At 53.8% G+C, this 72,089-nt stretch overlaps 1 protein-coding gene across 1 annotated transcript; it reads right to left on the bottom strand.

The window, feature by feature from the left end:
- Nucleotides 1-38,746: 38,746 nt before the first annotated feature.
- LOC139241098 (rap guanine nucleotide exchange factor 3-like) lies at nucleotides 38,747-69,268 on the bottom strand. Its single transcript, XM_070869787.1, has 11 exons — nucleotides 69,260-69,268; nucleotides 67,309-67,415; nucleotides 64,451-64,572; nucleotides 59,744-59,915; nucleotides 56,926-57,010; nucleotides 53,503-53,563; nucleotides 51,176-51,252; nucleotides 49,059-49,205; nucleotides 45,932-46,047; nucleotides 41,704-41,792; nucleotides 38,747-38,871 (listed from the first exon to the last, which is right to left on the bottom strand). Exons 1-11 carry the CDS (start codon nucleotides 69,266-69,268, stop codon nucleotides 38,747-38,749), a joined length of 1,110 nt encoding a protein of 369 aa, XP_070725888.1.
- Between the last annotated feature and the right edge of the window lie 2,821 nt (nucleotides 69,269-72,089).

Here is a 72,089-nt window from a genome sequence, read left to right as displayed (position 1 = left end):
GCCGCACTGTCGGAGGAGCAGTACTGAGGGAGTGCCGCACTGTCGGAGGAGCAGTACTGAGGGAGCACCGCACTGTCGGAGGGGCAGTACTGAGGGAGTGCCGCACTGTCGGAGGAGCAGTACTGAGGGAGCACCGCACTGTCGGAGGGGCGGTACTGAGGGAGTGCCGCACTGTCGGAGGAGCAGTACTGAGGGAGTGCCGCACTGTCGGAGGGGCGGTACTGAGGGAGCCCCGCACTGTCGGAGGGGCAGTACTGAGGGAGTGCCGCACTGTCGGAGGGGCGGTACTGAGGGAGCGCCGCACTGTCGGAGGGGCAGTACTGAGGGAGTGCCGTACTGTCGGAGGGGCAGTACTGAGGGAGCGCCGCACTGTCGGAGGGGCAGTACTGAGGGAGTGCCGTACTGTCGGAGGGGCAGTACTGAGGGAGCACCGCACTGTCGGAGGGTCAGTACTGAGCAAGCGCCGCACTGTCGGAGGGGAGGGACTGAGGGAACGCCGCACTGTCGGAGGGGAGGGACTGAGGGAGCGCTGCACTGTCGGAGGGGCGGTACTGAGGGAGTGCCGCACTGTCGGAGGGGCAGCACTGAGGGAGCACCGCACTGTCGGAGGGGCAGTACTGAGGGAGCTCCGCACTGTCGGAGGGGCAGTACTGAGGGAGCACCGCACTGTCGGAGGGGCAGTACTGAGGGAGCACCGCGCTGTCGGAGGGGCAGTACTGAGGGAGTGCCGCGGTGTCGGAGGGGCAGTACTGAGGGAGTGCCGCACTGTCGGAGGGTCAGTACTGAGGGAGCGCCGCACTGTCGGAGGGGCAGTACTGAGGGAGCGCCGCACTGTCGGAGGGGCAGTACTGAGGGAGCGCCGCACTGTCGGAGGGGCAGTACTGAGGGAGTGCCGCACTGTCGGAGGGGCAGTACTGAGGGAGCGCCACACTGTCGGAGGGGCAGTACTGAGGGAGCGCCGCACTGTCGGAGGGGCAGTACTGAGGGAGCGCTGCACTGTCGGAGGGGCGGTACTGAGGGAGCGCCGCACTGTCGGAGGGGCGGTACTGAGGGAGCGCCGCACTGTCGGAGGGGCGGTACTGAGGGAGCGCCGCACTGTCGGAGGGGCAGTACTGAGGGAGTGCCGCACTGTCGGAGATGCCGTCTTTCAGATGAGGCTTTAAACCGAGGCCCCGTCTGCCCTCTCGGGCGGATGTAAAAGATCCCGGGGCCACTATTTGGAAGAAGAGCAGGGGGAGTTCTCCCCGGGGTCCTGGGGCCAATATTTATCCCTCGACCAACATCACTAAAACAGATGATCTGGGTCATTATCACATCGCTGTGTGTGGGAGCTTGCTGTGCGCTAATTGGCGTTTCCCACATTACAACAGTGACTGCACTCCAGAAATACTTTGTTGTAAAGCGCTTTAGGACGTCCGGTGGCCGTGAAAGGCGATATATAAATGCAAAGTCTGTCTGTGCTGAGTGTGGGGTCAGGAGGTCATAGGACAATCGGTTCTTTGCTGGGGGCTGAGCACTCTCTTGGTAACCGAGGTCCTAATTCTACGTACTCTCAGTGTTCGAACACAACCACTGGCTGTTCAAAGCATCGCCGTCGAGACTTGTAATCCAGTTCAAACTGTTCCGGAGCTGTGTAAAGATTGACAAGTTGGCTGTCAGCTTAGTACAGAATTAACACTCACATCTCCCACAAAATCGTAGGTCACACACTCCCAGGGCAGGTACAGCACGGGGTTAGATACAGAGTAAACTCCCTCTACACTGTCCCATCAAACATTCCCAGGGCAGGTACAGGGGGTTAGATACAGAGTAAAGCTCCCTCTACACTGTCCCATCAAACACTCCCAGGGCAGGTACAGCACGGGGTTAGATACAGAGTAAAGCTCCCTCTACATTGTCCCATCAAACACTCCCAGGGCAGGTACAGGGGGTTAGATACAGAGTAAAGCTCCCTCTACACTGTCCCATCAAACACTCCCAGGGCAGCGACAGGGGGTTAGATACAGAGTAAAGCTCCCTCTACACTGTCCAATCAAACACTCCCAGGGCAGGTACAGGGGGTTAGATACAGAGTAAAGCTCCCTCTACACTGTCCCATCAAACACTCCCAGGGCAGGTACAGGGGGTTAGATACAGAGTAAAGCTCCCTCTACACTGTCCCATCAAACACTCCCAGGGCAGGTACAGGGGGTTAGATACAGAGTAAAGCTCCCTCTACACTGTCCCATCAAACACTCCCAGGGCAGGTACAGGGGGTTAGATACAGAGTAAAGCTCCCTCGACACTGTCCCATCAAACACTCCCAGGGCAGGTACAGGGGGTTAGATACAGAGTAAAGCTCCCTCTACACTGTCCCATCAAACACTCCCAGGGCAGGTACAGGGGGTTAGATACAGAGTAAAGCTCCCTCTACACTGTCCCATCAAACACTCCCAGGGCAGGTACAGCACGGGGTTAGATACAGAGTAAAGCTCCCTCTACACTGTCCCATCAAACACTCCCAGGGCAGGTACAGGGGGTTAGATACAGAGTAAAGCTCCCTCAACACTGTCCCATCAAACACTCCCAGGGCAGGAACAGGGGGTTAGATACAGAGTAAAGCTCCCTCTACACTGTCCCATCAAACACTCCCAGGGCAGGTACAGGGGGTTAGATACAGAGTAAAGCTCCCTCTACACTGTCCCATCAAACACTCCCAGGGCAGGTACAGGGGGTTAGATACAGAGTAAAGCTCCCTCTACACTGTCCCATCAAACACTCCCAGGGCAGGTACAGCACGGGGTTAGATACAGAGTAAAGCTCCCTCTACACTGTCCCATCAAACACTCCCAGGGCAGGTACAGCACGGGGTTACATACAGAGTAAAGCTCCCTCTACACTGTCCCATCAAACACTCCCAGGGCAGGGACAGGGGGTTAGATACAGAGTAAAGCTCCCTCTACACTGTCCCATCAAACACTCCCAGGGCAGGTACAGGGGATTAGATACAGAGTAAAGCTCCCTCTACAGTGTCCCATCAAACACTCCCAGGGCAGGTACAGGGGACTAGATACAGAGTAAAGCTACCTCTACACTGTCCCATCAAACACTCCCAGGGCAGGTACTGGGGGTTAGATACAGAGTAAAGCTCCCTCTACACTGTCCCATCAAACACTCCCAGGGCAGGTACAGGGGGTTAGATACAGAGTAAAGCTCCCTTTACACTGTCCCATCACACACTCCCAGGGCAGGTACAGGGGATTAGATACAGAGTAAAGCTCCCTCTACACTGTCCCATCACACACTCCCAGGGCAGGTACAGGGGGTTAGATACAGAGTAAAGCTCCCTCTACACTGTCCCATCACACACTCCCAGGGCAGGTACAGGGGGTTAGATACAGAGTAAAGCTCCCTTTAAACTGTCCCATCAAACACTCCCAATGCAGGTACAGGGGGTTAGATACAGAGTAAAGCTCCCTCTACACTGTCCCATAAAACACTCCCAGGGCAGTTACAGGGGGTTAGATACAGAGTAAAGCTCCCTCTACACTGTCCCATAAAACACTCCCAGGGCAGGTACAGCATGGTTTAGATACAGAGTAAAGCTCCCTCTACACTGTCCATCAAACACTCACAGGGCAGGTACAGGGGGGTAGATAGAGTAAAGCTCCCTCTACACTGTCCCATCAAATACTCCCAAAACAGGTACAGCATGGTTTAGATACAGAGTAAAGCTCCCTCTACACTGTCCCATCAAACACTCCCAGGGCAGGTACAGCACGGGGTTGGATACAGAGTAAAACTCCATCTACACTGTCCCATCAAACACTCCCAATGCAGGTACAGGGGGTTAGATACAGAGCAAAGCTCCCTCTACACTGTCCCATCAAACACTCCCAGGGCAGGTACAGGGGATTAGATACACAGTGAAGCTCCCTCTACACAGTCCCCATCAAACACTCCCAGGGCAGGTACAGCAGGAGGTTAGATACAGAGGAAAGCTCCCTCGACACTGTCCCATAAAGCACTCCCAGGGCAGGTACAGGGGGTTAGATACAGAGTAAAACTCCCTCGACACTGTCCCATCAAACACTCCCAGGGCAGGTACAGCACGGGGTTAGAAACAGAGTAAAGCTCCCTCTACACTGTCCCATCAAACACTCCCAATGCAGGTACAGGGGGTTAGATACAGAGAAAAGCTCCCTCTACACTGTCCCATAAAACACTCCCAGGGCAGGTACAGGGGGTTAGATACGGAGTAAAGCTCCCTCTATAAGTCCCCATCAAACACTCCCAGGGCAGGTACAGCACGAGGTTTGATACAGAGTAAAGCTCCCTCGACACTGTCCCATAAAACACTCCCAGGGCAGGTACAGGGGGTTGGATACAGAGTAAAACTCCCTCGACACTGTCCCATCAAACACTCCCAGGGCAGGTACAAGGGGTTAGATACAGAGTAAAGGTCCCTCTACACAGTCCCCATCAAACACTCCCAGGGCAGGTACAGCAGGAGGTTAGATACAGAGGAAAGCTCCCTCGACACTGTCCCATAAAACACTCCCAGGGCAGGTACAGGGGGTTAGATACAGAGTAAAACTCCCTCGACACTGTCCCATCAAACAATCCCAGGGCAGGTACAGCACGGGGTTAGATACAGAGTAAAGCTCCCTCTACACTGTCCCATCAAACACTCCCAATGCAGGTACAGGGGGTTAGATACAGAGTAAAGCTCCCTCTACACTGTCCCATCAAACAGTCCCAGGCCAGGTACAGCACGGCGTTAGATACAGAGTAAAGCTCCCTCTACACTGTCCATCAAACACTCCCAGGGCAGGTACAGTGGGGTAGATACAGAGTAAAGCTCCCTCTACACTGTCCCATCAAACAGTCCCAGGGCAGGTACAGGGGGTTAGATACAGAGTAAAGCTCCCTCTACACTGTCCCATCAAACACTCCCAGGGCAGGTACAGCATGGGGTTAGATACAGAGTAAAGCTCCCTCTACACTGTCCCATCAAATACTCCCAGGGCAGGTACAGCACGGGATTAGATACAGAGTAAAGCTCCCTCCACACTGTCCCATCAAACACTCCCAGGGCAGGTACAAGGGGTTAGATACAGAGTAAAACTCCCTCTACACAGTCCCCATCAAACACTCCCAGGGCAGGTACAGCACGGGGTTAGATACAGAGTAAAGCTCCCTCTACACTGTCCCATCAAACACTCCCAGGGCAGGTACAGGGGGTTAGATACAGAGTAAAGCTCCCTCTACACTGTCCCATCAAACAGTCCCAGGGCAGGTACAGCACGGCGTTAGATACAGAGTAAAGCTCCTTCTGCACTGTCCCATCAAACACTCCCAGGGCAGGTACAGGGGGTTAGATACAGAGTAAAGCTCCCTCTACACTGTCCCATCAAACACTCCCAGGGCAGGTACAGGGGGTTAGATACAGAGTAAAGCTCCCTCTACACTGTCCCATCAAACACTCCCAGGGCAGGTACAGGGGGTTAGATACAGAGTAAAGCTCCCTCTACACTGTCCCATCAAACACTCCCAGGGCAGTTACAGGGGGTTAGATACAGAGTGAAGCTCCCTCTACACTGTCCCATAAAACACTCCCAGGGCAGGTACAGCACGGGGTTAGATACAGAATAAAGCTCCCTCTACACTGTCCCATCAAACACTCCCAGGGCAGGTACGGGGGGGTAGATAGAGTAAAGCTCCCTCTACACTGTCCCATCAAACACTCCCAGGGCAGGTACAGGGGGTTAGATACAGAGTAAAGCTCACTCTACACTGTCCCATCAAACACTCCCAGGGCAGGTACAGGGGGTTAGATACAGAGTAAAGCTCCCTCTACACTGTCCCATCAAACACTCCCAGGGCAGGTACAGGGGGTTAGATACAGAGTAAAGCTCCCTCGACACCGTCCCATCAAACACTCCCAGGGCAGGTATAGGGGGTTAGATACAGAGTAAAGCTCCCTCTACACTGTCCCATAAAACACTCCCAGGGCAGGTACAGCACGGGGTTAGATACAGAATAAAGCTCCCTCTACACTGTCCCATCAAACACTCCCAGGGCAGGTACAGGGGGTTAGATACAGAGTAAAGCTCCCTCGACACCGTCCCATCAACCACTCCCAGGGCAGGTATAGGGGGGTAGATACAGAGTAAAGCTCCCTCTACACTGTCCCATAAAACACTCCCAGGGCAGGTACAGCACGGGGTTAGATACAGAGTAAAGCTCCCTCTACTCTGTCCCATCAAACACTACCAATGGAGGTACAGGGGGTTAGATACAGAGTAAAGCTCCCTCTACACTGTCCCATCAAACACTCCCAGGGCAGGTAATGCACGGGGTTAGATACAGAGTAAAGCTCCCTCTACACTGCCCCATCAAACACTCCCAGGGCAGGTACAGCACGGGGTTAGATACAGAGTAAAGCTTCCTCTACACTGTTCCATCAAACATTCCCAGGGCAGGTACAGGGGGTTAGATACAGAGTAAAGCTCCCTCTACACTGTCCCATCAAACAGTCCCAGGGCAGGTACAGCACGGCGTTAGAAACAGAGTAAAGCTCCTTCTGCACTGTCCCATCAAACACTCCCAGGGCAGGTACAGGGGGTTAGATACAGAGTAAAGCTCCCTCTACACTGTCCCATCAAACACTCCCAGGGCAGTTACAGGGGGTTAGATACAGAGTAAAGCTCCGTCTACACTGTCCCATAAAACACTCCCAGGGCAGGTACAGCATGGTTTAGATACAGAGTAAAGCTCCCTCTACACTGTCCATCAAACACTCACAGGGCAGGTACAGGGGGGTAGATAGAGTAAAGCTCCCTCTACACTGTCCCATCAAACACTCCCAAAACAGGTACAGCATGGTTTAGATACAGAGTAAAGCTCCCTCTACACTGTCCCATCAAACACTCCCAGGGCAGGTACAGCACGGGGTTGGATACAGAGTAAAACTCCATCTACACTGTCCCATCAAACACTCCCAATGCAGGTACAGGGGGTTAGATACAGAGCAAAGCTCCCTCTACACTGTCCCATCAAACACTCCCAGGGCAGGTACAGGGGATTAGATACAGAGTGAAGCTCCCTCTACACAGTCCCCATCAAACACTCCCAGGGCAGGTATAGCAGGAGGTTAGATACAGAGGAAAGCTCCCTCGACACTGTCCCATAAAACACTCCCAGGGCAGGTACAGGGGGTTAGATACAGAGTAAAACTCCCTCGACACTGTCCCATCAAACACTCCCAGGGCAGGTACAGCACGGGGTTAGAAACAGAGTAAAGCTCCCTCTACACTATCCCATCAAACACTCCCAATGCAGGTACAGGGGGTTAGATACAGAGAAAAGCTCCCTCTACACTGTCCCATCAAACACTCCCAGGGCAGGTACAGGGGGTTAGATACGGAGTAAAGCTCCCTCTACACAGTCCCCATCAAACACTCCCAGGGCAGGTACAGCACGAGGTTTGATACAGAGTAAAGCTCCCTCGACACTGTCCCATAAAACACTCCCAGGGCAGGTACAGGGGGTTAGATACAGAGTAAAACTCCCTCGACACTGTCCCATCAAACACTCCCAGGGCAGGTACAAGGGGTTAGATACAGAGTAAAGGTCCCTCTACACAGTCCCCATCAAACACTCCCAGGGCAGGTACAGCAGGAGGTTAGATACAGAGGAAAGCTCCCTCGACACTGTCCCATAAAACACTCCCAGGGCAGGTACAGGGGGTTAGATACAGAGTAAAACTCCCTCGACACTGTCCCATCAAACAATCCCAGGGCAGGTACAGCACGGGGTTAGATACAGAGTAAAGCTCCCTCTACACTGTCCCATCAAACACTCCCAATGCAGGTACAGGGGGTTAGATACAGAGTAAAGCTCCCTCTACACTGTCCCATCAAACAGTCCCAGGCCAGGTACAGCACGGCGTTAGATACAGAGTAAAGCTCCCTCTACACTGTCCATCAAACACTCCCAGGGCAGGTACAGTGGGGTAGATACAGAGTAAAGCTCCCTCTACACTGTCCCATCAAACAGTCCCAGGGCAGGTACAGGGGGTTAGATACAGAGTAAAGCTCCCTCTACACTGTCCCATCAAACACTCCCAGGGCAGGTACAGCATGGGGTTAGATACAGAGTAAAGCTCCCTCTACACTGTCCCATCAAACACTCCCAGGGCAGGTACAGCACGGGATTAGATACAGAGTAAAGCTCCCTCCACACTGTCCCATCAAACACTCCCAGGGCAGGTACAAGGGGTTAGATACAGAGTAAAACTCCCTCTACACAGTCCCCATCAAACACTCCCAGGGCAGGTACAGCACGGGGTTAGATACAGAGTAAAGCTCCCTCTACACTGTCCCATCTAACACTCCCAATGCAGGTACAGGGGGTTAGATACAGAGTAAAGCTCCCTCTACACTGTCCCATCAAACACTCCCAGGGCAGGTACAGGGGGTTAGATACAGAGTAAAGCTCCCTCTACACTGTCCCATCAAACACTCCCAGGGCAGTTACAGGGGGTTAGATACAGAGTGAAGCTCCCTCTACACTGTCCCATAAAACACTCCCAGGGCAGGTACAGCACGGGGTTAGATACAGAATAAAGCTCCCTCTACACTGTCCCATCAAACACTCCCAGGGCAGGTACGGGGGGGTAGATAGAGTAAAGCTCCCTCTACACTGTCCCATCAAACACTCCCAGGGCAGGTACAGGGGGTTAGATACAGAGTAAAGCTCACTCTACACTGTCCCATCAAACACTCCCAGGGCAGGTACAGGGGGTTAGATACAGAGTAAAGCTCCCTCTACACTGTCCCATCAAACACTCCCAGGGCAGGTACAGGGGGTTAGATACAGAGTAAAGCTCCCTCTACACTGTCCCATCAAACACTCCCAGGGCAGGTACAGGGGGTTAGATACAGAGTAAAGCTCCCTCTACACTGTCCCATAAAACACTCCCAGGGCAGGTACAGCACGGGGTTAGATACAGAGTAAAGCTCCCTCTACACTGTCCCATCAAACACTCCCAGGGCAGGTACAGGGGGTTAGATACAGAGTAAAGCTCCCTCGACACCGTCCCATCAACCACTCCCAGGGCAGGTATAGGGGGGTAGATACAGAGTAAAGCTCCCTCTACACTGTCCCATAAAACACTCCCAGGGCAGGTACAGCACGGGGTTAGATACAGAGTAAAGCTCCCTCTACTCTGTCCCATCAAACACTACCAATGGAGGTACAGGGGGTTAGATACAGAGTAAAGCTCCCTCTACACTGTCCCATCAAACACTCCCAGGGCAGGTAATGCACGGGGTTAGATACAGAGTAAAGCTCCCTCTACACTGTCCCATCAAACACTCCCAGGGCAGGTACAGCACGGGGTTAGATACAGAGTAAAGCTTCCTCTACACTGTTCCATCAAACATTCCCAGGGCAGGTATAGGGGGTTAGATACAGAGTAAAGCTCCCTCTACACTGTCCCATCAAACACTCCCAGGGCAGGTACAGGGGGTTAGATACAGAGTAAAGCTCCCTCTACACTGTCCCATCAAACACTCCCAGGGCAGTTACAGGGGGTTAGATACAGAGTAAAGCTCCCTCTACACTGTCCCATAAAACACTCCCAGGGCAGGTACAGCATGGTTTAGATACAGAGTAAAGCTCCCTCTACACTGTCCATCAAACACTCACAGGGCAGGTACAGGGGGGTAGATAGAGTAAAGCTCCCTCTACACTGTCCCATCAAACACTCCCAAAACAGGTACAGCATGGTTTAGATACAGAGTAAAGCTCCCTCTACACTGTCCCATCAAACACTCCCAGGGCAGGTACAGCACGGGGTTGGATACAGAGTAAAACTCCATCTACACTGTCCCATCAAACACTCCCAATGCAGGTACAGGGGGTTAGATACAGAGCAAAGCTCCCTCTACACTGTCCCATCAAACACTCCCAGGGCAGGAACAGGGGATTAGATACAGAGTGAAGCTCCCTCTACACAGTCCCCATCAAACACTCCCAGGGCAGGTACAGCAGGAGGTTAGATACAGAGGAAAGCTCCCTCGACACTGTCCCATAAAACACTCCCAGGGCAGGTACAGGGGGTTAGATACAGAGTAAAACTCCCTCGACACTGTCCCATCAAACACTCCCAGGGCAGGTACAGCACGGGGTTAGAAACAGAGTAAAGCTCCCTCTACACTATCCCATCAAACACTCCCAATGCAGGTACAGGGGGTTAGATACAGAGAAAAGCTCCCTCTACACTGTCCCATCAAACACTCCCAGGGCAGGTACAGGGGGTTAGATACGGAGTAAAGCTCCCTCTACACAGTCCCCATCAAACACTCCCAGGGCAGGTACAGCACGAGGTTTGATACAGAGTAAAGCTCCCTCGACACTGTCCCATAAAACACTCCCAGGGCAGGTACAGGGGGTTAGATACAGAGTAAAACTCCCTCGACACTGTCCCATCAAACACTCCTAGGGCAGGTACAGGGGGTTAGATACAGAGTAAAGCTCCCTCTACACTGTCCCATCAAACACTCCCAGGGCAGTTACAGGGGGTTAGATACAGAGTAAAGCTCCCTCTGCACTGTCCCATAAAACACTCCCAGGGCAGGTACAGCATGGTTTAGATACAGAGTAAAGCTCCCTCTACACTGTCCATCAAACACTCACAGGGCAGGTACAGGGGGGTAGATAGAGTAAAGCTCCCTCTACACTGTCCCATCAAACACTCCCAAAACAGGTACAGCATGGTTTAGATACAGAGTAAAGCTCCCTCTACACTGTCCCATCAAACACTCCCAGGGCAGGTACAGCACGGGGTTGGATACAGAATAAAACTCCATCTACACTGTCCCATCAAACACTCCCAATGCAGGTACAGGGGGTTAGATACAGAGCAAAGCTCCCTCTACACTGTCCCATCAAACACTCCCAGGGCAGGTACAGGGGATTAGATACAGAGTGAAGCTCCCTCTACACAGTCCCCATCAAACACTCCCAGGGCAGGTACAGCAGGAGGTTAGATACAGAGGAAAGCTCCCTCGACACTGTCCCATAAAACACTCCCAGGGCAGGTACAGGGGGTTAGATACAGAGTAAAACTCCCTCGACACTGTCCCATCAAACACTCCCAGGGCAGGTACAGCACGGGGTTAGAAACAGAGTAAAGCTCCCTCTACACTATCCCATCAAACACTCCCAATGCAGGTACAGGGGGTTAGATACAGAGAAAAGCTCCCTCTACACTGTCCCATCAAACACTCCCAGGGCAGGTACAGGGGGTTAGATACGGAGTAAAGCTCCCTCTACACAGTCCCCATCAAACACTCCCAGGGCAGGTACAGCACGAGGTTTGATACAGAGTAAAGCTCCCTCGACACTGTCCCATAAAACACTCCCAGGGCAGGTACAGGGGGTTAGATACAGAGTAAAACTCCCTCGACACTGTCCCATCAAACACTCCCAGGGCAGGTACAAGGGGTTAGATACAGAGTAAAGGTCCCTCTACACAGTCCCCATCAAACACTCCCAGGGCAGGTACAGCAGGAGGTTAGATACAGAGGAAAGCTCCCTCGACACTGTCCCATAAAACACTCCCAGGGCAGGTACAGGGGGTTAGATACAGAGTAAAACTCCCTCGACACTGTCCCATCAAACAATCCCAGGGCAGGTACAGCACGGGGTTAGATACAGAGTAAAGCTCCCTCTACACTGTCCCATCAAACACTCCCAATGCAGGTACAGGGGGTTAGATACAGAGTAAAGCTCCCTCTACACTGTCCCATCAAACAGTCCCAGGGCAGGTACAGCACGGCGTTAGATACAGAGTAAAGCTCCCTCTACACTGTCCATCAAACACTCCCAGGGCAGGTACAGGGGGTTAGATACAGAGTAAAGCTCCCTCTACACTGTCCCATCAAACACTCCCAGTGCAGGTACAGGGGGTTCGATACAGAGTAAAGCTCCCTCTACACTGTCCCATCAAACACTCCCAGGGCAGGTACAGCACGGGGTGAGATACAGAATAAAGCTCCCTCTACACTGTCCCATCAAACACTCCCAGGGCAGGTACAGGGGGTTAGATACAGAGTAAAGCTCCCTCGACACCGTCCCATCAACCACTCCCAGGGCAGGTATAGGGGGGTAGATACAGAGTAAAGCTCCCTCTACACTGTCCCATAAAACACTCCCAGGGCAGGTACAGCACGGGGTTAGATACAGAGTAAAGCTCCCTCTACTCTGTCCCATCAAACACTACCAATGGAGGTACAGGGGGTTAGATACAGAGTAAAGCTCCCTCTACACTGTCCCATCAAACACTCCCAGGGCAGGTAATGCACGGGGTTAGATACAGAGTAAAGCTCCCTCTACACTGTCCCATCAAACACTCCCAGGGCAGGTACAGCACGGGGTTAGATACAGAGTAAAGCTTCCTCTACACTGTTCCATCAAACATTCCCAGGGCAGGTACAGGGGGTTAGATACAGAGTAAAGCTCCCTCTACACTGTCCCATCAAACAGTCCCAGGGCAGGTACAGCAGGAGGTTAGATACAGAGGAAAGCTCCCTCTACACTGTCCATCAAACACTCCCAGGGCAGGTACAGGGGGGTAGATACAGAGTAAAGCTCCCTCTACACTGTCCCATCAAACAGTCCCAGGGCAGGTACAGGGGGTTAGATACAGAGTAAAGCTCCCTCTACACTGTCCCATCAAACACTCCCAAGGCAGGTACAGCATGGGGTTAGATACAGAGTAAAGCTCCCTCTACACTGTCCCATCAAACACTCCCAGGGCAGGTACAGCACGGGATTAGATACAGAGTAAAGCTCCCTCTACACTGTCCCATCAAACACTCCCAGGGCAGGTACAAGGCGTTAGATACAGAGTAAAACTCCCTCCACACAGTCCCCATCAAACACTCCCAGGGCAGGTACAGCACGGCGTTAGATACAGAGTAAAGCTCCTTCTGCACTGTCCCATCAAACACTCCCAGGGCAGGTACAGGGGGTTAGATACAGAGTAAAGCTCCCTCTACACTGTCCCATCAAACAGTCCCAGGGCAGGTACAGCAGGAGGTTAGATACAGAGGAAAGCTCCCTCTACACTGTCCATCAAACACTCCCAGGGCAGGTACAGGGGGGTAGATACAGAGTAAAGCTCCCTCTACACTGTCCCATCAAACACTCCCAATGCAGGTACAGGGGGTTAGATACAGAGAAAAGCTCCCTCTACACTGTCCCATCAAACACTCCCAGGGCAGGTACAGGGGGTTAGATACGGAGTAAAGCTCCCTCTACACAGTCCCCATCAAACACTCCCAGGGCAGGTACAGCACGAGGTTTGATACAGAGTAAAGCTCCCTCGACACTGTCCCATAAAACACTCCCAGGGCAGGTACAGGGGGTTAGATACAGAGTAAAACTCCCTCGACACTGTCCCATCAAACACTCCCAGGGCAGGTACAAGGGGTTAGATACAGAGTAAAGGTCCCTCTACACAGTCCCCATCAAACACTCCCAGGGCAGGTACAGCAGGAGGTTAGATACAGAGGAAAGCACCCTCGACACTGTCCCATAAAACACTCCCAGGGCAGGTACAGGGGGTTAGATACAGAGTAAAACTCCCTCGACACTGTCCCATCAAACAATCCCAGGGCAGGTACAGCACGGGGTTAGATACAGAGTAAAGCTCCCTCTACACTGTCCCATCAAACACTCCCAATGCAGGTACAGGGGGTTAGATACAGAGTAAAGCTCCCTCTACACTGTCCCATCAAACAGTCCCAGGCCAGGTACAGCACGGCGTTAGATACAGAGTAAAGCTCCCTCTACACTGTCCATCAAACACTCCCAGGGCAGGTACAGTGGGGTAGATACAGAGTAAAGCTCCCTCTACACTGTCCCATCAAACAGTCCCAGGGCAGGTACAGGGGGTTAGATACAGAGTAAAGCTCCCTCTACACTGTCCCATCAAACACTCCCAGGGCAGGTACAGCATGGGGTTAGATACAGAGTAAAGCTCCCTCTACACTGTCCCATCAAACACTCCCAGGGCAGGTACAGCACGGGATTAGATACAGAGTAAAGCTCCCTCCACACTGTCCCATCAAACACTCCCAGGGCAGGTACAAGGGGTTAGATACAGAGTAAAACTCCCTCTACACAGTCCCCATCAAACACTCCCAGGGCAGGTACAGCACGGGGTTAGATACAGAGTAAAGCTCCCTCTACACTGTCCCATCTAACACTCCCAATGCAGGTACAGGGGGTTAGATACAGAGTAAAGCTCCCTCTACACTGTCCCATCAAACACTCCCAGGGCAGGTACAGGGGGTTAGATACAGAGTAAAGCTCCCTCTACACTGTCCCATCAAACACTCCCAGGGCAGTTACAGGGGGTTAGATACAGAGTGAAGCTCCCTCTACACTGTCCCATAAAACACTCCCAGGGCAGGTACAGCACGGGGTTAGATACAGAATAAAGCTCCCTCTACACTGTCCCATCAAACACTCCCAGGGCAGGTACGGGGGGGTAGATAGAGTAAAGCTCCCTCTACACTGTCCCATCAAACACTCCCAGGGCAGGTACAGGGGGTTAGATACAGAGTAAAGCTCACTCTACACTGTCCCATCAAACACTCCCAGGGCAGGTACAGGGGGTTAGATACAGAGTAAAGCTCCCTCTACACTGTCCCATCAAACACTCCCAGGGCAGGTACAGGGGGTTAGATACAGAGTAAAGCTCCCTCTACACTGTCCCATCAAACACTCCCAGGGCAGGTACAGGGGGTTAGATACAGAGTAAAGCTCCCTCTACACTGTCCCATAAAACACTCCCAGGGCAGGTACAGCACGGGGTTAGATACAGAGTAAAGCTCCCTCTACACTGTCCCATCAAACACTCCCAGGGCAGGTACAGGGGGTTAGATACAGAGTAAAGCTCCCTCGACACCGTCCCATCAACCACTCCCAGGGCAGGTATAGGGGGGTAGATACAGAGTAAAGCTCCCTCTACACTGTCCCATAAAACACTCCCAGGGCAGGTACAGCACGGGGTTAGATACAGAGTAAAGCTCCCTCTACTCTGTCCCATCAAACACTACCAATGGAGGTACAGGGGGTTAGATACAGAGTAAAGCTCCCTCTACACTGTCCCATCAAACACTCCCAGGGCAGGTAATGCACGGGGTTAGATACAGAGTAAAGCTCCCTCTACACTGTCCCATCAAACACTCCCAGGGCAGGTACAGCACGGGGTTAGATACAGAGTAAAGCTTCCTCTACACTGTTCCATCAAACATTCCCAGGGCAGGTATAGGGGGTTAGATACAGAGTAAAGCTCCCTCTACACTGTCCCATCAAACACTCCCAGGGCAGGTACAGGGGGTTAGATACAGAGTAAAGCTCCCTCTACACTGTCCCATCAAACACTCCCAGGGCAGTTACAGGGGGTTAGATACAGAGTAAAGCTCCCTCTACACTGTCCCATAAAACACTCCCAGGGCAGGTACAGCATGGTTTAGATACAGAGTAAAGCTCCCTCTACACTGTCCATCAAACACTCACAGGGCAGGTACAGGGGGGTAGATAGAGTAAAGCTCCCTCTACACTGTCCCATCAAACACTCCCAAAACAGGTACAGCATGGTTTAGATACAGAGTAAAGCTCCCTCTACACTGTCCCATCAAACACTCCCAGGGCAGGTACAGCACGGGGTTGGATACAGAGTAAAACTCCATCTACACTGTCCCATCAAACACTCCCAATGCAGGTACAGGGGGTTAGATACAGAGCAAAGCTCCCTCTACACTGTCCCATCAAACACTCCCAGGGCAGGAACAGGGGATTAGATACAGAGTGAAGCTCCCTCTACACAGTCCCCATCAAACACTCCCAGGGCAGGTACAGCAGGAGGTTAGATACAGAGGAAAGCTCCCTCGACACTGTCCCATAAAACACTCCCAGGGCAGGTACAGGGGGTTAGATACAGAGTAAAACTCCCTCGACACTGTCCCATCAAACACTCCCAGGGCAGGTACAGCACGGGGTTAGAAACAGAGTAAAGCTCCCTCTACACTATCCCATCAAACACTCCCAATGCAGGTACAGGGGGTTAGATACAGAGAAAAGCTCCCTCTACACTGTCCCATCAAACACTCCCAGGGCAGGTACAGGGGGTTAGATACGGAGTAAAGCTCCCTCTACACAGTCCCCATCAAACACTCCCAGGGCAGGTACAGCACGAGGTTTGATACAGAGTAAAGCTCCCTCGACACTGTCCCATAAAACACTCCCAGGGCAGGTACAGGGGGTTAGATACAGAGTAAAACTCCCTCGACACTGTCCCATCAAACACTCCTAGGGCAGGTACAGGGGGTTAGATACAGAGTAAAGCTCCCTCTACACTGTCCCATCAAACACTCCCAGGGCAGTTACAGGGGGTTAGATACAGAGTAAAGCTCCCTCTGCACTGTCCCATAAAACACTCCCAGGGCAGGTACAGCATGGTTTAGATACAGAGTAAAGCTCCCTCTACACTGTCCATCAAACACTCACAGGGCAGGTACAGGGGGGTAGATAGAGTAAAGCTCCCTCTACACTGTCCCATCAAACACTCCCAAAACAGGTACAGCATGGTTTAGATACAGAGTAAAGCTCCCTCTACACTGTCCCATCAAACACTCCCAGGGCAGGTACAGCACGGGGTTGGATACAGAATAAAACTCCATCTACACTGTCCCATCAAACACTCCCAATGCAGGTACAGGGGGTTAGATACAGAGCAAAGCTCCCTCTACACTGACCCATCAAACACTCCCAGGGCAGGTACAGGGGATTAGATACAGAGTGAAGCTCCCTCTACACAGTCCCCATCAAACACTCCCAGGGCAGGTACAGCAGGAGGTTAGATACAGAGGAAAGCTCCCTCGACACTGTCCCATAAAACACTCCCAGGGCAGGTACAGGGGGTTAGATACAGAGTAAAACTCCCTCGACACTGTCCCATCAAACACTCCCAGGGCAGGTACAGCACGGGGTTAGAAACAGAGTAAAGCTCCCTCTACACTATCCCATCAAACACTCCCAATGCAGGTACAGGGGGTTAGATACAGAGAAAAGCTCCCTCTACACTGTCCCATCAAACACTCCCAGGGCAGGTACAGGGGGTTAGATACGGAGTAAAGCTCCCTCTACACAGTCCCCATCAAACACTCCCAGGGCAGGTACAGCACGAGGTTTGATACAGAGTAAAGCTCCCTCGACACTGTCCCATAAAACACTCCCAGGGCAGGTACAGGGGGTTAGATACAGAGTAAAACTCCCTCGACACTGTCCCATCAAACACTCCCAGGGCAGGTACAAGGGGTTAGATACAGAGTAAAGGTCCCTCTACACAGTCCCCATCAAACACTCCCAGGGCAGGTACAGCAGGAGGTTAGATACAGAGGAAAGCTCCCTCGACACTGTCCCATAAAACACTCCCAGGGCAGGTACAGGGGGTTAGATACAGAGTAAAACTCCCTCGACACTGTCCCATCAAACAATCCCAGGGCAGGTACAGCACGGGGTTAGATACAGAGTAAAGCTCCCTCTACACTGTCCCATCAAACACTCCCAATGCAGGTACAGGGGGTTAGATACAGAGTAAAGCTCCCTCTACACTGTCCCATCAAACAGTCCCAGGGCAGGTACAGCACGGCGTTAGATACAGAGTAAAGCTCCCTCTACACTGTCCATCAAACACTCCCAGGGCAGGTACAGGGGGTTAGATACAGAGTAAAGCTCCCTCTACACTGTCCCATCAAACACTCCCAGTGCAGGTACAGGGGGTTCGATACAGAGTAAAGCTCCCTCTACACTGTCCCATCAAACACTCCCAGGGCAGGTACAGCACGGGGTGAGATACAGAATAAAGCTCCCTCTACACTGTCCCATCAAACACTCCCAGGGCAGGTACAGGGGGTTAGATACAGAGTAAAGCTCCCTCGACACCGTCCCATCAACCACTCCCAGGGCAGGTATAGGGGGGTAGATACAGAGTAAAGCTCCCTCTACACTGTCCCATAAAACACTCCCAGGGCAGGTACAGCACGGGGTTAGATACAGAGTAAAGCTCCCTCTACTCTGTCCCATCAAACACTACCAATGGAGGTACAGGGGGTTAGATACAGAGTAAAGCTCCCTCTACACTGTCCCATCAAACACTCCCAGGGCAGGTAATGCACGGGGTTAGATACAGAGTAAAGCTCCCTCTACACTGTCCCATCAAACACTCCCAGGGCAGGTACAGCACGGGGTTAGATACAGAGTAAAGCTTCCTCTACACTGTTCCATCAAACATTCCCAGGGCAGGTACAGGGGGTTAGATACAGAGTAAAGCTCCCTCTACACTGTCCCATCAAACAGTCCCAGGGCAGGTACAGCAGGAGGTTAGATACAGAGGAAAGCTCCCTCTACACTGTCCATCAAACACTCCCAGGGCAGGTACAGGGGGGTAGATACAGAGTAAAGCTCCCTCTACACTGTCCCATCAAACAGTCCCAGGGCAGGTACAGGGGGTTAGATACAGAGTAAAGCTCCCTCTACACTGTCCCATCAAACACTCCCAAGGCAGGTACAGCATGGGGTTAGATACAGAGTAAAGCTCCCTCTACACTGTCCCATCAAACACTCCCAGGGCAGGTACAGCACGGGATTAGATACAGAGTAAAGCTCCCTCTACACTGTCCCATCAAACACTCCCAGGGCAGGTACAAGGCGTTAGATACAGAGTAAAACTCCCTCCACACAGTCCCCATCAAACACTCCCAGGGCAGGTACAGCACGGCGTTAGATACAGAGTAAAGCTCCTTCTGCACTGTCCCATCAAACACTCCCAGGGCAGGTACAGGGGGTTAGATACAGAGTAAAGCTCCCTCTACACTGTCCCATCAAACACTCCCAGGGCAGGTATAGGGGGTTAGATACAGAGTAAAGCTCCCTCTACACTGTCCCATCAAACACTCCCAGGGCAGGTACAGGGGGTTAGATATAGAGTAAAGCTCCCTCTACACTGTCCCAACAAACACTCCCAGGGCAGTTACAGGGGGTTAGATACAGAGTGAAGCTCCCTCTACACTGTCCCATAAAACACTCCTAGGGCAGGTACAGCACGGGGTTAGATACAGAATAAAGCTCCCTCTACACTGTCCCATCAAATACTCCCAGGGCAGGTACGGGGGGGTAGATAGAGTAAAGCTCCCTCTACACTGTCCCATCAAACACTCCCAGGGCAGGTACAGGGGGTTAGATACAGAGTAAAGCTCACTCTACACTGTCCCATCAAACACTCCCAAGGCAGGTACAGCATGGGGTTAGATACAGAGTAAAGCTCCCTCTACACTGTCCCATCAAACACTCCCAGGGCAGGTACAGCACGGGATTAGATACAGAGTAAAGCTCCCTCTACACTGTCCCATCAAACACTCCCAGGGCAGGTACAAGGCGTTAGATACAGAGTAAAACTCCCTCCACACAGTCCCCATCAAACACTCCCAGGGCAGGTACAGCACGGCGTTAGATACAGAGTAAAGCTCCTTCTGCACTGTCCCATCAAACACTCCCAGGGCAGGTACAGGGGGTTAGATACAGAGTAAAGCTCCCTCTACACTGTCCCATCAAACACTCCCAGGGCAGGTATAGGGGGTTAGATACAGAGTAAAGCTCCCTCTACACTGTCCCATCAAACACTCCCAGGGCAGGTACAGGGGGTTAGATATAGAGTAAAGCTCCCTCTACACTGTCCCAACAAACACTCCCAGGGCAGTTACAGGGGGTTAGATACAGAGTGAAGCTCCCTCTACACTGTCCCATAAAACACTCCTAGGGCAGGTACAGCACGGGGTTAGATACAGAATAAAGCTCCCTCTACACTGTCCCATCAAATACTCCCAGGGCAGGTACGGGGGGGTAGATAGAGTAAAGCTCCCTCTACACTGTCCCATCAAACACTCCCAGGGCAGGTACAGGGGGTTAGATACAGAGTAAAGCTCACTCTACACTGTCCCATCAAACACTGCCAGGGCAGGTACAGGGGGTTAGATACAGAGTAAAGCTCCCTCTACACTGTCCCATCAAACACTCCCAGGGCAGGTACAGGGGGTTAGATACAGAGTAAAGCTCCCTCTACACTGTCCCATCAAACACTCCCAGGGCAGGTACAGGGGGTTAGATACAGAGTAAAGCTCCCTCGACACCGTCCCATCAAACACTCCCAGGGCAGGTACAGGGGGTTAGATACAGAGTAAAGCTCCCTCTACACTGTCCCATAAAACACTCCCAGGGCAGGTACAGCACGGGGTTAGATACAGAATAAAGCTCCCTCTACACTGTCCCATCAAACACTCCCAGGGCAGGTACAGGGGGTTAGATACAGAGTAAAGCTCCCTCGACACCGTCCCATCAACCACTCCCAGGGCAGGTATAGGGGGGTAGATACAGAGTAAAGCTCCCTCTACACTGTCCCACAAAACACTCCAGGGCAGGTACAGCACGGGGTTAGATACAGAGTAAAGCTCCCTCTACTCTGTCCCATCAAACACTCCCAATGGAGGTACAGGGGGTTAGATACAGAGTAAAGCTCCCTCTACACTGTCCCATCAAACACTCCCAGGGCAGGTAATGCACGGGGTTAGATACAGAGTAAAGCTCCCTCTACACTGTCCCATCAAACACTCCCAGGGCAGGTACAGCACGGGGTTAGATACAGAGTAAAGCTCCCTCTACACTGTTCCATCAAACATTCCCAGGGCAGGTACAGGGGATTAGATGCAGAGTAAAGTTCCCTCTACACTGTCCCATCAAACACTCCCAGGGCAGGTACAGGGGGTTAGATACAGAGTAAAGCTCCCTCTACACTGTCCCATCAAACACTGCCAGGGCAGGTACAGGGGGTTAGATACAGAGTAAAGCTCCCTCTATACTGTCCTATCAAACACTCCAAGGGCAGATACAGGGGGTTAGATACAGAGTAATGCTCCCTCTACACTGTCCCATCAAACACTCCCAGGGCAGGTACAGGGGGGTAGATACAGAGTAAAGCTCACTCTACACTGTCCCATCAAACACTCCCAGGGCAGGTACTGGGGGTTAGATACAGAGTAAAGCTCCCTCTACACTGTCCCATCAAACACTCGCAGGGCAGGTACAGGGGGTTAGATACAGAGTAAAGTTCCCTCTACACTGTCCCATCATACACTCCCAGGGCAGGTACAGGGGGTTAGATACAGAGTAAAGCTCCCTCTACACTGTCCCATCAAAAACTCCCAGGGCAGGTACAGGGGGTTAGATACAGAGTAAAGCTCCCTCTACACTGTCCCCATCAAACACTCCCAGGGCAGGTACAGGGGATTAGATACAGAGTAAAGCTCCCTCTACACTGTCCCCATCAAACACTCCCAGGGCAGGTACAGGGGGTTCGATACAGAGTAAAGCTCCCTCTACACTGTACCATCAAACACTCCCAGGGCAGTTACAGGGGGTTAGATACAGAGTAAAGCTCCCTCTACACTGTCCCATCAAACACTCCCAGGGCAGGTACAGGGGGTAAGATACAGAGTAAAGCTCCCTCTGCACTGTGCCATCAAACACTCCCAGGGCAGGTACAGGGGGTTAGATACAGAGTAAAGCTCCCTCTACACTGTCCCATCAAACACTCCCAGGGCAGGTACAGGGGGTTAGATACAGAGTAAAGCTCCCTCTACACTGTCCCATTAAACACTCCCAGGGCAGGTACAGGGGGTTAGATACAGAGTAAAGCTCCCTCTACACTGTCCCATCAAACACTCCCAGGGCAGGTACAGGGGGTTAGATACAGAGTAAAGGTCCCTCTACACAGTCCCCATCAAACACTCCCAGGGCAGGTACAGGGGGGGTAGATACAGAGTAAAGCTCCCTCTACACTGTCCCATAAAACACTCCCAGGGCAGGTACAGCACGGGGTTAGATACAGAGTAAAGCTCCCTGTGCACTGTCCAATCAAACATTCCCAGGGCAGGTACAGGGGGTTAGATAGAGTAAAGCTCCCTCTACACTGTCCCCATCAAACACTCCCAGGGCAGGTACAGGGGGTGAGATACAGAGTAAAGCTCCCTCTACACTGTCCCCATCAAACACTCCCAGGGCAGGTACAGGGGGTTAGATACAGAGTAAAGCTCCCTCTACACTGTGCCATCAAACATTCCCAGGGCAGGTACAGGGGGTTAGATAAAGAGTAAAGCTCCCTCTACACTGTCCCATCAAACACTCCCAGGGCAGGTACAGCACGAGGTTAGGTACAGAGTAAAGCTCCCTCTACACTGTCCCATCAAACACTCCCAGGGCAGGTACAGGGGGTTAGATACAGAGTAAAGTTCCCTCTACACTGTCCCATCAAACACTTCCAGGGCAGGTACAGGGGGTTAGATACAGAGTAAAGCTCCCTCTACACTGTCCCATCAAACACTCCCAGGGCAGGTACAGGGGGTAAGATACAGAGTAAAGCTCCCTCTACACTGTGCCATCAAACACTCCCAGGGCAGGTACAGGGGGTTAGATACAGAGTAAAGCTCCCTCTACACTGTCCCATCAAACACTCCCAGGGCAGGTACAGGGGGTTAGATACAGAGTAAAGCTCCCTCTACACTGTCCCATTAAACACTCCCAGGGCAGGTACAGGGGGTTAGATACAGAGTAAAGCTCCCTCTACACTGTCCCATCAAACACTCCCAGGGCAGGTACAGGGGGTTTGATACAGAGTAAAGCTCCCTCTACACCGTCCCATCAAACACTCCCAGGGCAGGTACAGGGGGGTAGATACAGAGTAAAGCTCCCTCTACAGTGTCCCATAAAACACTCCCAGGGCAGGTACAGCACGGGGTTAGATACAGAGTAAAGCTCCCTCTGCACTGTCCCATCAAACATTCCCAGGGCAGGTACAGGGGGTTAGATAGAGTAAAGCTCCCTCTACACTGTCCCCATCAAACACTCCCAGAGCAGGTACAGGGGGTGAGATACAGAGTAAAGCTCCCTCTACACTGTCCCCATCAAACACTCCCAGGGCAGGTACAGGGGGTTAGATACAGAGTAAAGCTCCCTCTACACTGTGCCATCAAACACTCCCAGGGCAGGTACAGGGGGTTAGATAAAGAGTAAAGCTCCCTCTACACTGTCCCATCAAACACTCCCAGGGCAGGTACAGCACGAGGTTAGGTACAGAGTAAAGCTCCCTCTACACTGTCCCATCAAACACTCCCAGGGCAGGTACAGGGGGTTAGATACAGAGTAAAGTTCCCTCTACACTGTCCCATCAAACACTCCCAGGGCAGGTACAGGGGGTTAGATACAGATTAAAGCTCCCTCTGCACTGTCCCATCAAACACTCCCAGGGCAGGTACAGGGGGTTAGATACAGAGTAAAGCTCCCTCTACACTGTCCACATCAAACACTCCCAGGGCAGGTACAGGGGGTGAGATACAGAGTAAATCTCCCTCTACACTGTCCCATCAGACACTCCCAGGGCAGGTACAGCACGGGGTTAGATGCAGAGGACAGCTCCCTCTACACTGTCCCATCAAAGACTCCCAATGCAGGTACAGCACGGGGTTAGATACAGAGTAAAGCTCCCTCTGCACTGTCCCATCAAACACTCCCAGGGCAGGTACAGAGGGTTAGATACAGAGTAAAGCTCCCTCTATACTGTCCCATCAAACACTCCCAGGGCAGATACAGGGGGTTAGATACAGAGTAAAGCTCCCTCTACACTGTCCCATCAAACACTCCCAGGGCAGGTACAGGGGGTTAGATACAGAGTAAAGCTCCCTCTACACTGTCCCATCAAACACTCCCAGGGCAGGTACAGGGGGTTAGATACAGAGTAAAGCTCCCTCTACACTGTCCCATCAAACGCTCCCAGGGCAGGTACAGCACGGGGTTAGCTACAGAGTAAAGCTCCCTCTACACTGTCCCATCAAACACTCCCAGGGCAGGTACAGGGGGTGAGATACAGAGTAAAGCTCCCTCTACACTGTCCCATCAAACACTCCCAGGGCAGGTACAGCACGAGGTTAGATACAGAGTAAAGCTCCCTCAACACTGTCCCATCAAAAACTCCCAGGGCAGGTACAGGGGGTTAGATACAGAGTAAAGTTCCCTCTACACTGTCCCATCAAACACTCCCAGGGCAGGTACAGGGGGTTAGATACAGAGTAAAGCTCCCTCTACACTGTCCCATCAAACACTCCCAGGGCAGGTACAGGGGGTTAGATACAGAGTAAAGCTCCCTCTACACTGTCCCATCAAACACTCCCAGGGCTGGTACAGCACGGGGTTAGATACAGAGTAAAGCTCCCTCTGCACTGTCCCATCAAACATTCCCAGGGCAGGTACAGGGGGTTAGATAGAGTAAAGCTGCCTCTACACTGTCCCCATCAAACACTCCCAGGGCAGGTACAGGGGGTGAGATACAGAGTAAAGCTCCCTCTACACTGTCCCCATCAAATACTCCCAGGGCAGGTACAGGGGGTTAGATACAGAGTAAAGCTCCCTCTACACTGTCCCATCAAACACTCCCAGGGCAGGTACAGCACGGGGTTAGATACAGAGTAAAGCTCCCTCTACACTGTCCCATCAAAGACTCCCAATGCAGGTACAGCACGGGGTTAGATACAGAGTAAAGCTCCCTCTACACTGTCCCATCAAACACTCCCAGGGCAGGTACAGGGGGTTAGATACAGAGTAAAGCTCCCTCTATACTGTCCCATCAAACACTCCCAGGGCAGATACAGGGGGTTAGATACAGAGTAAAGCTCCCTCTACACTGTCCCATCAATCACTCCCAGGGCAGGTACAGGGGGTTAGATACAGAGTAAAGCTCCCTCGACACTGTCCCATCAAACAATCCCAGGGCAGGTACAGCACGGGGTTAGATACAGAGTAAAGCTCCCTCTACACTGTCCCATCAAACACTCCCAGGGCAGGTACAGGGGGTTTGATACAGAGTAAAGCTCCCTCTACACTGTCCCATCAAACACTCCCAGGGCAGGTACAGGGGGTTAGATACAGAGTAAAGCTCCCTCTACACTGTCCCATCAAACACTCCCAGGGCAGGTACAGGGGGTTTGATACAGAGTAAAGCTCCCTCTACACTGTCCCATCAAACACTCCCAGGGCAGGTACAGGGGGTTAGATACAGAGTAAAGCTCCCGCTACACTGTCCCATCAAACACTCCCAGGGCAGGTACAGGGGGTTAGATACAGAGTAAAGCTCCCTCTACACTGTCCCATCAAACACTTCCAGGGCAGGTACAGGGGAGTAGATACAGAGTAAAGCTCCCTCTACACTGTCCCATAAAACACTCCCAGGGCAGGTACAGCACGGGGTTAGATACAGAATAAAGCTCCCTCTACACTGTCCCATCAAACACTCCCAGGGCAGGTACAGGGGTTTAGATACAGAGTAAAGCTCCCTCTACACTGTCCCATCAAACACTCCCAGGGCAGGTACAGCACGAGGTTAGATACAGAGTAAAGCTCCCTCTACACTGTCCCATCAAACACTCCCAGGGCAGGTACAGCACGAGGTTAGATACAGAGTAAAGCTCCCTCTACACTGTCCCATCAAACACTCCCAGGGCAGGTACAGGGGGTTAGATACAGAGTAAAGCTCCCTCTACACTGTCCCATCAAACACTCCCAGGGCAGGTACAGGGGGTTAGATACAGAGTAAAGCTCCCTCTACACTGTCCCATCAAACACTCCCAGGGCAGGTACAGGGGGTTAGATACAGAGTAAAGCTCCCTCTACACTGCCCCATCAAACACTCCCAGGGCAGGTACAGCACGGGGTTAGATACAGAAATCACACTAACCTTCACTTGTGGGGTTGAGTTCGAAACGTTCTCCGTCGAACTGAGAATCAAACGAAACAGGTTTATTCTCATGAGGTCTGGTTTTCAACGAAATGATCTTCTGGCCACATATCCCGCAGCATAACTAAACCCGTCTACTTCCACCCTCCGTAACATCGCCCGTCTCCGCCCCCTGCCTCAGCTCATCCGCTGCTGAAGCCCTTATCCCCCGTTACCTCCAGACTTGACTATTCCAACGCACTCCTGGCCGGCCTCCCACATTCTACCCGACGTAAACTCGAGGTGATCCAAAACGCGGCTGTCCCCGTGTCCTAACTCACACCCAGTCCCGCTCACCCATCACCCCCGGTGCTCACTGCCCCCGTGTCCTAACTCGCACCGAGTCCCACTCACCCATCAACCCCTGTGCTCACTGACCCCATGTCCTAACTCGCACCGAGTCCCGCTCACCCATCACCCCCTGTGCTCACTGACCCCGTGTCCTAACTCGCACCGAGTCCCACTCACCCATCACCCCCTGTGCTCGCTGACCCCATGTCCTAACTCGCACCGAGTCCCACTCACCCATCAACCCCTGTGCTCACTGACCCCATGTCCTAACTCGCACCGAGTCCCGCTCACCCATCACCCCCTGTGCTCACTGACCCCGTGTCCTAACTCGCACCGAGTCCCACTCACCCATCACACCCTGTGCTCACTGACCCCATGTCCTAACTCGCACCGAGTCCCACTCACCCATCAACCCCTGTGCTCACTGACCCCATGTCCTAACTCGCACCGAGTCCCGCTCACCCATCACCCCCTGTGCTCACTGACCCCGTGTCCTACCTCGCACCGAGTCCCACTCACCCATCACCCCCTGTGCTCGCTGACCCCATGTCCTAACTCGCACCGAGTCCCACTCACCCATCAACCCCTGTGCTCACTGACCCCATGTCCTAACTCGCACCGAGTCCCGCTCACCCATCACCCCCTGTGCTCACTGACCCCGTGTCCTAACTCGCACCGAGTCCCACTCACCCATCACCCCCTGTGCTCACTTTCCCCGTGTCCTAACTCACACCGAGTCCCGCTCACCCATCACCCCCTGTGCTCACTGACCCCGTGTCCTAACTCGCACCGAGTCCCACTCACCCATCACCCCCTGTGCTCGCTGACCCGTGTCCTAACTTACACCGAGTCCCGCTCACCCATCACCCCCTGTGCTCACTGACCCCGTGTCCTAACTCGCACCGAGTCCCACTCACCCATCACCCCCTGTACTCACTGACCCCGTGTCCTAACTCGCACCGAGTCCCACTCACCCATCACCCCCTGTGCTCGCTGACCCGTGTCCTAACTCACACCGAGTCCCGCTCACCCATCACCCCCTGTGCTCACTGTCCCTGTGTCCTAACTCGCACCAAGTCCCGCTCACCCATCACCCCCTGTGCTCGCTGCCCCGTGTCCTAACTCACACTGAGTCCCACTCACCCATCACCCCCTGTGCTCACTGTCCCCGTGTCCTAACTCACACCGAGTCCCGCTCACCCATCATCCCCTGTGCTCACTGACCCCGTGTCCTAACTCGCACCGAGTCCCGCTCACCCATCACCCCCTGTGCTCACTGCCCCCGTGTCCTAACTCGCACCCAGTCCCACTCACCCATCACCCCCTGTGCTCACTGCCCCATGTCCTAACTCGCACCAAGTCCCACTCACCCATCACCCACTGTGCTCACTGACCCCGTGTCCTAACTCGCACCGAGTCCCACTCACCCATCACCCCCTGTGCTCACTGACCCCGTGTCCTAACTCATACCCAGTCCCACTCACCCATCACCCCCTGTGCTCGCTGACCCGTGTCCTAACTCACACCCAGTCCCACTCACCCATCACCCCCTGTGCTCACTGACCCCGTGTCCTAACTCACACCCAGTCCCACTCACCCATCACCCCCTGTGCTCGCTGACCCGTGTCCTAACTCACACCCAGTCCTACTCACCCATCACCCCCTGTGCTCACTGACCCCGTGTCCTAACTCGCATCGAGTCCCGCTCACCCATCACCCCCTGTGCCCCGTGTCCTAACTCGTACCGAGTCCCACTCACCCATCACCCCCTGTGCTCGCTGAACCGTGTCCTAACTCGCACCGAGTCCCACTCACCCATCACCCCCTGTGCTCGCTGATCTACATTGGCGCCCGGTTAAGCAACGCCTCGATTTCAAAATTCTCATCCTCCTCTTCAAATCCCTCCATGGCCTCCTCCCCTCTCCCAGTTTCTGTAATCTCCTCCAGCCCCTGCACCCCTCCCTATCTCTGTAACTTCCTCCAGCCCCTACACCCCTCCTTATCTCTGTAACCTCCTCCAGCCCCTACACCCCTCGCTATCTCTGTAACCTCCTCCAGCTCCTACACCTCTCCTTATCTCTGTAACCTCCTCCAGCCCCCTGCACCCCTCTCTATCTCTGTCACCTCCTCCAGCCCCTACACCCCTCCCTATCTGTATAACCTCCTCCAGCCCCTACACCCCTCCCTATCTGTATAACTTCCTCCAGCCCCTACACCCCTCCCTATCTGTATAACCTCCTCCAGCCCCCTGCACCCCTCTCTATCTCTGTCACCTCCTCCAGCCCCTACACCCCTCCCTATCTCTGTAACCTCCTCCAGCCCCTACACCCCTCGCTATCTCTGTAACCTCCTCCAGCTCCTACACCCCTCCTTATCTCTGTAACCTCCTCCAGCCCCCTGCACCCCTCTCTATCTCTGTCACCTCCTCCAGCCCCTACACCCCTCCCTATCTCTGTAACCTCCTCCAGCCCATACACCCCTCCCTATCTGTATAACCTCCTCCAGCCCCTACACCCCTCCCTATCTCTGTAAGTTGGTGAGAGGGGAGCGACCTATAAAAGGCCCAGCGGGAGATCGAGAGCCAGCGGCAGTGGGTGAGAGGGGAGCGACCTATAAAAGGCCCAGCGGGAGATCGAGAGCCAGCGGCAGTGGGTGAGAGGGGAGCGACCTATAAAAGGCCCAGCGGGAGATCGAGAGCCAGCAGCAGTTGGTGAGAGGGGAGCGACCTATAAAAGGCCCAGCGGGAGATCGAGAGCCAGCGGCAGTGGGTGAGACGCGGGAGCAGCCTATAAAAGGCCCAGCGGGAGATCGAGAGCCAGCGGCAGTTGGTGAGAGGGGAGCAGCCTATAAAAGGCCCAGCGGGAGATCGAGAGCCAGCGGCAGTGGGTGAGAGGGGAGCAGCGTATAAAAGGCCCAGCGGGAGATCGAGAGCCAGCAGCAGTGGGTGAGAGGTGGGAGCAGCCTATCAAAGGCCCAGCGGGAGATCGAGAGCCAGCGGCAGTTGGTGAGAGGGGAGCGTCCTATAAAAGGCCCAGCGGGAGATCGAGCGCCAGCAGCAGTTGGTGAGAGGGGAGCGACCTATAAAAGGCCCAGCGGGAGATCGAGAGCCAGCGGCAGTGGGTGAGAGGCGGGAGCAGTGTCGGAGCAGCCTATAAAAGGCCCAGCGGGAGATCGAGAGCCAGCGGCAGTGGGTGAGAGGGGAGCGGCCTATAAAAGGCCCAGCGGGAGATCGAGAGCCAGCGGCAGTGGGTGAGAGGCGGGAGCAGTGTCGGAGCGGCCTATAAAAGGCCCAGCGGGAGATCGAGAGCCAGCGTACCAGTGCAGCTACAGCGGGAGAGAAAGCAAAGTAGAAGTAGAAAGTAATCAAAAAGTGACGTCACAGCCAATGTGGTAAGTGATAGGCTGGTGATTGGTGAGTAGCTTTTCTTTTCTTTTTTATATCAGTAAGTGAACTGTAACATTGTTATTACCAATTTAAGGGTATCTAAGGTTAAGACATGGCAGGAGAGCTCGGTCACGTGATATGCTCCTCCTGTACCATGTGGGAACTCGGGGACACTTCCGGTGTCCCTGGACGCTACGTGTGTGAGAAGTGTATCCGCCTCGAGCTCTTGACGGTCCGCGTTGCGGAATTGGAGCTGAGGGTGGATTCACTCTGGAGCATCCACGATGCTGAGAATGACGTGAGTATCACGTGCAGCGAGTTGGTCTTACCGCAGGAGAAGGGTCCACAGCCAGATAGGGAATGGAAGACCAGCAGGAAGAGCAGTGCAAGAAAGATAGTGCAGGGGTCCCCTGTGGTCATCCCCCTGCAAAACAGATACACTGCTTTGGGTACTGTTGAGGGGGATGGCTTATCAGGGGAGGGCAGCAGCAGCCAAGTTCATGGCACCGTAGGTGGCTCTGCTGCAAAGGAGGGCAGGAAAAAGAGTGGGAGCGCGATAGTGATAGGGGATTCGATAGTGAGGGGAATAGATAGGTGTTTCTGCGGACGCAACCGAGACTCCAGGATGGTATGTTGCCTCCCTGGTGCAAGGGTCAAGGATGTCTCGGAGCGGGTGCAGGACATTCTGAAATGGGAGGGAGAACAGCCAGTTGTCGTGGTGCACATTAGTACCAACGACATAGGTAAAAAAAGGGATGAGGTCCTACGAAAAGAATTTAAGGAGCTAGGAGCTAAGTTAAAAAGTAGGACCTCAAAAGTAGTAATCTCGGGATTGCTACCAGTGCCACGTGCTAGTCAGAGTAGGAATCGCAGGATAGCGCAGATGAATACGTGGCTTGAGCAGTGGTGCAGCAGGGAGGGATTCAAATTCTTGGGGCATTGGAACCGGTTCTGGGGGAGGTGGGACCAGTACAAACCGGACGGTCTGCACCTGGGCAGGACCGGAACCAATGTCCTAGGGGGAGTGTTTGCTAGTGCTGTTGGGGAGGAATTAAACTAATATGGCAGGGGGATGGGAACCTATGCAGGGAGACAGAGGGAGACAAAAATGAGGCAAAAGCAAAAGACAGAAAGGAGATGAGGAAAAGTGGAGGGCAGAGAAACCCAAGGCAAAGAACAAAAAGGGCCATTGTACAGCAAAATTCTAGAAGGACAAAGGGTGTTAAAAAAGCAAGCCTGAAGGCTTTGTGTCTTAATGCAAGGAGTATCCGCAATAAGGTGGATGAATTAACTGTGCAAATAGATGTTAACAAATATGATGTGATTGGGATTACGGAGACGTGGCTCCAGGATGATCAGGGCTGGGAACTCAACATCCAGGGGTATTCAACATTCAGGAAGGATAGAATAAAAGGAAAAGGAGGTGGGGTAGCATTGCTGGTTAAAGAGGAGATTAATGCAATAGTTAGGAAAGACATTAGCTTGGATGATGTGGAATCTATATGGGTAGAGCTACAGAACACCAAAGGGCAAAAAACATTAGTGGGAGTTGTGTACAGACCTCCAAACAGTAGTAGTGATGTTGGGGAGGGCATCAAACAGGAAATTAAGAGTGCATGCAATAAAGGTGCAGCAGTTATAATGGGTGACTTTAATATGCACATAGATTGGGCTAGCCAAACTGGAAGCAATACGGTGGAGGAGGATTTCCTGGAATGCATAAGGGATGGTTTTCTAGACCAATATGTCGAGGAACCAACTAGGGGGGAGGCCATCTTAGACTGGGTGTTGTGTAATGAGAGAGGATTAATTAGCAATCTCATTGTGCGAGGCCCCTTGGGGAAGAGTGACCATAATATGGTGGAATTCTGCATTAGGATGGAAAATGAAACAGTTAATTCAGAGACCATGGTCCAGAACTTAAAGAAGGGTAACTTTGAAGGTATGAGGCATGAATTGGCTAAGATAGATTGGCTAATGATACTTAAGGGGTTGACTGTGGATGGGCAATGGCAGACATTTAGAGACCGCATGGATGAATTACAACAATTGTACATTCCTGTCTGGCGTAAAAATAAAAAAGGGAAGGTGGCTCAACCGTGGCTATCTAGGGAAATCAGGGATAGTATTAAAGCCAAGGAAATGGCATACAAATTGGCCAGAAATAGCAGCGAACCTGGGGACTGGGAGAAATTTAGAACTCAGCAGAGGAGGACAAAGGGTTTGATTAGGGCAGGGAAAATGGAGTACGAGAAGAAGCTTGCAGGGAACATTAAGACTGATTGCAAAAGTTTCTATAGATATGTAAAGAGAAAAAGGTTAGTAAAGACAAACGTAGGTCCCCTGCAGTCAGAATCAGGGGAAGTCATAACGGGGAACAAAGAAATGGCAGACCAATTGAACAAGAACTTTGGTTCAGTATTCACTAAGGAGGACACAAACAACCTTCCGGATATAAAAGTGGTCAGAGGGTCTATTAAGGAGGAGGAACTGAGGGAAATCTTTATTAGTCGGGAAATTGTGTTGGGGAAATTGATGGGATTGAAGGCCGATAAATCCCCAGGGCCTGATGGACTGCATCCCAGAGTACTTAAGGAGGTGGCCTTGGAACTAGCGGATGCATTGACAGTCATTTTCCAACATTCCATTGACTCTGGATCAGTTCCTATCGAGTGGAGGGTAGCCAATGTAACCCCACTTTTTAAAAAAGGAGGGAGAGAGAAAGCAGGGAATTATAGACCGGTCAGCCTGACCTCAGTAGTGGGTAAAATGATGGAATCAATTATTAAGGATGTCATAGCAGCGCATTTGGAAAATGGTGACATGATAGGTCCAAGTCAGCATGGATTTGTGAAAGGGAGATCATGCTTGACAAATCTTCTGGAATTTTTTGAGGATGTTTCCAATAAAGTGGACAAAGGAGTACCAGTTGATGTGGTATATTTGGACTTTCAGAAGGCTTTCGACAAGGTCCCACACAGGAGATTAATGTGCAAAGTTAAAGCACATGGGATTGGGGGTAGTGTGCTGACGTGGATTGAGAACTGGTTGTCAGACAGGAAGCAAAGAGTAGGAGTAAATGGGTACTTTTCGGAATGGCAGGCAGTGACTAGTGGGGTACCGCAGGGTTTTGTGCTGGGGCCCCAGCTGTTTACATTGTACATTAATGATTTAGACGAGGGGATTAAATGTAGTATCTCCAAATTTGCGGATGACACTAAGTTGGGTGGCAGTGTGAGCTGCGAGGAGGATGCTATGAGGCTACAGAGTGACTTGGATAGGTTAGGTGAGTGGGCAAATGCGTGGCAGATGAAGTATAATGTGGATAAATGTGAGGTTATCCACTTTGGTGGTAAAAACAAAGAGACAGACTATTATCTGAATGGTGACAGATTAGGAAAAGGGAAGGTGCAACGAGACCTGGGTGTCATGGTACATCAGTCATTGAAGGTTGGCATGCAGGTACAGCAGGCGGTTAAGAAAGCAAATGGCATGTTGGCCTTCATAGCGAGGGGATTTGAGTACAGGGGCAGGGAGGTGTTGCTACAGTTGTACAGGGCCTTGGTGAGGCCACACCTGGAGTATTGTGTACAGTTTTGGTCTCCTAACTTGAGGAAGGACATTCTTGCTATTGAGGGAGTGCAGCGAAGATTCACCAGACTGATTCCCGGGATGGTGGGACTGACCTATCAAGAAAGACTGGATCAACTGGGCTTGTATTCACTGGAGTTCAGAAGAGTGAGAGGGGACCTCATAGAAACGTTTAAAATTCTGACGGGTTTGGACAGGTTGGATGCAGGAAGAATGTTCCCAATGTTGGGGAAGTCCAGAACCAGGGGTCACAGTCTAAGGATAAGGGGGAAGCCATTTAGGACCGAGATAAGGAGAAACTTCTTCACCCAGAGAGTGGTGAACCTGTGGAATTCTCTACCACAGAAAGTTGTTGAGACCAATTCACTAAATATATTCAAAAAGGAGTTAGATGTAGTCCTTACTACTCGGGGGATCAAGGGTTATGGCGTGAAAGCAGGAATGGGGTACTGAAGTTTCATGTTCAGCCATGAACTCATTGAATGGCGGTGCAGGCTAGAAGGGCTGAATGGCCTGCTCCTGCACCTATTTTCTATGTTTCTATGTTTCTATGTAACCACCTTCAGCCCCTGCACACCTCCCTATCTCTGTAACCTCCACCAGCCCCACAACCCCCCCCCCCCCCCCCCGAGATGTCTGCACTCCTCTAATTCTGCCCTCCTGACCATCCCTGATTATAATCGCTCCAATATCGGTGGCCGTGCCTTCTGTTGCCTGGGGCCCAAGCTCTGGAACTCCCTCCCTAAACCTCAGGCCAGCATTGGAAACGCTTTTTCTTGATCGACTCCATGAAAACCCTATGTGATTTTGAGCAACTCTGTCAAATCTCCTCTTCGCTTTCTCAGCTTCCAAGAAGAACATCTTAATTTGCCGGCTTCACAGGTACATTTCACAATATAAAAACATCAGAATTAGGAGCAGGAGTCGGCCATTCGGCCCCTCGAGCCTGCTCCGCCATTTAATACGACCATGGCTGATCCGATCATGGACTCAGCTCCACTTCCCCGCCCGCTCCCCATAACCCTTCACTCCCTTATCGCTCAAAAATCTGTCTATCTCCACCTTAAATATATTCAATGTCCCAGCCTCCACAGCTCTCTGGGGCAGAGAATTCCACAGATTTACAACCCTCTGAGAGAAGAAATTCCTCCTCATCTCAGTTTTAAATGGGCGGCCCCTTATTCTAAGACCATGCCCCCTAGTTCTAGTCTCCTCCATCAGTGGGAACATCCTCTCTGCATCCACCTTGTCGAGCCCCCTCATAATCTGATACGTTTCCATAAGATCACCTCTCATTCTTCTGAATTCCAATGAGTAGAGGCCCAACCTCCTCAACCTTTCCTCATAAGTCAACCCCCTCATCCCCGGAATCAACCGAGTGAACCTTCTCTGAACTGCCTCAAAAGCAAGTATGTCCTTTCGTAAATACGGAAACCAAAACTGCACGCAGTACTCCAGGTGTGGCCTCACCAATACCCTGTATAACTGTAGCAAGGCTTCCCTGCTTTTATACTCCATCCCCTTTGCAATAAAGGCCAACATTCATCTTCACTTACTTTCTGCTCTTCTTCCGTTCTGTAACCTCTTCCTTCAAAGCATCGCTCAGTCTGGTGTCCTTTGCAACCATATCTTCGAACTCCTTGTAGCAACAAAGACAAACAGAACTTCTATTTATGTATCGCCTTTCACGACCACCGAACGTCCCAAAGCGCTTTATCGCCAATGAAGTACTTTTTGGAGTGTAGTCACTGTTGTAATGTGGGAAACGCCAATTTGCGCACAGCAAGCCCCCACACACAGCGATGTGATAATGACCCACATCATCTGTTTTAGTAATGTTGGTCGAGGGATAAATATTGGCCCCAGGACACCGGGGAGAACTCCCCCTGCTCTTCTTCCAAATAGTGGCCCCGGGATCTTTTACATCCACCTGAGAGGGCAGACGGGGCCTCGGTTTAACATCTCATCCAAAAGACGGCAACTCCGACAGTGTGGCGCTCCCTCAGTACTGCCCCTCCGACAGTGCGGCGCTCCCTCAGTACTGCCCCTCCGACAGTGCGGCGCTCCCTCAGTACTGCCCCTCCGACAGTGCGGCGCTCCCTCGGTACCACCCCACCAACAGTACAGCGCTCCCTCAGTACTGCCCCTCCGACAGTGCGGCGCTCCCTCAGTACCGCCCCTCCGACAGTGCGGCGCTCCCTCAGTACTGCCCCTCCGACAGTGCAGCACTCCCTCAGTACCGCCCCTCCGACAGTGCGGCGCTCCCTCAGTACTGCCCCTCCGACAGTGCGGCGCTCCCTCAGTACCACCCCTCCAACAGTACAGCGCTCCCTCAGTACTGCCCCTCCGACAGTGCGGCGCTCCCTCAGTACCGCCCCTCCGACACTGCAGCACTCCCTCAGTTCTGCCCCTCCGACAGTGCGGCACTCCCTCAGTTCTGCCCCTCCGACAGTGTGGGTAGTTCAGAGAAGGTTCACTCGGTTGATTCCGGAGATGAGGGGGTTGACTTATGAGGAAAGGTTGAGTAGGTTGGGCCTCTACTCATTGGAATTCAGAAGAATGAGAGGTGATCTTATCAAAACGTATAAGATTATGAGGGGGCTTGACAAGGTGGATGCAGAGAGGATGTTTCCACTGATGGGGGAGACTAGAACTAGGGGGCATGGTCTTAGAATAAGGGGCCGCCCATTTAAAACTGAGATGAGGAGGAATTTCTTCTCTCAGAGGGTTGTAAATCTGTGGAATTCTCTGCCCCAGAGAGCTGTGGAGGCTGGGACATTGAATATATTTAAGGCGGGAGATAGACAGATTTTTGAGCGATAAGGGAGTGAAGGGTTATGGGGAGCGGGCGGGGAAGTGGAGCTGAGTCCATGATCGGATCAGCCATGATCGTATTAAATGGCGGAGCAGGCTCGAGGGGCCGAATGGCCGACTCCTGCTCCTATTTCTTATGTTCATATGTAAAGATGCTTTATCCATTTATCCCGACTCTCTGTTTTCTGTTAGTTAGCCAATCCTCTATCCATGCTAATATATTACCCCCAACCCCGTGAACTTTTATCTTGTGCAGTAACCTTTTATGTGGCACCTTGTCAAATGCCTTCTGGAAATCCAAATAGACCACATCCACTGGTTCCCCCTTATCCACCCTGTTTGTTACATCCTCAAAGAACTCCAGAAAATTTGTCAAACATGACTTCCCCTTCCTAAGTCCATGCTGACTCTGCCTGACCTAATTTTGCTTTTCCAAATGTCCTGCTACTGCTTCTTTAATAATGGACTCCAACATTTTCCCAACCACAGATGTTAGGCTAACTGGTCTATAGTTTCTTGCTTTTTGTCTGCCTCCTGTTTTAAATAGGGGAGTTACATTTGCAGTTTTCCAATCTGCTGGGACCTCCCCAGAATCCAGGGAATTATGGCAAATTACAACCAATGCATCCACAATCCCTGCCGCTACTTCTCTTAAGACCCTGGGATGCAACATAGAAACATAGAAACATAGAAAATAGGTGCAGGAGCAGGCCATTCGGCCCTTCGAGCCTGCACCACCATTCAATATGATCATGGCTGATCATGCAACTTCAGTACCCCATTCCTGCTTTCTCTCCATACCCCCTGATCCCTTTAGCCGTAAGGGCCACATCTAACTCCCTTTAGAATATATCCAACGAACTGGCCCCAACAACTTTCTGTGGTAGAGAATTCCACAGGTTCACAATTCTCTGAGTGAAGAAGTTTCTCCTCATCTCAGTCCTAAATGGCTTACCCCTTATCCTTAGACTGTGACCCCTGGTTCTGGACTTCCCCAACATCGGGAACATTCTTCCCGCATCTAACCTGTCCAGTCCCGTCAGAATTTTATATGTTTCTATGAGATCCCCTCTCATTCTTCTAAACTCCAGTGAATATAAGCCTAGTCGATCCAGACTTTCTTCATATGTCAGTCCTGCCATCCTGGGAATCAGTCTGGTGAACCTTCGCTGCACTCCCTCAATAGCAAGAATGTCCTTCCTCAGATTAGGAGACCAAAACTGAACACAATATTCCAGGTGTGGCCTCACCAAGGCCCTGTACAACTGCAGTAAGACCTCCCTGCTCCTATACTCAAATCCTCTCGCTATGAAGGCCAACATACCATTTGCTTTTTTCACCGCCTGCTGTACCTGCATGGCAACTTTCAATGACTGATGTACCATGACACCCAGGTCTCGTTGCACCTCCCCTTTTCCTAATCTGTCGCCGTTCAGATAATATTCTGCCTTCCTGTTTTTGCCCCCAAAGTGGATAACCTCACATTTATCCACATTATACTGCATCTGCCATGCATTTGCCCACTCACCTAACCTGTCCAAGTCACCCTGCAGCCTCTTAGCATCCTCGTAAACTCCATCAGGTCCAGGGGATTTATCTGCCTTTAGCCCCATTATCTTACTGAGTACCACCTCCTTAGAGATTGTGATTGTGTTAATTTCCTCCCCCCTCGATAGCCCCTTGACTCTCCACTGTCGGAATATTGTTAGTGTCCTCTACCGTAAAGACTGACACAAAATATTTGTTCAGAGTTTCTGCCATCTCTCATGGCCATTCTCCCGCTCCCGTGTCTCACTGTGGCCCCGTTGCGATTGTAGTCCTGTCTTACCGTCAGGAAGCTCAGGGCTGATGGATCATCCTGCAAATGTCTGCCGAGCATCGCGACCCACTGTGTCACCAGGTGCACGATCTTTTGCTTCCTCCCCACGGAATAGGCAGCGCACTCTGCCTCAGGTCCCTCCGAGGGCCGCGCTCTGTAAGTGGGAGTCCGTCAAGGAATCTAAACTGGGGTCACCCACTTTCTCCCCGCCTTGCCGGTTATTATTCCGCACTCGATAGTGTGGGAATAAAAGGTCTCGCCTCTCCGACAGTGCGGCGCTCCCTCAGTACTGCCCCTCCGACAGTGCGGCGCTCCCTCAGTACTGCTCCTCCGACAGTGCGGTGCTCCCTCAGTACTGCCCCTCCGACAGTGCGGCGCTCCCTCAGTACTGCCTCTCCGACAGTGCGGCGCTCCCTCAGTACCGCCCCTCCGACAGTGCGGCACTCCCTCAGTACTGCCTCTCCGACAGTGCGGCACTCCCTCAGTACTGCCTCTCCGACAGTGCGGCGCTCCCTCAGTACTGCCCCTCCGACAGTGCGGTGCTCCCTCAGTACCGCCCCTCCGACAGTGCGGTGCTCCCTCAGTACCGCCCCTCCGACAGTGCGGCTCTCCCTCAGTACCGCCCCTCCGACAGTGCAGGGCTCCCTCAGTACTGCCCCTCCGACAGTGCGGCGCTCCCTCAGTACTGCCCCTCCGACAGTGCAGCGCTCCCTCAGTACTGCCCCTCCGACAGTGCGGGGCTCCCTCAGTACTGCCCCTCCAACAGTGCGGGGCTCCCTCAGTATTGCCCCTCCGACAGTGCGGTGCTCCCTCAGTACTGCCCCTCCGACAGTACGGCGCTCCCTCAGTACTGCCCCTCCGACAGTGCGGCGCTCCCTCAGTACTGCCCCTCCGACAGTGCGGCGCTCCCTCAGTACTGCCCCTCTGATAGAATTTCCATGTTTCCCAAAGGATATTGGTTAAAGATCGCGGTGTAGAGTTGGGTTCCCGGCATGAAGACACAATGCAAGAGTAGAAAGTCGCCCAAAAAGCTATCTGCAGGCGAAAACACGAGTGAAAACTCGATTAAAACCGTCAGCAGGAGGAACTGCTCCCCTCCCCATCTCCCTCACCCCCACCTCCATCAACCCACCTCCCCATCTCCCTCAACAAACCTTCTCCCCATCTCCCTCACTCCCACCTCCCTCAACCCACCTCCCCATCTCCCTCAACAAACCTTCTCCCCATCTCCCTCACTCCCACCTCCCCCAACCCATCTCCCTCAACAAACCTTCTCCCTATCTCCCTCACTCCCACCTCCCCGAACCCATCTCCCTCAACAAACCTTCTCCCCATCTCCCTCACTCCCACCTCCCCCAACCCATCTCCCCATCTCCCTCAACAAACCTTCTCCCCATCTCCCTCACCCCCACCTCCCTCAACCCACCTCCCATCTCCCCATCTCCCTCAACAAACCTTCTCCCCATCTCCCTCACTCCCACCTCCCCCAACCCATCTCCCTCAACAAACCTTCTCCCCATCTCCCTCACTCCCACCTCCCCCAACCCATCTCCCCATCTCCCTCAACAAACCTTCTCCTCATCTCCCTCACCCCCACCTCCCTCAACCCACCTCCCTCAACCCATCTCCCCACCTCCCTCAACAAACCTTCTCCCTATCTCCCTCACTCCCACCTCCCCGAACCCATCTCCCCATCTCCCTCAACAAACCTTCTCCCCATCTCCCTCACCCCACCTCCCCATCTCCCTCAACAAACCTTCTCCCCATCTCCCTCACTCCCACCTCCCCCAACCCATCTCCCCATCTCCCTCAACAAACCTTCTCCCCATCTCCCTCACCCCCACCTCCCTCAACCCATCTCCCCATCTCCCTCAACAAACCTTCTCCCCATCTCCCTCACCCCCACCTCCCTCAACCCACCTCCCTCAACCCATCTCCCCATCTCCCTCAACAAACCTTCTCCCCATCTCCCTCACTCCCACCTCCCCCAACCATCTCCCCATCTCCTTCAACAAACCTTCTCCCCATCTCCCTCACTCCCACCTCCCTCAACCCACCTCCCCATCTCCCTCAACAAACCTTCTCCCCATCTCCCTCACTCCCACCTCCCTCAACCCATCTCCCTCAACAAACCTTCTCCCCATCTCCCTCACTCCCACCTCCCCCAACCCATCTCCCCATCTCCCTCAACAAACCTTCTCCCCATCTCCCTCACTCCCACCTCCCCCAACCCATCTCCCCATCTCCCTCAACAAACCTTCTCCCCATCTCCCTCACCCCCACCTCCCTCAACCCACCTCCCTCAACCCATCTCCCCACCTCCCTCAACAAACCTTCTCCCCATCTCCCTCACTCCCACCTCCCCCAACCCATCTCCCCACCTCCCTCAACAAACCTTCTCCCCATCTCCCTCACCCCCACCTCCCTCAACCCATCTCCCCATCTCCCTCAACAAACCTGCTCCCCATCTCCCTCACCCCCACCTCCCTCAACCCACCTCCCTCAACCCACTTCCCCACCTCCCTCAACAAACCTTCTCCCCATCTCCCTCACTCCCACCTCCCCCAACCCATCTCCCAATCTCTCTCAACCCACCTCCCTCAACCCATCTCCCAATCTCCCTCAACAAACCTTCTCCCCATCTCCCTCACTCCCACCTCCCTCAACCCACCTCCCCCAACCCACCTCCCTCAACAAACCTTCTCCCCATCTCCCTCACTCCCACAACCCACCTCCCTCAACCCACCTCCCCATCTCCTCAACCCACCTTCTCCCCATACTCCTCACTCCCATCTACTCACCTTCTCCCCAAATCCCTCAACCCCTCCTACGCATATAAATAGAGGCATTGAGTGCAAAAGCCAGGAGGTTCTGATGGACCTGTGTAACACATTGATTCAGCCACAGCTGGAGTATTGCGTGTACAATTCTGGGCACCACACTGTAGGGAGGATGTGAAGGGCCTGGGAGAGGGTACAGGGGGAGATTGACCAGAATGGTCCTGGGGGGGATGAGGGACTTCAGTGACGTGGGGAGAGACTGGAGAAGCTGGGGTTGTTCTCCTTGGAGCAGAGAAGGGTGAGAGGAGATTTGACCGAGGCGTTCATTATTGGTGAAGAGGTTGCGATACGAGTGGATCGGGGAAAAACCGTTCCCAGTGTCAGGAACGTCGGAAACCAGAGGGACACAGATTGACGATTGTCACGTATGTACATGCTGTTTGTAGCCACCAGGTGGTGCCATTGTTGGAGGTCACTGAGCAACATGCACATGTTGCTGCTCTGGTATAAAAGGCCAGCCATTGTGTGAATCAGGCACTTTGATCCGAATAGTGCCATCCTCCTCACCAAATGTTACGTAGACAATAAGGGTTCAAACTGAGAACTGTTTAACTCAGCAAGGTACAACCTTCGCTCTGCTTCATTCGGCACAAAGTGCCTGACTCTCACAATGGCTGGCCTTTTATACCAGAGCAGCACTGTGTGCGTGTTGCTCAGTGGCCTCCCACAATGACACCACCTGGTGGCTACAAACAGCATGTACATACATGGCACAGATCATCGGCAGCAGAACCAGATGGGGGAGAATGTGTTTACGCCGCGAGTTGTTGTGATCGGGAACGCGCTGCCTGGGAAGGGCGTTGGGAGCAGATTCAATCGTGACTTTCAAACCGGGGATTGGGTAAATACTGGAAGGGGAAAAATTCACAGGGCTGTGGGGGGAAAGGGCAGGGGGGGAGTGGGACTGATTGGGTCGCTCTGTCACAGAGCCGGCACAGCATGGGCAACGATGGGCCCAATGGGATCCTCCTGTGCTGTACCGTGCTACGATTCTATTCCCCAGGACGCCTGCCGACTGAATCCCTACCTGTCCGGTCGCTGTATATGGTGTCCAAACTGATGGTCTCCAGAAGATATTCAATAATTTTCTCTGGCGTCCCGTACATCACAGTGTATCTGTCACGAGAGAAGACGTGGGTTAATCATCTCACTGGGCTCTGGCATGAGAAAGCCCCTTCAGATCGCACCGTTGACCCTCCAACACACCTTGCACATTGTACAGCAGACACCTCAAGTCGCTGGAGAAATACCACCAACGCTGTCTCCGCAAGATCCTGCAAATCCCCCGGGAGGACAGACGCACCAACGTTAGCGTCCTCGACCAGGCCCAACATCCCCAGCATCGAAGCACTGACCACACTCGACCAGCTCCGCTGGGCAGGGCCACATTGTCCGCATGGTTCCCCCAGACACGAGACTCCCCAAAGCGAGCGCTCTACTCGGAACTCCTTCACGGGCAAACGAGCCAAAGGTGGGCAGAGGAAACGTTACAAGGGACCACCCTCAAAGCCTCCCTGATAAAGTGCAACATCCCCACCGACACCTGGGAGTCCCTGGCCCAAAGACCAGTCCGCCCTAAGTGGAGGGAGTGCATCTGGGAGGGCGTTGAGCACCTCGAGTCTCATCGCCGAGAGCGTGCAGAAACCAAGCGCAGGCAGCGGAAGGAGCGTGTGGCAAACCAGTCCCACCCTCCCCTTCCCTCAACGTCTATCTGTCCCACCCTCCCCTTCCCTCAACCACTGTCTGTCCCGCCTGTGACAGGGACTGTGGTTCCCGTATTGGGCTGTTCAGCCACCTAAGGACTCATTGTTAGAGTGGAAGCAAGTCTTCCTCGATTCCGAGGGACAGTCTCTGCTGATGATGATAGCTGACATTATTAACCATCCGCTCTCATCAGTTACTGTCCCCCTCTCTCCCAAATCTACCCTCATCACCCTCATCCGAGCCTTTGTTACCTCTCGACTTGACTATTCCAACGCACTCCTGGCCGGCCTCCCACATTCTACCCGACGTAAACTAGAGGTGATCCAAAACTTGGCTGCCCCCGTGTCCTAACTCGCACCGAGTCCCACTCACCCATCACCCCCTGTGCTCACTGCCCCCGTGTCCTAACTCGCACCGAGTCCCACTCACCCATCACCCCCTGTGCTCACTGACCCCGTGTCCTAACTCACACCCAGTCCCACTCACCCATCACCCCCTGTGCTCACTGCCCCGTGTCCTAACTCACACCCAGTCCCGCTCACCCATCACCCCCTGTGCTCACTGCCCCGTGTCCTAACTCACACCCAGTCCCACTCACCCATCACCCCCTGTGCTCACTGACCCCGTGTCCTAACTCACACCCAGTCCCACTCACCCATCACCCCCTGTGCTCACTGCCCCCGTGTCCTAACTCACACCGAGTCCCACTCACCCATCACCCACTGTGCTCACTGACCCCGTGTCCTAACTCACACCCAGTCCCGTTCACCCATCACCCCCTGTGCTCACTGACCCCGTGTCCTAACTCACACCGAGTCCCACTCACCCATCACCCCCTGTGCTCACTGACCTACGTTGGCTCCCGATTAAGCAACGTCTCGATTTCAAAATTCTCCATCCTTGTTTACAAATCCCTCCATGGCTCTCACCCCCTCCCTATCTCTGTAACCTCCTCCAGCCCCTGCATCCCTCCCTATCTCTGTAACCTCCTCCAGCCCCTACACCCCTCCCTATCTCTGTAACCTCCTCCAGCCCCTACACCCCTCCCTATCTCTGTAACCTCCTTCAGCCCCTACACCCCTCCCTATCTCTGTAACCTCCAGCCCCTACACCCCTCCCTATCTCTGTAACCTCCTCCAGCCCCTACACCCCTCCCTATCTCTGTAACCCCCTCCAGCCCCACAACCCCCCGAGATGTCTGCACTCCTCTAATTCTGCCCTCCTGACCATCCCTGATTATAATCGCTCCACCATCGGTGGCCGTGCCTTCTGTTGCCTGGGCCCCAAGCTCTGGAACTCCCTCCCTAAACCTCTCTACCTCTCTACCTCCTCCTTAAAACCTCCCTCTGTGACCCAGCTTTTGGTCACCTGCGCTAATTTCTCCGTATGTGGCTCGGTGTCAAATTTTCATCTCATAACCCTCCTGTGAAGCGGCTTGGGACGTCTCACTACGTTAAAGGCGATATATAAATATACGTGGTTGTTGTTGTTGCCCATTGTTGGGTTAAAATCCACAATGGGGAACAGCAGAGTCAGGGCTTTTAACTTCAAATAACTTGAAGGTCGTGAGTTCCAGTCCCACTCCAGAGATTTGAGCACAAATATTGAAGCCGACACTCCCAGTGCAGTACTGAGGGAGCACCGCACTGTCGGAGGGGCAGTATTGAGGGAGCGCCGTACTGTCGGAGGGGCAGTACTGAGGGAGTGCCGCACTGTCGGAGGGGCAGTACTGAGGGAGCACCGCACTGTCGGAGGGGCAGTACTGAGGGAGTGCCGCACTGATCGGAGGGGCAGTACTGAGGGAGCGCCGCACTGTCGGAGGGGCAGTACTGAGGGAGTGCCGCACTGTTGGAGGGGCGGTACTGAGGGAGCGCCGCACTGTTGGAGGGGCGGTACTGAGGGAGCACCGCACTGTCGGAGGGGCAGTACTGAGGGAGCACCGCACTGTCGGAGGGGCAGTACTGAGGGAGTGCCGCACTGATCGGAGGGGCAGTACTGAGGGAGCGCCGCACTGTCGGAGGGGCAGTACTGAGGGAGTGCCGCACTGTTGGAGGGGCGGTACTGAGGGAGCACCGCACTGTCGGAGGGGCAGTACTGAGGGAGCACCGCACTGTCGGAGGGGCAGTACTGAGGGAGTGCCGCACTGTCGGAGGGGCGGTACTGAGGGAGCCCCGCACTGTCGGAGGGGCAGTACTGAGGGAGTGCCGCACTGTCGGAGGGGCAGTACTGAGGGAGTGCCGCACTGTCGGAGGGGCAGTACTGAGGGAGCCCCGCACTGTCAGAGGGGCAGTACTGAGGGAGCGCCGCACTGTCGGAGGGGCAGTACTGAGGGAGCCCCGCACTGTCGGAGGGGCAGTACTGAGGGAGTGCCGCACTGTCAGAGGGCCAGTACTGAGGGAGCGCCGCACTGTCGGAGGGGCGATACTGAGGGAGCCCCGCAATGTCGGAGGGGCGGTACTGAGGGAGCACCGCACTGTCGGAGGGGCGGTACTGAGGGAGTGCCGCACTGTCGGAGGGGCAGTACTGAGGGAGCGCTGCACTGTCGGAGGGGCGGTACTGAGGGAGCACCGCACTGTCGGAGGGGCAGTACTGAGGGAGGGCCGCACTGTCGGAGGGGCGGTACTGAGGGAGCGCCGCACTGTCGGTGGGGCAGTACTGAGGGAGTGCCGCACTGTCGGAGGGGCGGTACTGAGGGAGAGCCGCACTGTCGGAGGGGCGGTACTGAGGGAGCCCCGCACTGTCGGAGGGGCGGTACTGAGGGAGAGCCGCACTGTCGGAGGGGCAGTACTGAGGGAGAGCCGCACTGTCGGAGGGGGGGTACTGAGGGAGTGCCGCACTGTCGGAGGGGCAGTACTGAGGGAGCGCCGCACTGTAGGAGAGGCAGTACTGAGGGAGCGCCGCACTGTCGGAGGGGCAGTACTGAGGGAGCGCCGCACTGTCGGAGGGGCAGTACTGAGGGAGTACCGCACTGTCGGAGGGGCGGTACTGAGGGAGCGCCGCACTGTCGGAGGGGCAGTACTGAGGGAGTGCCGCACTGTCGGAGGGGCAGTACTGAGGGAGTGCCGCACTGTCGGAGGGGCAGTACTGAGGGAGTACCGCACTGTCGGAGGGGCGGTACTGAGGGAGTGCCGCACTGTCGGAGGGGCGGTACTGAGGGAGCGCCGCACTGTCGGAGGGGCAGTACTGAGGGAGTACCGCACTGTCGGAGGGGCAGTACTGAGGGAGTACCGCACTGTCGGAGGGGCAGTACTGAGGGAGTGCCGCACTGTCGGAGGTGCAGTACTGAGGGAGCACCGCACTGTCGGAGAGGCGGTACTGAGGGAGTACCGCACTGTCGGACGGGCAGTACTGAGGGAGCGTCGCACTGTCGGAGGGGCAGTACTGAGGGAGTACCGCACTGTCGGAGGGGCGGTACTGAGGGAGCGCCGCACTGTCGGAGAGGCGGTACTGAGGGAGTACCGCACTGTCGGACGGGCAGTACTGTCTCAGGATTGGAGTGTGCCTGTGGGGGAAACTGGAGCAGGAGAGAACGTGAAGAGTCGGAACCTGACCTGTAACTCGCTGGCGAGGACACATGTCCATTGACACCACCTCCTTGAGAGCTCTTCTCCAGGACTAACACATCTTTTCCATGTTCCTTGAGGTGGATTGTGTTCGCTTCCACATCCTGCGGGTGAAGAACAGCATCGTCAACCAGCCTCACAGAGCACGGCAAAACAAAGCGTTGCATTGATACAGCGCCTTTCACGATCACCGGACATGCCAATGAAGAACCTTGGGAGTGTGGTCACTGGTGTATTGTGGGAAACACGGCAGCTCAATTAGCGCACAGCAAGCTCCCAAACGCAGCGATGTGATACTGATCCAGATCGTCTGTTTTACTGATGCCGGTCGAGGGATAAATATTCTTCTGACGCAGCGAGGATGACTTGATTCCACACCAAAAGGGAAACGCTCACTAGTGTTTCAATGAAGGAGCTAATATTCCGGATCCCGAACTACATCCTGAAGGGTGGAAGATGCCTGTGGGTGGATTGTTTTAACGTGGGGTGACCGTTGCACACCAGCCACCACACAGGGCTTGACAGAGCGAGGTCTTGGTCCAGGGGCAAGGGTTAACCAGGACGACTGGAGACCTGCTCTGCTGCACGGACCCAGTGCGCGCACATATCGCACAGTGTGGGCTGGTCCGTGCTGCCCCTGGGCCCGAACACTCGCCTCTCCCGGGCCCCCATCACATCCCTCTACAATCTCTCGCCGCTCCTTCGCCCCGACCTCACCGCTCCTGCTGTACCTGCCCACGCTCCAATCACCGGCCTGGGTTATGGTGACAACCAATCCAATCGCTCTCTTCTCTGTCTGTCTCTCTCGCTCTGTCTCGCACTTTCACTCAATCACTCACAATCCAACTCATTCACTCACTATCACACTCAGTACCTATCACACTCACTATCTCACTCACTCACTATCTCACTCACTCACTATCTCACTCACTCACTATCTGACTTACTCATTATCTCACTCACTCACTATCACACTCACTCACTGTCACACTCACTAGCTCACTCACTCACTATCTCACGCACTATCTGACTCACTCACTATCTGACTCATTTTCTCACTCACTTACTATCTGACTCACACATTCACTCAATCTCACTCACAATCTCACTCACTCACTAGCTCACTCACCATTATCTCACTCACTATCACACTCACTATCTATCACATTCACTATCTATTACACTAACTATCAAATCACACTGACTCACTATCTTACTCACTATCACATTCACCATCTATCACACTCACTATTACACTCATTATCTATCACACTCACTATCTATCACACTCACTAGCTCACTCACTCTATCACATTCACCATCTATCACACTCACTATCTCACTCATTCATTATCTCACTCACTATCACACTCACTATCTATCACATTCACTATCTATTACACTAACTATCAAATCACACTGACTCACTATCTCACTCACTATCACATACACCATCTATCACACTCACTATTACACTCATTATCTATCACACTCACTATCTATCACACTCACTAGCTCACTCACTATCTCACTCACTCACTATCTCACTCACTCATTATCTCACTCACTCACTATCACACTCACTCACTATCACATTCACCATCTATCACACTCACTATTACACTCATTATCTATCACACTCACTATCTATCACACTCACTAGCTCACTCACTCACTATCTGACTCACTCATTATCTCACTCACTCACTATCACACTCACTCACTATCACACTCACTAGCTCACTCACTCACTCACTATCTATCTCACTCACTATCTCACTCACTCACTATCACACGCACTCACTATCACACGCACTCACTATCACACGCACTAGCTCACTCACTATCTCACTCACTCACTATCTATCACACTCATTATCTCACTCACTCACTCTCACTCACTATCACACTCACTCACTAGCTCACTCACTCACTATCTATCACACTCATTATCTCACTCACTCACTATCACACTCACTATCTTACTCACTCATTATCTCATTCACTCACTATTTTACTCACTATCTCACTCACTATCTATCACACTCACTAGCTCACTCACTATCTCACTGTCTCACTCACTCTCTCACTATCACACTCACTCACTATCTATCACACTCACTGACTCATCAGAACATAAGAAACAGGAGCAGGAGTCGGAGGGGCGGTACTGAGGGAGTGCCGCACTGTCGGAGGGGCAGTACTGAGGGAGCCCCTCACTGTCGGAGGGGCAGTACTGAGGGAGTACCGCACTGTCGGAGGGGCAGTACTGAGGGAGTACCGCACTGTCGGAGGGGCAGTACTGAGGGAGTACCGCACTGTCGGAGGGGCAGTACTGAGGGAGTACCGCACTGTCGGAGGGGCAGTACTGAGGGAGTGCTGCACTGTCGGAGGGACGGTACTGAGGGAGCGCCGCACTGTCGGAGGGGCAGTACTGAGGGAGTACCGCACTGTCGGAGGGGCAGTACTGAGGGAGTGCCGCACTGTCGGAGGGGCAGTACTGAGGGAGTACCGCACTGTCGGAGGGGCAGTACTGAGGGAGTGCCGCACTGTCGGAGGGGCGGTACTGAGGGAGGGCCGCATTGTCGGAGGGGCAGTACTGAGGGAGCACCGTACTGTCGGAGGGACGGTACTGAGGGAGTGCCGCACTGTCGGAGGGGCGGTACTGAGGGAGGGCCGCATTGTCGGAGGGCCAGTACTGAGGGAGCGCCGCACTGTCAGAGGGGCAGTACTGAGGGAGTGCCGCACTGTCGGAGGGGCAGTACTGAGGGAGCGCCGCACTGTCAGAGGGGCAGTACTGAGGGAGTGCCGCACTGTCGGAGGGGCAGTACTGAGGGAGCGCCGTACTGTTGGAGGGGCAGTACTGAGGGAGCGCCGCACTGTCGGAGGGGCAGTACTGAGGGAGTGCCGCACTGTCGGAGGGGCAGGACTGAGGGAGCACCGCACTGTCGGAGGGGCAGTACTGAGGGAGTGCCGCACTGTCGGAGGGGCAGTACTGAGGGAGCACCGCACTGTCGGAGGGGCAGTACTGAGGGAGCGCCGCACTGTCGGAGGGGCAGTACTGAGGGAGCGCCGCACTGTCGGAGGGGGAGATGGAACGGAAGCAATTCCTTACCCTCAGGATCCGATTGAAGTCCTTCTTGTCCACCCGGAGAAAATGGCAATCGTCCTCGCGGAGGATGATGGTCGCAGCTCGGGGCGCGTCGTTCATCAATGCTAGTTCCCCAAAATCATCGCCCTCATGCAAGGTGCACACAAGTCCCTGTGCGGGGCAGGCAATAGTCCCATACGTCACAATCCGTCTCCGCACATTGTTACCGCCGTTACACAGGAACAGGAGGAGGCCATTCAGCCCCTCGAGCCTGTTACATTAGGAACAGGAGGAAGCCATTCAGCCCCTCGAGCCTGTTACATTAGGAACAGGAGGAGGCCGTTCAGCCCCTCGAGCCTGTTACATTAGGAACAGGAGGAGGCCATTCAGCCCCTCGAGTCTGTTACATTAGGAACAGGAGGAGGCCACTCAGCCCCTCGAGCCTGTTACATTAGGAACAGGAGGAGGCCATTCAGCCCCTCGAGTCTGTTACATCAGGAACAGGAGGAGACCATTCAGCCCCTCGAGCCTGTTACATTAGGAACAGGAGGAGGCCATTCAGCCCCTCGAGCCTGTTACATTAGGAACAGGAGGAGGCCATTCAGCCCCTCGAGCCTGTTACATTAGGAACAGGAGGAGGCCATTCAGCCCCTCGAGCCTGTTACATTAGGAACAGGAGGAAGCCATTCAGCCCCTCGAGTCTGTTACATTAGGAACAGGAGGAGGCCACTCAGCCCCTCGAGTCTGTTACATTAAGAACAGGAGGAGGCCGTTCAGCCCCTCGAGCCTGTTACATTAGGAACAGGAGGAGGCCATTCAGCCCCTCGAGTCTGTTACATTAGGAACAGGAGGAGGCCATTCAGCCCCTCGAGCCTGTTACATTAGGAACAGGAGGAGGCCATTCAGCCCCTCGAGTCTGTTACATCAGGAACAGGAGGAGACCATTCAGCCCCTCGAGCCTGTTACATTAGGAACAGGAGGAGGCCATTCAGCCCCTCGAGCCTGTTACACTAGGAACAGGAGGAGACCATTCAGCCCCTCGAGCCTGTTACATTAGGAACAGGAGTCGGCCATTCGGCCCCTCGAGCCTGCTCCGCCATTTAATACGATCATGGCTGATCCGATCATGGACTCAGCTCCACTTCCCCGCCCGCTCCCCATAACCCTTCACTCCCTTATCGCTCAAAAATCTGTCTATCTCCACCTTAAATATATTCAATGTCCCAGCCTCCACAGCTCTCTGGGGCAGAGAATTCCACAGATTTACAACCCTCTGAGAGAAGAAATTCCTCCTCATCTCAGTTTTAAATGGGCGGCCCCTTATTCTAAGACCATGCCCCCTAGTTCTAGTCTCCCCCATCAGTGGAAACATCCTCTCTGCATCCACCTTGTCGAGCCCCCTCATAATCTGATACGTTTCCATAAGATCACCTCTCATTCTTCTGAACTCCAATGAGTAGAGGCCCAACCTACTCAACCTTTCCTCATAAGTCAACCCCCTCATCTCCGGAATCAACCGAGTGAACCTTCTCTGAACTGCCTCCAAAGCAAGTGTATCCTTTCGTAAATATGGAGACCAAAACTGCACGCAGTACTCCAGGTGTGGCCTCACCAATACCCTGTATAACTGTAGCAAGACTTCCCTGCTTTTATACTCCATCCCCTTTGCAATAAAGGCCAAGATACCATTGGCCTTCCTGATCACTTGCTGTACCTGCATACTAACCTTTTGTGTTTCATGCACAAGTAACCCCCAGGTCCCGCTGTACTGCGGCACTTTGCAATCCTTCTCCATTTAAATTATAACTTGCTCTTTGATTTTTTCTGCCAAAGTGGATAACCTCACATTTTCCCACATTATACTCCATCTGATAAATTTTTGCCCACTCACTTAGCCTGTCTGTGTCCCTCTGAAGATATGTTGTGTCCTCCTCACACATTGCTTTTCCTCCCATCTTTGTATCGTCAGCAAACTTGGCTACGTTACACTCAGTCCCTTCTTCCAAGTCGTTAATATAGATTGTAAATAGTTGAGGCCCCAGCACTGATCCCTGTGACACCCCACTAGTCATTGTTTGGCACCTGAAACTCGATGGAAATCACCAGATGGGGATGGGGTTGAAAGAAGGAAGGTTTGATACCTTTCTGTGTGTGAGGACATTGACAGAACCTCGCCAAATAATATACCAGGATGCACCGCTCTCTCCTTGGCTAAACACTGCGGACACACAGGGAGGGAAATGGTGAAACCGAGGGTTTATTTATCGTAGGGAGGGAGGGAGAGTGAGGGAGGGAGGGAGAGTGAGTGAGGGAGGGAGGGATAGAGAGGGAGAGAGGAAGATGGAGGGGGAGGGAGCGAGGGAGAGAGGGAGGGAGCGGGGAGGGAAAGGGAGGGGGAGAGGGAGGGAGCGACAGAGAGAGAGGGGGGAGTGAGAGAGGGAGAGAGAGAGAGTGAGGGCCGGAGAGGGATAGTGACAGAGTGAGGGAGGGAGAGAGAGATAGATGGAGTGAGGGAGGAAGAGAGAGAGAGAGAGACAGTGAGGGAGGTAGAGAGAGAGAGAGAGATGGAATGAGAGAGGGAGAGAGAGGGAGGGAGGGAGTGAGAGAGTGAGAGAGAGAGAGAGTGAGAGACGGAGAGAGAGTGAGAGACGGAGAGAGAGAGTGACAGAGTGAGGGAGGGAGAGAGAGAAAGAGTGGAATGAGGGAGGGAGGGAGAGAGAGAGAGACGCAGTGAGGGAGGGAGAGAGGGAGTGAGGGAGGGAGAGAGAGAGAGACGGAGGGAGGGAGGGAGAGAGAGAGAGAGAGGGAGTGAGAGAGGGAGGGAGAGAGAGTTGGAGTCAGGGAGTGAGAGAGGGAGAGAGGGAGGGAGCGGGGAGGGAAAGGGAGGGGGAGAGGGAGGGAGCGACAGAGAGAGAGGGGGGAGTGAGAGAGGGAGAGAGAGAGAGTGAGGGCCGGAGAGGGATAGTGACAGAGTGAGGGAGGGAGAGAGAGATAGATGGAGTGAGGGAGGAAGAGAGAGAGAGAGAGACAGTGAGGGAGGTAGAGAGAGAGAGAGAGACGGAATGAGAGAGGGAGAGAGAGAGAGAGAGACGGAGTGAGGGAGGGAGGGAGGGAGGGAGTGAGAGAGTGAGAGAGAGAGAGAGTGAGAGACGGAGAGAGAGTGAGAGACGGAGAGAGAGAGTGACAGAGTGAGGGAGGGAGAGAGAGAAAGAGTGGAATGAGGGAGGGAGGGAGAGAGAGAGAGATGCAGTGAGGGAGGGAGAGAGGGAGTGAGGGAGGGAGAGAGAGAGAGACGGAGGGAGGGAGGGAGAGAGAGCGAGAGAGGGAGTGAGAGAGGGAGGGAGAGAGAGTTGGAGTCAGGGAGTGAGAGAGGGAGAGAGGGAGAGGGAGAGAGGGAGGAAGAGAGTGAGGGAGTGAGGGAGTGAGAGAGGGAGGGAGAGAGAGAGATGGAGTCAGGAGGGAGTGAGTGAGAGAGGGAGTGAGAGAGGGAGTGAGGGAGGGATTGAGAGAGGGAGTGAGGGAGGGATTGAGAGAGAGACGGAGTGAGGGAGGGAGAGAGAGAGAGAGAGGGAATGAGAGAGGGAGGGAGGGAGAGAGAGTTGGAGTCAGGGAGTGAGAGAGGGAGGGAGGGAGTGAGTGAGAGATTGAGGGAGTGAGGGAGTGAGGGAGTGAGAGAGAGAGCGAGGGAGTGAGAGAGGGAGGGAGAGAGAGAGAGATGGAGTCAGGAGGGAGTGAGTGAGAGAGGGAGTGAGGGAGGGATTGAGAGAGGGAGTGAGGGAGGGATTGAGAGAGGGAGGGAGGGAGAGAGAGAGAGACGGAGTGAGGGAGGGAGAGAGAGAGCGAGTCTGTGAGAGAAGGAGGGGGAGAGAGAGAGAGACGGAGTCAGGGAGGGAGGGAGTGAGAGAGAAAGGGAGGGAGTGAGAGAGGGAGGGAGGAAGGGAGTGAGAGAGGGAGTGAAGGAATGAAGGAGTGAGGGAGTGAGGGAGTGAGAGAGGGAGTGAGGTAGGGAGAGAGGGAGAGAGGGAGTGAGAGAGGGAGTGCGGGAGGGAGAGAGAGAGCGAGGGAGTGAGAGAGGGAGGGAGGGAGTGAGGGAGGGAGTGAGGGAGGGAGTGAGGGAGGGAGAGAGGGAGGGAGAGAGGGAGGGAGAGAGGGAGGGAGAGAGGGAGGGAGAGAGGGAGGGAGAGAGGGAGGGAGAGAGGGAGGGAGAGAGGGAGGGAGTGAGGGAGGGAGAGAGGAAGGGAGTGAGAGAGGGAGAGAGGGAGTCAGGGAGGGAGCGAGTGAGGGAGGGAGAGAGAGAGAGACGGAGTCAGGGAGTGAGGGAGTGAGAGAGGGAATGAGTGAGGGAGGGAGTGAGGGAGTGAGTGAGAGAGGGAGGGAGGATGGAGGGAGGGAGTGAGAGAGGGAGGGAGTGAGAGAGGAAGGGAGTGAGGGAGGGAGTGAGGGAGGGAGTGAGGGAGAATATACTCACACACGGTCCCAGCCTTGGGGTGCGACTCAAAATGAAGAACTGCTGCCAATTGCCTCTTGACCTACAGCCCAAAGAGACAACGGTTCGAGCCGATTAAACCTTGCTTTGACATACCGGCAAATATCTACCTGTTGTTGCATTTCTACAGTGCGTTTCCTCACCACCAAACGTCCCAAAGCACTTCACAGCCGATGAAGTAATGTTTTAATTGGAGTGTAGTCACTGTTGTAATGTGGGAAACATCAATTTGCGCACAGCAAGCTCCCACACACAGCGATGTGATAATGACCCAGATCATCTGTTTTAGTGATGTTGGTCGAGGGATAAATATTGGCCGCAGGACACCGGGGAGAACTCCCCCTGCTCTTCTTGATGACTTGAAGTGCCGTAACCTGCAGGGCTACGGACCGAGAGCGGGAAAGTGGGATTAGGCTGGGTAGCTCTTGGTCGGCCGGCACGGACACGATGGGCCGAAATGCCCTCCTTCCGTGCTGTAAACTTCCATGAGTCTATGATTCTATCCAATCTTTCGTCATAGCCAAAATTCTCCAGTCCTGGCAACATCCTGGTAAATCTCCTCTGTACCCTCTCCAGTGCAACATCCTGGTAAATCTCCTCTGTACCCTCTCCAGTGCAACATCCTGGTAAATCTCCTCTGTACCCTCTCCAGTGCAACATCCTGGTAAATCTCCTCTGCACCCTCTCCAGTGCAACATCCTGGTAAATCTCCTCTGTACCCTCTCCAGTGCAACATCCTGGTAAATCTCCTCTGCACCCTCTCCAGTGCAACATCCTGGTAAATCTCCTCTGCACCCTCTCCAGTGCAACATCCTGGTAAATCTCCTCTGTACCCTCTCCTGTGCAACATCCTGGTAAATCTCCTCTGTACACTCTCCAGTGCAACATCCTGGTAAATCTCCTCTGCACCCTCTCCAGTGCAACATCCTGGTAAATCTCCTCTGTACCCTCTCCAGTGCAACATCCTGGTAAATCTCCTCTGTACCCTCTCCAGTGCAACATCCTGGTAAATCTCCTCTGCACCCTCTCCAGTGCAACATCCTGGTAAATCTCCTCTGTACCCTCTCCAGTGCAACATCCTGGTAAATCTCCTCTGCACCCTCTCCAGTGCAACATCCTGGTAAATCTCCTCTGCACCCTCTCCAGTGCAACATCCTGGTAAATCTCCTCTGTACCCTCTCCTGTGCAACATCCTGGTAAATCTCCTCTGTACACTCTCCAGTGCAACATCCTGGTAAATCTCCTCTGCACCCTCTCCAGTGCAACATCCTGGTAAATCTCCTCTGTACCCTCTCCAGTGCAACATCCTGGTAAATCTCCTCTGTACCCTCTCCAGTGCAACATCCTGGTAAATCTCCTCTGCACCCTCTCCAGTGCAACATCCTGGTAAATCTCCTCTGTACCCTCTCTAGTGCAACATCCTGGTAAATCTCCTCTGTACCCTCTCCAGTGCAACATCCTGGTAAATCTCCTCTGTACCCTCTCCAGTGCAACATCCTGGTAAATCTCCTCTGTATCCTCTCCAGTGCAACATCCTGGTAAATCTCCTCTGCACCCTCTCCAGTGCAACATCCTGGTAAATCTCCTCTGTACCCTCTCCAGTGCAACATGCTGGTAAATCTCCTCTGTACCCTCTCCAGTGCAACATCCTGGTAAATCTCCTCTGCACCCTCTCCAGTGCAATCACATCCTTCCTGTAATGTGGTGACCAGAACTGCACGCAGTACTCCAGCTGTGGCCTAACCAGTGTTTTATACAGTTCAAGTATAACCCTCCCTGCTCTTGTATTCCATGCCTCGGCCAATAAAGGCAAGTATTCCGTGTGCCTTCTTAACCACATTATCCACCTGGCCTGCTACCTTCAGGGATCTGTGGACCTGCACTCCCAGGTCCCTCTGTTCCTCTACACTTCTCAGTGTCTGACCATTTAATGTGTATTCCCTCACCTTGTTGGCCCTCTCCAATTGCGTCAACTTAAAGATATTCTCTCATAAAGTGATCACTGGGCAATCACCTCGCTATAGACGTCCGCAGTTGTGTCGGTGTAAACTGGCCGAGGATAGACTAGTTTCGAACCAGGAATGTTAGTCCCTTTTTCACACAGTCGCTTACGTGGGCCCTGGACAACGTGGACCATTTCCCATACCTCGGGAGCCTCTTATCAACAAGGGCAGACATTGACCATGAGATCCAACACCGCCTCCAGTGCGCCAGTGCAGCCTTCGGCCGCCTGAGGAAAAGAATGTTTGAAGACCAGGCCCTCAAATCCACCAGCGAGCTCATGGTCTACAGGGCTGTAGTGATACCCGCCCTCCTGTCTGGCTCAGAGACACGGACCGTGTCCAGTAGACACCTCAAGTCGCTGGAGAAATACCACCAACGATGTCTCCGCAAGATCCTGCAAATCCCCTGGGAGGACAGACGCACCAACATTAGCGTCCTCGACCAGGCCAACATCCCCAGCATCGAAGCACAGGTTTGCCACACGCTCCTTCCGCTGCCTGCGCTTGGTTTCTGCACGCTCTCGGCGACGAGACTCGAGGTGCTCAGCGCCCTCCCGGATGCACTTCCTCCACTTAGGGCGGACTGGTCTTTGGGCCAGGGACTCCCAGGTGTCGGTGGGGATGTTGCACTTTATCGGGGAGGCTTTGAGGGTGGGTCCCTTGTAACGTTTCCTCTGCCCACCTTTGGCCCGTTTGCCTGTGAAGGAGTTCCGAGTAGAGCGCTCGCTTTGGGGAGTCTCGTGTCTGGGGGGGAACCATGCGGACAATGTGGCCCTGCCCAGCGAAGCTGGTCGAGTGTGGTCAGTGCTTCGATGCTGGGGATGTTGGCCTGGTCGAGGACGCTAACGTTGGTGCGTCTGTCCTCCCGGGGGATTTGCAGGATCTTGCGGAGACAGCGTTGGTGGTATTTCTCCAGTAACTTGAGGTGTCTACTGTACATGGTCCGTGTCTCTGAGCCATACAGGAGGGCGGGTATCACTACAGCCCTGTAGACCATGAGCTTGGTGGTGGATTTGAGGGCCTGGTCTTCAAACACTCTTTTCCTCAGGCGACCGAAGGCTGCACTGGCGCACTGGAGGCGGTGTTGGATCTCGTCGCCAATGTCTGCCCTTGTTGATAAGAGGCTCCCGAGGTATAAACCAACTCATTCTTAATAACAATGTGATGCTATGAATTCTTACCCACAGAACCCATGAAGCAAAGACATTACTGGTTACGATGTCACAGATGAAGAAAGTGTTTCTTTGGACGGGATAACATTCCCAAGACGGAATGACACGAGGGAGAGGGGGTTGGGAATTTCGGGAGCAGTGGGGGAGGGAGTGTAACTGGCCTATCAGATGCTACCAGCCATTGGAGAGGGAAAGCAGGGGTTATTACCCAACCCACAGTGTGAACGTACCGTGCTGGATAGGTGAGACACGGACTTGATGTGAATCAACTCCTCGAAAATTGTCTCCAGGTCTTCTGCTGTCCTTTGCGATGGTCTGGGTCAGGGAGAGAGAGAGGGAGAGAGATGGGGGAGAGAGAGAGGGACAGAGAGGGAGAGAGAGAGAAAGGGAGGGGGAAGAGAGGGAGAGAGAGAGGGACAGAGGGGGAGAGAGAGAGGGAGGGAGGGAGAGGGAGAGGGGGGGGCAGGGGGGAGAGGGAGGGGAAGAGAAAGCGAAGGAGAGAGATAGGGAGAGGAAGAGAGAGTGGGAGGGAGGGGGAGAGAGAGAGAGGGAGGGGGAGAGAGAGGGAGAGAGAGAGGGACAGAGGGGGAGAGAGAGAGGGAGGGAGGGAGAGGGAGAGGGGGGGGCAGGGGGGAGAGGGAGGGGAAGAGAGAGCGAAGGAGAGAGATAGGGAGAGGAAGAGAGAGTGGGAGGGAGGGGGAGAGAGAGAGAGGGAGGGGGAGAGAGAGAGGGAGGGGGAGAGAGTGAGGGGGAGAGAGTGAGGGGGAGAGGGGGGGAGAGAGAGAGAGAGAGAGAGGGGGAGAGAGAGAGGGAGGGAGGGAGAGAGAGAGAGGGGGAGAGAGAGAGAGGGAGGGGGGCAGGGGGGAGAGGGAGGGGGAGAGAGAGCGAAGGAGAGAGATAGGGAGAGGGGGAGGGAGGGAGGAGAGAGAGAGAGAGCGAGCGAGAGGGAGAGGGGGAGAGAGAGAGAGGGAGGGGGGGAGTGATGGAGGGGGGGAGAGATAGAGGGAGGGGGATAGATTGAGCGGGAGAGAGGGGGAGAGAGAGAGAGAGAGAAAAGGGGGAGATAGGGAGAGAGAGAGAGGGAGGGGGGGAGAGAGAGAGGGAGGGGGGAGAGAGAGGGAGGGGGAGAGAGAGGGAGAGGGAGAGAGAGAGGGAGAGAGAGGGAGAGAGGAGAGAGAGGGAGGAGTGGGAGGGGGGAGAGGGGGAGGGGGGAGAGGGAGAGGAGGGAGGGAGAGAGAGAGGGGAGAGAAAGTGGGAATGGAGAGAGACAGAGAGAGGGGGTAGTGAGAGAGAGAGAGAAACAGAGAGAGGGAGAGAATTTGTTAAATCATACAATGTTATCCAACCCCTACAACACTCCCAGATCTCTGCACTCCTTTAATTTTGCCCTCCTGACCATCCCTGATTATAATCGCTCCACCATCGGTGGCCGTGCCTTACTGTTGCCTAGGTCCCAAGCTCTGGAACTCCCTCCCTAAACCTCTCCACTCTCTCTCTCCTCCTTTAAGACGCTCCTTAAAACCCACCTCTGTGACCCAGCTTTTGGTCACCTGTCCTAATTTCTCCTTACGTGGCTCGGTGTTAAACACTCCCAGGGCAGGTACAGGGGGTTTGATACAGAGTAAAGCTCCCTCTACACTGTCCCATCGAACACTCCCAGGGCAGGTACAGGGGGTTAGATACAGAGTAAAGCTCCCTCTACACTGTCCCATCGAACACGCCCAGGGCAGGTACAGGGGGTTAGATACAGAGTAAAGCTCCCTCTACACTGTCCCATCAAACACTCCCAGGGCAGGTACAGGGGGTTAGATACAGAGTAAAGCTCCCTCTACACTGTCCCATCAAACACTCCCAGGGCAGGTACAGGGGGTTAGATACAGAGTAAAGCTCCCTCTACACTGTCCCATCAAACACTCCCAGGGCAGGTACAGGGGGTTAGATACTGAGTAAAGCTCCCTCTACACTGTCCCATCAAACACTCCCAGGGCAGGTACAGGGGGTTAGATACAGAGTAAAGCTCCCTCTACACTGTCCCCATCAAACACACCCAGGGCAGGTACAGGGGGTTAGATACAGAGTAAAGCTCCCTCTACACTGTCCCATCAAACACTCCCAGGGCAGGTACAGGGGGTTAGATACAGAGTAAAGCTCCCTCTACACTGTCCCATCAAACACTCCCAGGGCAGGTACAGGGGGTTAGATACAGAGTAAAGCTCTCTCTACACTGTCCCATCAAACACTCCCAGGGCAGGTACAGCACGGGGTTAGATACAGAGTAAAGCTCCCTCTACACTGTCCCATCAAATACTCCCAGGGCAGGTACAGCATGGGGTTAAATACAGAGTAAAGCTCCCTCTACACTGCCCCATCAAACACTCCCGGGGCAGGTACAGGGGGTTAGATACAGAGTAAAGCTCCCTCTACACTGTCCCATCAAACACTCCCGGGGCAGGTACAGGGGGTTAGATACAGAGTAAAGCTCCCTCTACACTGTCCCATGAAACACTCCCAGGGCAGGTACAGGGTGTTAGATACAGAGTAAAGCTCCCTCTACACTCTCCCATCAAACACTCCCAGGGCAGGTACAGCACGGGGTTAGATACAGAGTAAAGCTCCCTCTACACTGTCCCATCAAACACTCCCAGGGCAGGTACAGCACGGGGTTAGATACAGAGTAAAGCTCCCTCTACACTGTCCCATGAAACACTCCCAGGGCAGGTACAGCATGGGGTTAGATACAGAGTAAAGCTCCCTCTACACTGTCCCATCAAACACTCCCAAGGCAGGTACAGCACGGGTTAGATACAGAGTAAAGCTCCGTCTACACTGTCCCCATCAAACACTCCCAGGGCAGGTACAGGGGGTTAGATACAGAGTAAAGCTCCCTCTACACTGTCCCATCAAACACTCCCAAGGCAGGTACAGGGGTTAGATACAGAGTAAAGCTCCCTCTACACTGTCCCATCAAACACTCCCAGGGCAGGTACAGCACGGGGTTTGATACACCCTCTCTTACGCAGTTTTAGATTTAAGCTGTCTGGTACTTACGGCTTCCGTAGGATCATAGTCAACAGGGCGTCGGGTCCATGGAGAGTAAGCAGTGAGATTGCTTCCAGCAATTCATCCTCCGAATCTCGCTCTCTGGTCTCTGCCTTCTCTGAACTCTTGGGGAGGTGGAGGAAATGGCTGTCTCTGTCCTGAAAGTTCAGCTCCTGCCTCACTGGAGCAAGTGCGCAGGAGATTGGGTCAGACAGTTAAGGTGCGTAAGCGTCGGGAGCAGGAGTCGGCCATTCGGCCCCTCGAGCCTGCTCCGCCATTTAATACGATCATGGCTGATCCGATCATGGACTCAGCTCCACTTCCCCGCCCGCTCCCCATAACCCTTCACTCCCTTATCGCTCAAAAATCTGTCTATCTCTACCTTAAATATATTCAATGTCCCAGCCTCCACAGCTCTCTGGGGCAGAGAATTCCACTGATTTAAAACCCTCTGAGAGAAGAAATTCCTCCTCATCTCAGTTTTAAATGGGCGGCCCCTTATTCTAAGACCATGCCCCCTAGTTCTAGTCTCCCCCATCAGTGGGAACATCCTCTCTGCATCCACCTTGTCAAGCCCCCTCATAATCTTATACGTTTCGATAAGATCACCTCTCATTCTTCTGAATTCCAATGAGTAGAGGCCCAACCTACTCAACCTTTCCTCATAAGTCAACCCCCTCATCTCCGGAATCAACCGAGTGAACCTTCTCTGAACTGCCTCCAAAGCAAGTATATCCTTTCGTAAATACGGAGACCAAAACTGCATGCAGTACTCCAGGTGTGGCCTCACCAATACCCTGTATAACTGTAGCAAGACTTCCCTGCTTTTATACTCCATCCCCTTTGCAATAAAGGCCAAGATACCATTGGCCTTCCTGATCACTTGCTGTACCTGCATACTAACCTTTTGTGTTTCATGTACAAGTAACCCCCAGGTCCCGCTGTACTGCGGCACTTTGTAATCTTTCTCCATTTAAATAATAACTTACTCTTTGATTTTTTCTGCCAAAGTGCATGACCTCACACTTTCCAACATTATACTCCATCTGACAAATTTTTGCCCACTCACTTAGCCTGTCTGTGTCCTTTTTCAGATTTTTTGTGTCCTCCTCACACATTGCTTTCCCACCCATCTTTGTATCGTCAGCAAACTTGGCTACATTACACTCGGTCCCTTCTTCCAAGTCGTTAATATAGATTGTAAATATTAAGTGGCATAAGAATTAGGAGCAGGAGTTGGCCATTGGGCCCCTAGAGCCTGCTCCGCCATTTAATACGATCATGGCTGATCTTCGACCTCAACTCCACTTTCCTGCCCGATCCCTCGATCCCCTTCGTGTCCCAGAAATCTACCCTTGAATATACTCAATGACTGAGCCTCCACTGCCCTCTGGGGCAGAGAATTCCAAAGATTCACCACCCTCTGAGTGAAGAAATTCCTCCTCATCTCAGTCCTAAATGGCCGACCCCTTATCCTGAGACTGTGTGACCCCTGGTTCTAGACTCCCCAGCCCGGGGGGAAACACCCTCCCTGCATCTACCCTGTCAATCCCCCTCAGAATCTGGTCTGTTTCAGTGAGATCACCTCTCATTCTTCTAAACTCCAGAGAATATCGGCCCGGTCTACTCAATCTCTCCTCATAGGACAATCCCCACATCCCAGGAATCAGTCTGGTGAACCTTCGCTGCACTCCCTCTATGGCAAGTATATCCTTCCTTAGATAAGGAGACCGACACTGTACACAATACTCCAGGTGTGGTCTCACCAGGGCCCTGTATAACTGGAGTAAGACGTATTTAGTTTGGTATTCAAATCCTCCTGTAAGGTATAATATGAATGGCACGATTTTGAAACGTGTCGAAGAGTAGAGGGCACTTGATGCCCCATCGAGACACCACCATCGACAAGACACAAGTCAGGAGTGTGAGGGAACACTCCCCACTTGCCTGGATGAGTTGCAGCTCCAACAAACACTCGAGAAGCTCGACACCATCCAGGACAAAGCAGGCCGCTCGATGGGCCACGCTCCCCACCACCTTCAACACTCACTCCCTCCACCACCTCCAACACTCACTCCCTCCACCACCTCCAACACTCACTCCCTCCACCACCTCCAACACTCACTCCCTCCACCACCTCCAACACTCACTCCCTCCACCACCGGCGCACCGTGGCTGCAGTGTGCACCGTCTACAAGATGCACCGCGGCAACTCGCCAAGGCTTCTTCGGCAGCACCTCCCAAACCCGCCACCTCTACCCGTCTCGAGGGACAAGGGCAGCAGGTCCATGGGAACACCACCCCCTCCACGTTCCCCTCCCAGTCACACACCATCCCGACTCGGGAATATATCGGCCGTTCCTTCATCGTCGCTGCAGGGGAGGGAGTTCCAGAGCTTGGGGCCCAGGCAACAGAAGGCACGGCCACCGATGGTGGAGCGATTATAATCAGGGATGGTCAGGAGGGCAGAATTAGAGGAGTGCATAGATCTCGGGGGGGTTGTAGGGCTGGAGGGGGTTACAGAGATAGGGAGGGGTGTAGGGAGCTGGTGGTTACAGAGATAGGGAGGGGTGTAGGGGGCTGGAGGAGGTTAGAGAGATAGGGAGGGGTGTAGGGGGCTGGAGGTTACAGAGATAGGGAGGGGTGTAGGGGGCTGGAGGAGGTTAGAGAGATAGGGAGGGGTGTAGAGGGCTGGAGGGGGTTACAGAGATAGGGAGGGGTGTAGGGGGCTGGAGGTTACAGAGATAGGGAGGGGTGTAGGGGGCTGGAGGAGGTTAGAGAGATAGGGAGGGGTGTAGGGGGCTGGAGGTTACAGAGATACGGAGGGGTGTAGGGGGCTGGAGGAGGTTAGAGAGATAGGGAGGGGTGTAGGGGCTGGAGGAGGTTAGAGAGATAGGGAGGGGTGTAGGGGCTGGAGGGGGTTACAGAGATAGGGAGGGGTGTAGGGGCTGGAGGAGGTTACAGAGATAGGGAGGGGTGTAGGGGCTGGCGGAGGTTACAGAGATAGGGAGGGGTGTAGGGGCTGGAGGGGGTTAAAGAGATAGGGAGGGGTGTAGCAGGCTGGAGGGGGGTTACAGAGATAGGAAGGGGTGTAGGGGCTGGAGGAGGTTACAGAGATAGGGAGGGGTGTAGGTGTTGGAGGGGGTTACAGAGATAGAGAGGTGGGTGAGTAGGCCATGGAGGGATTTGAAAGAGAGAGAGAGGTTAGGTTAGATTGGGTCATTGAATATATTCAAGGCGGAGATAGACAGATAAGGGAGTGAAGGGTTATGGGGAGCGGGAGGGGAAGTGGAGCTGAGTCCATGATCGGATCAGCCATGATCTTATTAAATGGTGGAGCAGGCTCGAGGGGTCGAATGGCCGACTCCTGCTCCTATTTCTTATGTTCTTATCAAACCAAGGATGAGAATTTCGAAATCGAGGCGTTGCTTAACCGGGAGCCAATGTAGGTCAGCGAGCACAGGGGGTGATGGGTGAGCGGGACTCGGTGTGAGTTAGGACACGGGTCAGTGAGCACAGGGGGTGATGGGTGAGCGGGACTGGGTGTGAGTTAGGACACAGGGGCAGTGAGCACAGGGGGTGATGGGTGAGCGGGACTTGGTGTGAGTTAGGACACGGGGGCAGCGAGCACAGGGGGTGATGGGTGAGCGGGACTCGGTGTGAGTTAGGACACGGGGTCAGTGAGCACAGGGGGTGATGGGCGAGTGGGACTGGGTGCGAGTTAGGACACGGGGTCAGTGAGCACAGGGGGTGATGGGTGAGTGGGACTGGGTGCGAGTTAGGACACGGGGTCAGTGAGCACAGGGGGTGATGGGTGAGTGGGACTGGGTGTGAGTTAGGACACGGGGTCAGTAAGCACAGGGGGTGATGGGTGAGCGGGACTCGGTGTGAGTTAGGACACGGGGCAGTGAGCACAGGGGGTGATGGGTGAGTGGGACTGGGTGCGAGTTAGGACACGGGGCAGTGAGCACAGGGGGTGATGGGTGAGTGGGACTGGGTGTGAGTTAGGACACGGGGTCAGTGAGCACAGGGGGTGATGATGAGTGGGACTGGGTGCGAGTTAGGACACGGGGCAGTGAGCACAGGGGGTGATGGGTGAGTGGGACTCGGTGCGAGTTAGGACACGGGGTCAGCGAGCACAGGGGGTGATGGGTGAGCGGGACTCGGTGAGAGTTAGGACACGGGGGCAGTGAGCACAGGGGGTGATGGGTGAGCGGGACTCGGTGCGAGTTAGGACACGGGGGCAGCGAGCACAGGGGGTGATGGGTGAGCGGGACTCGGTGCGAGTTAGGACACGGGGTCAGTGAGCACAGGGGGTGAGGGGTGAGTGGGACTCGGTGAGCACAGGGGGTGATGGGTGAGCGGGACTCGGTGAGAGTTAGGACACGGGGGCAGCCGAGTTTTGGATCACCTCGAGTTTACGTCGGGTAGAATGTGGGAGGCCAGCCAGGAGTGTGTTGGAATAGTCAAGTCTGGAGGTAACGGGGGCACGGATGAGGGCTTCAGCAGCGGATGAGCTGAGGCAGGGGGCGGAGACGGGCGATGTTACGGAGGGGGAAACAGGCGGGTTTAGCTATGCTGCGGGATATGTGGCCGGAAGCTCATTTCAGGGTCAGATATAACACCCAGGTGGCGAACAGTCTGGTTCAGCCTCAAACAGGAGTTGGGGAGAGGTAGGGAGGTTGGAGACTGGGAAGACTACAGAATGGTTCTTACCGTGAACAAGAAGGCCTGCTTCGACTAACAGCTGGAGAACACCCACTGCTTGAAGTCTGGTTTGAACAACCGCGCTTAACCTCATCAGGCAATCCACGAGCTCCCTCCCCGTACAGCATTGTCTGTGGACAGGAGAACTTGGCGTTATTCGAAATCCGCACTTAACTACCAGATAAGTACATATGGTATAGGAGCGGGAGGAGGCCGTTCAGCCCCTCGAGCCTGTTACATTAGGAACAGGAGGAGGCCATTCAGCCCCTCGAGCCTGTTACATTAGGAACAGGAGGAGGCCATTCAGCACGAGCCTGTTACATTAGGAACAGGAGGAGGCCATTCAGCCCCTCGAGCCTGTTACATTAGGAACAGGAGGAGGCCGTTCAGCCCCTCGAGCCTGTTACATTAGGAACAGGAGGAGGCCATTCAGCCCCTCGAGCCTGTTACATTAGGAACAGGAGGAGGCCATTCAGCCCCTCAAGCCTGTTATATTAGGAACAGGAGGAGGCCATTCAGCCCCTCGAGCCTGTTACATTAGGAACAGGAGGAGGCCATTCAGCCCCTTGAGCCTGTTACATTAGGAACAGGAGGAGGCCGTTCAGCCCCTCGAGCCTGTTACATTAGGAACAGGAGGAGGCCATTCAGCCCCTCGAGCCTGTTACATTAGGAACAGGAGGAGGCCATTCAGCCCCTCGAGCCTGTTACATTAGGAACAGGAGGAGACCATTCAGCCCCTCGAGCCTGTTACATTAGGAACAGGAGGAGGCGGGAATTCTCCCTGGTGTCCTGGGGCCAATATTTATCCCTCGACCAACATCACTAAAACAAATGATCTGGGTCATTATCACATTGCTGTGTGTGGGAGCTTGTGTGCACAAATTGGCGTTTCCCACATTACAACAGTGACTACACTCCAAAAGTACTTCATTGGCTGTAATGCGCTTTGGGACGTTCGGTGGTTGTGAAAGTCGGTATATAAATACAAGTCTTTCTTTCTCCACAACCCTGCTCATAATTTAACCCCCTTCATCATCATCGGCACTCCCTCGGAATCGAGGAAGACTTGCTTCCACTCTAAACACGAGTCCTTAGGTGGCTGAACAGCCCAATACGGGACCCACAGTCCCTGTCACAGGTGGGACAGACAGACGTTGAGGGAAGGGGAGGGTGGGACAGGTTTGCCGCACGCTCCTTCCGCTGCCTGCGCTTGGTTTCTGCACGCTCTCGGCGACGAGACTCGAGGTGCTCAGCGCCCTCCCGGATGCACTTCCTCCACTTAGGGCGGACTGGTCTTTGGGCCAGGGACTCCCAGGTGTCGGTGGGGATGTTGCGCTTTGAGGGTGGTCCCTTGTAACGTTTCCTCTGCCCACCTTTGGCTCGTTTGCCCGTGAAGGAGTTCCGAGTAGAGCGCTTGCTTTGGGGAGTCTCGTGTCTGGGGCACATGCGGACAATGTGGCCCTGCCCAGCGGAGCTGGTCGAGTGTGGTCAGTGCTTCGATGCTGGGGATGTTGGGCCTGGTCGAGGACGCTAACGTTGGTGCGTCTGTCCTCCCAGGGGATTTGTAGGATCTTGCGGAGACAGCGTTGGTGGTATTTCTCCAGCGACTTGAGGTGTCTACTGTACATGGTCCGTGTCTCTGAGCCATACAGGAGGGCGGGTATCACTACAGCCCTGTAGACCATGAGCTTGCTGGTGGATTTGAGGGCCTGGTCTTCAAACACTCTTTTCCTCAGGCGACTGAAGGCTGCACTGGCGCACTGGAGGCGGTGTTGGATCTCGTCGCCAATGTCTGCCCTTGTTGATCGGACACCGCTGGAGTGGAACTAAACCACAGAACCAGTGGGAACCTGTTCAACCTTGGCCTTCTCCAGGCCAGGTCCAAGATCACCCCAACCTCTGCCATTGAGCTATAGTACGTGGACGATGCCTGCATCTGCGCACACACACAGAGGCTGAACTGCAGGATATAGTCGACGTATTTACGGAGGCGTACGATAGCACGGACCTTACGCTAAACATCCGTAAGACAAAGATCCTCCACCAGTCTGTCCTCTCTGCTCAGCACTGCCCCCCAGTCATCAAGATCCACGGCCCGGCCCTGGACAACGTGGACCATTTCCCATACCTCATCATTTAGCCCCCTTTTAGCCCCCCAGGGATATAATTCTGGAGAATCTATGCTGTTCCGAGCTCCTGTGTGGGCCTAGCTATTGTCCAGTTCGGACCCCGCATCATCAAAACATAGAAACATAGAAAATAGGAGCAGGAGAAGACCATTGGGCCCTTCGAGCCTGCACCACCATTCAATATGATCATGGCTGATCATGCAACTTCAGTACCCCATTCCTGCTTTCTCTCCACACCCCCTGATCCCTTTAGCCGTAAGGGCCACATCTAACTCCCTTTTGAATATATCCAACGAACTGGCCCCAACAACTTTCTGTGGTAGAGAATTCCACAGGTTCACCACTCTCTGGGTGAAGAAGTTTCTCCTCATCTCGGTCCTAAATGGCTTACCCCTTATCCTTAAACTGTAACCCCTGGTTCTGGACTTCCCCAACATCGGGAACATTCTTCCTGCATCTAACCTGTCCAGTCCCGTCAGAATTTTACATGTTTCTATGAGATCCCCTCTCATTCTTCTAAATTCCAGTGAATATAAGCCCAGTCGATCCAGTCTTTCTTCATATGTCAGTCCTGCCATCCCGGGAATCAGTCTGGTGAACCTTCGCTGCACTCCCTCAATAGCAAGAATGTCCTTCCTCAGATTAGGAGACCAAAACTGCACACAATACTCCAGGTGTGGTCTCACCACGCTGGCCCCATTACATGTTCCTTCAGACGCACACTCTCCCGACACCTACCTGAACGTCTTGAGATGGTGTCTGTGGTCTCTCACCAGGTTGGTCTCGGCAGACAACAAAGCGTTGAGTAGGACTTGCCCAGCATGTTCCACCTTATCGGAGGAGCCCTGACAATAGGGGGAGCGGGGGTAGGAGGGCGTTGAGGTGGGGGGGGGGGGGGTGGAGAAAGAACATAAGAACATAAGAAATAGGAGCAGGAGTCGGCCATTCGGCCCCTCGAGCCTGCTCCGCCATTTAATACGATCATGGCTGATCCGATCATGGACTCAGCTCCACTTCCCCGCCCGCTCCCCATAACCCTTCACTCCCTTATCGCTCAAACATCTGTCTATCTCCGCCTTAAATATATTCAATGTCCCAGCCTCCACAGCTCTCTGGGGCAGAGAATTCCACAGATTTACAACCCTCTGAGAGAAGAAATTCCTCCTCATCTCAGTTTTAAATGGGCGGCCCCTTATTCTAAGACCATGCCCCCTAGTTCTAGTCTCCCCCATCAGTGGAAACATCCTCTCTGCATCCACCTTGTCGAGCCCCCTCATAATCTTATACGTTTCCATAAGATCACCTCTCATTCTTCTGAATTCCAATGAGTAGAGGCCCAACCTACTCAACCTTTCCTCATAAGTCAAACCCCCTCATCCCCGGAATCAACCGAGTGAACCTTCTCTGAACTGCCTCCAAAGAGAACAGATTTAATTGGGGAGACGCGCGTGGAGATCTTAAATATTGAGCAGTGGAAAATAATTGAATATTGGGGGAAGACCGAAGCCATTGTCTTTGGTCCCTGCCACAAACTCCGTTCCCCAGCCCCCGACTCCCTCCCTCGCCCCAACTCCTGTCTGAGGCTGGACCAGACTGTTCACAACCTGGGTGTTACATCTGACCCTGAAATGAGCTCCCGGCCACACATCCCGCAGCATAACTAAACCCGCCTGTTTCCACACTCCGTAACATCGCCCGTCTCCGCCCCCTGCCTCAGCTCATCCACTACTGAAGCCCTCATCCGTGCCTTTGTTACCTCCAGACTTGACTATTCCAACACACTCCTGGCCGGCCTCCCACATTCTACCCGACGTAAACTAGAGGTGATCCAAAACTCGGCTGCCCCCGTGTCCTAACTCACACCACGTCCCACTCAACCATCACCCCCTGTGCTCGCTGACCGACATTGGCTCCCGGTTAAGCAACGCCTCGATTTCAAAATTCTCATCCTTGTTTACAAATCCCTCCATGGCCTCCTCACCCCCTCCCTATCTCTGTAACCTCCTCCAGCCCCCACACCCCTCCCTATCTCTGTAACCCCCTCCAGCCCCTACACCCCTCCCTATCTCTGTAACCTCCTCCAGCCCCTACACCCCTCCCTATCTCTGTAACCTCCTTCAGCCCCTACACCCCTCCCTATCTCTGTAACCTCCTCCAGCCCCTACACCCCTCCCTATCTCTGTAACTTCCTCCAGCCCCTACACCCCTCCCTATCTCTGTAACCCCCTCCAGCCCCTACACCCCTCCCTATCTCTGTAACCTCCTCCAGCCCCTACACCCCTCCCTATCTCTGTAACCCCCTCCAGCCCCTACACCCCTCCCCATCTCTGTAACCTCCTCCAGCCCCTACACCCCTCCCTATCTCTGTAACTTCCTCCAGCCCCACAACCCCCCCACCCCGCCCGAGGTCTCTGCAGTCCTCTAATTCTGCCCTCCTGACCATCCCTGATTATAATCGCTCCACCATCGGTGGCTGTGCCCTCTGTTGCCTGGGCCCCAAGCTCTGGAACTCCCTCCCTAAACCTCTCCGCCTCTCTCTTATCCTTCAAGACGCTCCTTAAAACCTCCCTCTTTGAAAAAGCTTTTGGTCACCTGTCCCTAATTTCTCCTTGGGGAAGTTTTGCTACGTTAAAAGCACTGTTATAAATATACCACCTTTTTGAATGACGTTCCCCAAACTCTCACTCACCTGTCTCATCGTGTCAGAGAGTTGTGTGATTGGGAGATCGGAGATTGGTGTCTAGAAAACACAACAGGAACAAATCCATCAGCAAGGGACACAAACCCACACTGAACACGACAGCAAAGGATTGTGTTCAATCTTAGAGTCACAGAACCAGAGGAACAGGAGGAGGCCGTTCAGCCCCTCGAGTCTGTTACATTAGGAACAGGAGGGAGGCCGTTCAGCCACTCGAGCCTGTTACATTAGGGACAGGAGGAGGCCATTCAGCCCCTCGAGCCTGTTACATTAGGAACAGGAGGCCATTCAGCCCCTCGAGCCTGTTACATTAGGAACAGGAGGAGGCCATTCAGCCCCTCGAGCCTGTTACGTTAGGAACAGGAGGAGACCATTCAGCCTCTCGAGCCTGTTACATTAGGAACAGGAGGGGGCCATTCAGCCTCTCGAGCCTGTTACATTAGGAACAGGAGGAGGCCATTCAGCCCCTCGAGCCTGTTACGTTAGGAACAGGAGGAGGCCGTTCAGCCCCTCGAGCCTGTTACATTAGGAACAGGAAGGAGGCCGTTCAGCCCCTCGAGCCTGTTACATTAGGAACAGGAGGAGACAATTCAGCCCCTCGAGCCTGTTACATTAGGAACAGGAGGAGGCCGTTCAGCCCCTCGGGCCTGTTACATTAGGAACAGGAGGAGGCCATTCAGCCCCTCGAGCCTGTTACATTAGGGACAGGAGGAGGCCATTCAGCCCCTCGAGCCTGGTACAATAGGAACAGGAGGAGGCCATTCAGCCCCTCGAGCCTGTTACATTAGGGACAGGAGGAGGCCATTCAGCCCCTCGAGCCTGTTACATTAGGAACAGGAGGAGGCCGTTCAGCCCCTCGAGCCTGTTACATTAGGAACAGGAGGAGACCATTCAGCCCCTCGAGTCTGTTACATTAGGAACAGGAGGAGGCCATTCAGCCCCTCGAGCCTGTTACATTAGGAACAGGAGGAGACCATTCAGCCCCTCGAGTCTGTTACATTAGGAACAGGAGGAGGCCATTCAGCCCCTCGAGTCTGTTACATTAGGAACAGGAGGGGGCCGTTCAGCCCCTCGAGCCTGTTACATTAGGAACAGGAGGAGACCATTCAGCCCCTCGAGTCTGTTACATTAGGAACAGGAGGGGGCCGTTCAGCCCCTCGAGCCTGTTACATTCGGAACAGGAGGAGGCCATTCAGCCCCTCGAGCCTGTTACATTAGGAACAGGAGGAGGCCATTCAGCCCCTCGAGCCTGTTACATTAGGAACAGGAGGAGGCCATTCAGCCCCTCGAGCCTGTTACATTAGGAACAGGAGGAGGCCATTCAGCCCCTCGAGCCTGTTACATTAGGAACAGGAAGGAGGCCGTTCAGCCCCTCGAGCCTGTGACATTAGGAACAGGAGGAGGCCATTCAGCCCCTCGAGCCTGTTACATTAGGAACAGGAGGAGGCCATTCAGCCCCTCGAGCCTGTTACATTAGGAACAGGAAGGAGGCCGTTCAGCCCCTCGAGCCTGTTACATTAGGAACAGGAGGAGGCCATTCAGCCCCTCGAGCCTGTTACATTAGGAACAGGAGGAGGCCATTCAGCCCCTCGAGCCTGTTACATTAGGAACAGGAGGAAGCCATTCAGCCCCTCGAGTCTGTGACATTAGGAACAGGAGGAGGCCATTCAGCCCCTCGAGCCTGTTACATTAGGAACAGGAGGAGGCCATTTAGCCCCTCGAGCCTGTTGCATTAGGAACAGGAGGAGGCCATTCAGCCCCTCGAGCCTGTTACATTAGGAACAGGAGGAGGCCATTCAGCCCCTCGAGTCTGTTACATTAGGAACAGGAGGAGGCCATTCAGCCCCTCGAGCCTGTTACATTAGGAACAGGAGGAGGCCATTCAGCCCCTCGAGCCTGTTACATTAGGAACAGGAGGAGGCCGTTCAGCCCCTCGAGCCTGTTACATTAGGAACAGGAGGAGGCCGTTCATACTGAGAGATGGTCAGATTGGGAGGTGACTTGTGTCAGGTTTGCTGCTCTGCTGTTGACAGAGGGGCGGTGAGGAAACAGAATTTGGGGCGGACATTTGAACAAACAGTTTCTGTATTCGCCATGTCCGAGATCTCGGCAGTGGGTGGTTTCTCAGGTGGTGATTTGCTAGAGGTGAGAATTAACCGTTGTGTTGGTGCTGGGTCTGGAGAATGTTTGGGTAAAGGAACTGGGCAGATAAGGGCAGGCCACAGCATTGCTAATCGGATGTTTGCGAGATTATCCGACCCACGCCCACAGGTATTTGCTAGATAAACACCAAGGTGCCTTGCTCTCTCCACAAACAACACGATAAGCACTCGAACAAGGGCATCATAACCTACAGCTTTGTTCCTGATTCTGCTCCCCGGAGTACATTTCCATGTGCAGCACACATCCTTCGAATAATGACTGTTCTTTGACAAATGCTCCCAACCCCCACACTCGGCCTTGTCAGCGAACCTTCACGAGCTATTCAACTGCGGTAGTACAACACAAGCACCACCATTCACTCCCACTGTACACAATCCTAATGGACCCAAACCCCTTCCCATTCACTCCCACTGTACACAATCCCAATGGACCCAAACCCATTCCCATTCACTCCCACTGTACACAATCCTAATGGACCCAAACCCCTTCCCATTCACTCCCACTGTACACAATCCCAATGGACCCAAACCCCTTCCCATTCACTCCCACTGTACACAATCCTAATGGACCCAAACTCCTTCCCATTCACTGCCATTGTACACAATCCCAATGGACCCAAACCCCTTCCCATTCACTCCCACTGTACACAATCCTAATG

This window comes from Pristiophorus japonicus, chromosome Y, assembly GCF_044704955.1.
Source record: "Pristiophorus japonicus isolate sPriJap1 chromosome Y, sPriJap1.hap1, whole genome shotgun sequence".
NCBI lineage: Eukaryota > Metazoa > Chordata > Chondrichthyes > Pristiophoridae > Pristiophorus > Pristiophorus japonicus.
Note: the sequence above shows the minus strand (reverse complement) of the source record. Positions and strands in the feature narration are given on the sequence as shown.

What these genes read in the sequence shown, in the direction of transcription:
- LOC139241098 (XM_070869787.1), bottom strand. An exon ending in CACCATCTCAAGACGTTCAG is followed by an intron (nt 64,573 to 67,308) that starts GTAGGTGTCGGG and finishes TCCTGTCCACAG; the next exon opens with ACAATGCTGTACGGGGAGGG. An exon ending in ACTATGATCCTACGGAAGCC is followed by an intron (nt 57,011 to 59,743) that starts GTAAGTACCAGA and finishes TCCCTGACCCAG; the next exon opens with ACCATCGCAAAGGACAGCAG.